This window comes from Podarcis tiliguerta (assembly GCF_965153285.1).
Source record: "Podarcis tiliguerta genome assembly, chromosome: 3".
In the NCBI taxonomy this organism is placed as follows: Eukaryota; Metazoa; Chordata; class Lepidosauria; order Squamata; family Lacertidae; genus Podarcis; species Podarcis tiliguerta.
This window is the reverse complement of record NC_139536.1, coordinates 7,486,857-7,558,945: the sequence shown is the minus strand read 5'-3', so window position 1 is coordinate 7,558,945 and position 72,089 is coordinate 7,486,857. Positions and strand designations below refer to the sequence as shown.

Here is a 72,089-nt window from a genome sequence, read left to right as displayed (position 1 = left end):
GCCCTCACTTGCAAAATATATAACAAATCATCGTATTAGTACAGAAGTTAAAGCAGAATAATGTTCTCCACTAAGACAGGGATGAACAACTTGTGGCACTCTAGGTGTTATCAGAGCCTAGGAAGAACTTCGCAAGCAACCAGTCTGCTGATTATCAGGGGGTTGGGAAGCGCTGCCGAAAGGGCAGTGCAAGTTTTCTCTGCAAAGAAAGAAAGAAAGAAAGAAAGAAAGAAAGAAAGAAAGATCCCTTTTATTTGTTCTTTTAAAAGCACATGTCTTTCTTTCTTTCTTTCTTTCTTTCTTTCTTTCTTTCTTTCTTTCTTTCTTTCTTTCTTTCTTTCATGGTGTAGAGGTTAAGAGCGGTAGACTAGTAATCTGGTGAACTGGGTTCACATCCCTGCTCCTCCACATGCAGCTGCTGGGTGACCTTGGGCTAGTCACACTTCTCTGAAGTCTCTCAGCCTCACTCACCTCACAGAGTGTTTGTTGTGGGGGAGGAACAGAAAGGAGATTGTGAGCTGCTTTAAGACTCCTTAGGGTAGTGATAAAGTAGGATATCAAATACAAACTCTTCCTTCCTTCCTTCCTTAAGATGGTAATTCATAACTCAAAACAATGGGGGAGGTGCTTTAGCGACAAACTATTTTATCTGAAGTGGGGGAAATCTAGTTTTAGGAGCCCTTTTGGATTTCTCCACAAACTCCTCATTTTTATGAGAATTATGCCTCTGCAGATACATCATGGAGGCTGTCTCTAACTGACAATTTGATTGATGCTTAAGGGGAGCCTCATGGAAGTTGTGCTTCCAAAACCTGTCAGTGTTGGCCGGCTGAGCAAAGTTAAGGATGTGGGCTACATTATGGATTCTAAATCATTTTACTTGGTGAATTCTGGGTCATTTTATCCATCCAAATAGTTGATTTCTCACAAGTGGCTGTCGGTGCACATGAATAATCATTATCCATAAACTCTAGTTTCTTTTAACGTAGAAATACGCTCTTGCAGTTGCATCCATGAATTCAATATACTTTCTCAGTACCAGGTGCCTGAGAATGGAGGGCGTCCAACCAGTGTGAGCTGCTTTCACTGCCTCAACAGATTTTGCAACATTTACATCTCGGAAGATCAAAGTGCTAGGATGATCCATCAATGACTTCGTGGTCTGGGCGAGCTTCTCCGTTTGTTGCCAAAAAAAGGTATGCGGTTCGGTGGCATACGAATGTTGATGCAAATATTTCAGAAAGGTACTAAATACATAAAGTCCCCTGGAAAGGCGTCTCAGGCAGACTTCCCTTTCGAATTTAGGGGGGAAGCATTTTTGTACGTCATCAATGTCTGGAAGGTGGAGACTCATCCGAGGGAGATCCTCCCAGACGGTTTCACATGTGCCCAGCTCCTCACACACATCTTGGTTCAAACTGTTGGATTTCAGTTTGAGCCAGATAGCCACAGCCTCGGGTTGTTCCGCTGTTGCAAAAGCAACAGGCCAAACCTCTGTGCAAATGAAAAGCATGGCGGCAGTGGCAGTGCAAAGCCTGAATCCAAGTAGAGTATTCATGGCCTTTTCTTTTTGCTTTTTTCTTCCCTATATCCCTCTTGAGAAGTGAAGACCTTGAGGCCTTGATCGGCTGGATGTGGCAATTCCTGGATGTGAGGCAGAGGTTTCAAGAGCACCTGATGGATAAAAGTAGAACAGCAGTGAATTCAAAAGCAAAACGAAACAGAATAAATGCAGAAACTGTAACAGTTCCAGCAGAGGTTAAGTACATTTCTCAGGGAAGTTCTTTTTCTGGCGACACCAGAAAAACACCAATGAAGTGGCTAGAATTCATTTATAAATAATTTCCTCAGTCATTAGAGAACGATCTAATGGGTCATGGGTTAGATCTCTTCTGATAGGACTAGATCTCTTCTGATTCTACAATTCTATGGTTCCCCCCTCCCCAGTGGTGTAGCGTGGGGGGTGCAGGGGGGGCTGTCCGCACCGGGCGCAACATCTGGGGGGGCGCGCTCGCACTCGCAGCTCTCTGCCCCTACCTGGCTCACTCACTCTCTCTCACTGCAGTGCTGGCTGTGCAAATCCGATCCGAGCCACCAGGTCGCCTCCCACTGGGGAGGGGGGGTGCCAGGCATGCGGTGCGGTGCGGAGAGAGAGCAAGGGACTATCTGGGGGAGGGACAGTGCAGCGGGGGGGGGGCAAATTACTTGCCTTGCCCCGGGTGCTGGCAACCCACGCAACGCCACTGCCCCTCCCCTCCAAGGTAACACTTGTGGAAGCAAAGCAATTCTTACCTAAACTCCCTGATGGTGAGTGGCACAGCCTTTAACAACAGAGAAAGAAAGGGACAAGAATTTCCAAACACTGTGTTTTCAGGGAATCCTTTAAATGCTGATTCACTGGCGGAATGAACAAATTGTGCCAGCTGGATCTCGCCATTACTTTATCCAAACTGCGTGCTTTACCTTGGAGAACTCAATCCTTGCCTGCTATTGTGTATTCAAGGAGAAATCTTTCAAGGAAGCTTCTCTTCTTCTGATTAGGTCCTCTTTGTTTATTGTCAGGAAAGCTTTTGAGGAATCACACAGTTAGGAAGCCAATGTTGCTTCCCCCTAGCCCCAAAATGCAGGTTACCAGCTACGTATATTATTTTTCTTAAAGGTAAAGGGACCATTAGGTCCAGTCCATTAGGTCCAGACCATTAGGTCCAGTCGTGGCCGACTCTGGGGTTGCGGTGCTCATCTCGCTTTACTGGCCAAGGGAGCCGGCGTACAGCTTCCGGGTCATGTGGCCAGCATGACTAAGCCACTTCTGGCGAACCAGAGCAGCACACAGAAACGGTGTTTACTTTCCCGCCGGAGTGGTACCTATTTATCTACTTGCATTTTGACATGCTTTCGAACTGCTAGGTTGGCAGGAGCAGCAACCAAACAACTGGAGCTCACCCCATCGCGAGGATTCGAACTGCCGACCTGATCGGCAAGTCCTGGGCTCTGTGGTTTAACCCACAGAGCCACCCACGTCCCATTATTTTTCTTAGTCCTCCAGTAAAGAAGGTATTGACAAAGGAACTTGGCATCCTCTTGAGGGCAAGCAAAGGCCCATTTGATCTTTTCCCTCACAATGGCCAGCCAGAGGAATGTGGGAAACCCACAACCAGGACACAGGATGTCCCACAACCCACAACAGGCCCTTTGTCTGTTGGGAAAAGGACCAGAGGTGTCTGAAGAGGGTCCAGGTTTCAATACATACATTTATTTAGATTATTATGTAACTTTTCAAAATGATGACTATTATCCACCGGATCTTTATTATTCGATCCACTTCAATACATTTTGGAACTTTTCTTCTTCTTCTTCTTTAAAATAGTTTGGATTGATTTTGAATTATTTATCATTTTTTAATTGGAAATAAATTAGAACATAAGACACAAGAGCATTATTGCCTCTAACTTTACAATACCCTGGTGAGCCACAAGTATTATAAGGTTCACCTATTTTTCTAAGTTTCATGTTTTTCTATGTAACATTTATTATGCTAACTTTATGTTACGCACTTGTTTATTAAAAGCAATACTGTCTTGTTAGCAAACATATATTTTAAACTAAGCTTGTTCTCAGAAAGGCGTTCCTAGAATAAAGATATTTATGGTAGTCTAATTGTAGTTTAAATGCACCTTTGGTGCAATTTCCCTTCATTTTATCTGTCCTGATCCTGAATTTTCCCAATTTCAGCTTCATACTATGATCCTATCCACCTTCTCCACCTTTTGCATCATGTGAGTGCACACATTGTGCAGGGTGACACCTGAAATTAACACTGTTGAACTTTCAAAGTTTAATTCAGCGCATAAAGCACTGTGTAATAATATGTTTCTTCCTTGCCGTGGAGCATTAATCAATGAAGAATTGAATAGGATACCTGCCTCTTCCTCCTGCTCTCGGATAGACCCTCAAGGGCAGAGGAGAGGATGAGTTGAATTAGGCTCATAAGAAGTTGGCCAACCAAGGGTGAGTGAAAGGAGAAGAATAGTGTCTTGTTGAGTTTCTTTGCTCCCACCCTCCTGAAACGGAAAATACCAATCTCCTTCCATCTCATGCAACCTGAGAGAGCATACTCACAATCCCAAAATGAAAGAGAAGGAGATCTCAGATGGTCAGTGGCTGTTTACCAAAGAGGTACCTGGAAGTTTCTGTTCCTTCTGCTTGCCTTTCCTTTTTATCTGCTTATCAGTTCCTTTAACTGTACTGGTCCCATCCTACTCCCACCATTTTTCTTTTAAGTGAGTCCAACTATAATAATGTCAGGAACAGTCCCATCCTGTACCTTCCTGATTTGTCCCTTGACACACACTATATACCTCGTGTCTCATGCAAATAGCTCAGACCACGATGCACAAAAAAGGAACCATGCTCTTTCATCTTTACTTAAATGATCGTAACTCTTGACTTTGGCTTTTTAAATCTTTGCCCCCAACACCCACAAAGAGGATTCATGAGGCAAAGCATTGGTAAATGAATTATATTTATTAATACACCCAAATGGAAGACCCATAGAAAAAAATATCCAAAACCTGAAAGTACAGGCAGATGAGGATATTATCTGATTTGGTAGGAAAATATCCCTTCAGTCTTCTGGATATGTAACATGCTGTGCTGTATTATGTGACTGCTCAGCAAAGGACTGGAAGAAAATTACTACATAGTTGCCAAATGAGCCTTGGGTATGCGAACCCAACACACACACACACGACTGATTTAGGTTTAATGAGGCCCTAAGCTACTGATGGAACGCAGGTGGCGCTGTGGGTTAAACCACAGAGCCTAGGACTTGCCGATCAGAAGGTGGGCGGTTCGAATCCCTGCGACGGGGTGAGCTCCCATTGCTTGATCCCTGCTCCTGCCAACCTAGCAGTTTGAAAGCACGTCAAAGTGCAAGTAGATAAATAGGTACCGCTCCGGTGGGAAGGTAAACGGTGTTTCCGTGTGCTGCTCTGGTTTGCCAGAAGCGGCTTAGTCATGCTGGCCACATGACCTGGAAACTGTACGCCGGCTCCCTTGGCCAATAGAGCGAGATGAGCGCCACAACCCCAGAGTCGGTCACAACTGGACCTAATGGTCAGGGGTCCCTTTACCTTTACCTTTAAGCTACTGAAGGTAATGGGGTCCTTTATATGTCCAGCTGTCCTTCGCCAACAACAAATTGTCACTGTTTTTGTGTGTTGAATATATGCTATATGGTAATTTATGAACCTAATAGGTATCTAAAGCCATTTGCACATATCAAAATATGTATTTTAATATTAGATAACTGGTACAACAGCTTGACCTACATTCAGTTGTGCTGCACTGAGCTGCATGCTACATGTTGCCCTGTAACCAGTCCATTCAGAATGTAGGCACCCTATATATAGAAATGAGCAAACCAGTGATATTTTTGGGGGGAGGCTAGCAGGTGGGGCCCATTACTTACATCATAGGAGCCTACACAACACAAAACACTGTTGCTGTATGTAGGTTTTATTTTATTTGTTTTTTATCTTATATTTTGAAAATGTACATCCGGTTTTTCTCCCTTTAAATTTTTTTTGGGCCCCCAATGGAGTGGGGCCCTAAGCTATAGCTTGTTTAGCTACATCTGGCACTGTTCATGTATGAATCTCCCGTGTTCATCTAAATGAACATGACAAGTCTAAAGCTTACTCTCCAGCATACAAGACCCTGCATGCAGAAAACGGGGGAAGGAAGGGTACCTAAAATGTACCCTTCACTGAATGATGCTTCAGTGTGCCTAATGTTTATTTTCTTAACTTTCTGACCTGCCTGCACGAAATGCTGCTAGAGGTTATGAGCTCCCGTTAGTTTGCCTCATTCCCCCAGGAAAAAAGAGAGCTCAAGATGATAGTCATTTATATGATTTATTCCATTTGTATCCCACCCTGACTCTCTTTGTGGTCGTCTGCCTAGGGGCTTTGTGCCATTGGTGAAGTTTACACTGAAATATTTAGTGATGGACCCCAAGCCATGAACTCTGTTTATTGCCTCAAATGAAAGGTTATCAGTTTGGGTCAAAAAGCTGTGTGCAAAGCAAGGCACATGTAAATGAAGAAGAAGAAGAGTTTGGACTTGATATCCCTCCTTTCACTCCCCTTAAGGAGTCTCAAACTGGCTAACAATCTCCTTTCCCTTCCTACCCCACAACAAACCCTCTGTGAGGTGACTGAGGCTGAGAGACTTCAGAGAAGTCTGACTAGCCCAAGGTCACCCAGCAGCTGCATGTGGAGGAGTGGGGAAGCGAACCTGGTTCACCAGATTACGAGTCCACCGCTCTTAACCACCACACCAAGCTGGCTCCTCACAATGATGTTTGTTTGTTCAGTTTCTGCCTTCCGGAGTTCACAGCATTAGAAACAACACCTAGATCCACACATACATTGGAAAAGTAAACCTGGTTGATATGGCTTTCAAGTGGTCTTTTCGCTTTCCAACGTTTCTGGAATGTTTGCAAGAAACTTTAATTAGCAGTAAGACATATATTATGCAGATGACACAACCTTGATGGCAGAAAGTGAGGAGGAATTAAAAAAACTTTTATTGAGGGTGAAAGAGGAGAGCGCAAAATATGGTCTGAAGCTCAACATCAAAAAAACGAAGATCATGGCCACTGGGCCCATCACCTCCTGGCAAATAGAAGGGGAGGAAATGGAGGCAGTGAGAGATTTTACTTTCTTGGGCTCCATGATCACTGCAGATGGGGACAGCAGCCACGAAATTAAGAGACGCCTGCTTCTTGGGAGGAAAGCAATGGCAAACCTAGACAGCATTTTAAAAAGTAGAGACATCACCTTGCCAACAAAGGTCCGTATAGTAAAAGCTATGGTTTTCCCAGTAGTGATGTATGGAAGTGAGAGCTGGACAATAAAGAAGGCTGATCGCCGAAGAATTGACGCTTTTGAATTATGGTGCTGGAGGAGACTCTTGAGAGTCCCATGGACTGCAAGAAGATCAAACGCATCCATTCTTAAGGAAATCAGCCCTGAGTGCTCCCTGGAAGGACAGATCGTGAAGCTGAGGCTCCAATACTTTGGACACCTCATGAGAAGAGAAGACTCACTGGAAAAGACCCTGATTTTGGGAAAGATGGAGGGCACAAGGAGAAGGGGATGGCAGAGGACGAGATGGTTACACAGTGTTCTCGAAGCTACAAACATGAATCTGACCAAACTGCGGATGGCAGTGGAAGACAGAAGTGCCTGGTGTGCTCTGGTCCATGGGGTCATGAAGAGTCGGACACGACTGAACGACTAAACAACAACAACAAGACATATATGATCAGCAACGGAGAACCTGGCCAATGGCCTAAAGTCAGTGGTGGAGAATCCTTTGACTGAGCATTCAAGATCTAGATGTTAAGCAATCTGTTTCTAAAATTCTAGCAAACCATAGCAGTACCTCATACTACGAAATTATATTTTGCAAGTGGGAAGAGCCCACCTGACCCCGCCCCAAATCTCTCTCTCTCTCTCTCTCTCTCTCTGTGTGTGTGTGTGTGTGTGTAAACTACTATTTAGCCCTGTATTGGGATGTTTTTAATGATTGACATTTTATTATTATTTTTATATTTTGCTGGAAGCTGCCCAGATAGGCTGGGGGGACTCAGCCAGATGGGCAGGGTATAAATAGTAAAACTATTATTATTATTTAATTAAGGTTAGTTTGACCTGCCATGTTGATTCAACATGGTGTCTGTTGTCCAAATGTAGACAAAGGCTATCTCCTCCACCTCAGGAATCCTCGTGTCAAATTTAGTAAAGGTAAAGGGATCCCTGACCATTAGGTCCAGTCGTGACCAACTCTGGGGTTGCGGCGCTCATCTCGCTTTATTGGCCAAGGGAGCCGGTGTACAGCTTCTGGGTCATGTGGCCAGCATGACTAAGCCACTTCTGGCGAACCAGAGCAGCACACGAAAATGCCATTTACCTTCCTGCTGGAGCGGTACCTATTTATCTACTTGCACTTTGATGTACTTTCGAACTGCTAGGTTGGTAGGAGCAGGGACCAAACAACGGGAGCTCATCCCGTCGCGGGGATTCGAACCGCTGACTGCGCCACTCACCCCACGTCGCTCCGGAGCCCCAAAACCAGGTCTCCCCGCAAGTAGGGGAGGCGCTAATGGCACGAGCCGGATCCCAAGCCCACGGTCTTCTTCCGACCATGGTTTTTAGCGGGTCTCTGCCTCGCCATAGGCGGTCAGACCCTTTTTTCCAGAGAGCGGTTCCCTCCGAGACGGAGGAAATCTGCCATTGCCCGGCGCGCCAACCCGGAAGCTCTGGTTCTAAAAGGATATAGGGTGCTTTTGGATGTGGCATGAGAAGAAGATTCAAGGACAACCAAAGAAACATTTAAACAATTGGGAATGGTTCCTTTTCTGATGTAGTTCCATCGTTTCATGCTTTCTGGATGCCCCATGATAATATTATAATGTAGTTGTGTTCTGTGTTATAAATCAAGCAATGCTAGTTCTTTCTTTTTGTATTCCAACGTATTTCTTCTCAATGAAAAATCTGGTGTGTCATGAGCAAAGCGTGACCCTGAGAAAAACTTTTGAGAAGCACCGTGCTAGAGGCTATGTATTCCAGTTAGGTAGTTTGCCCCATTCCACATAGGCACACAAATGCTCAAAATTAAATTTATTTATATTATTTATTCCATTTATATCACAACCTCATTCCCTTCATGTTCTGGCCTGAAGCTTTGTCTACTGATGATGCTTCCAATATTTAGCTACCGACTTCAAGCCAAGACCTTGGTTCATTGCTTCAAATCAGTTTGGATTCAGAGCTGTGTGCAAAGGAAGGCACATGTGAAGGTTTGGATTTCAACGTTGGCCTTCCAGAGATCACTACAGATCCCCTTCCCACAGCGTTTGAGAAAGAAAACCACCTGATAAGTCTTTCAAGTGGTATTACTGCTTTTCAGACATCTCCTGAAATTTTCCAAGAAACTTGCAATATATATGGCGAACAACAGAGAACCTGGCAAATGGCCATTTTGTGACTATTTGTGTTTTTAACAGATCAAAGTTAAGGACACAAGGTTCACTGTCCTTCTTTTGTCCCTCATAGCCTAAACCCCGCAGGTCCTTGCAGAACCTACTTAAGTACCTTATCACCTACACCAGATTTCAACATTTGATTCCAAGTTTCCCACTTTCACTGGTGTGTTCTCTATTTTGGTCAGGCATAAAGTTCCATTTTTGGATGGTAGGTTGGGGAAGATGTTGTTCTTCTAAATATAGGCAGAAAGCTAGACTCTTCCCAATAAGCTTTAGTGTAATCTTTACACCCCATCTTTTCTCACTACAACAACCTAGTAATGTCAATGAAATGAAATCCATATTAATATGTGCCTATTTGCATGGCTCTGAAGACATGTTTGCTTGGATTGATGTGACTTCACTCAATGCCTATAACTAAATTTGAGACACGGGTGGCACTGTGGGTTAAATCAGTGCTTCTTCCTCAGGTGTCAAGGAAGCCAAAGCTTGCTCAGAAAGTCCACTTGCTCTTCAGTAAAACCATGTTAAAGGCAAAGATTCCTGCCCACTTTGGGACACTATATTCTTATAAATGATGGATGTTTCTTTAATCAATGATTAGATTGTGGTATTCAGTAGATGTCTCTTTACCCTGTTCCCAAATTTTGCAAATGCCTGCACATCTGAGAACAGAGCACACAACAGAGAGACGAGTAAAAAAATAAGTACTCCAAAAACATATATTCAACTTCCTTTATATCCAGAATTAATAGAAGCTGTAAAGGTAAAGGGACCCCTGACCATGAGGTCCAGTCGTGACCAACTCTGGGGTTGCGGCACTCATCTCGCTTCCGGGTCATGTGGCCAGCATGACTAAGCCGCTGCTTCTGGCGAACCGGAAAAGCTGTTTACCTTCCCGCCAGAGCGGTACCTATTTATCTACTTGCACTTTGACATGCTTTCGAACTGCTAGGTTGGCAGGAGCAGGGACTGAGCAACGGGAGCTCACCCCATCATGGGATTCGAACTGCCGACCTTCTGATCGGGAAGTCCTAGGCTCTGCGGTTTAACCCACAGCGCCACCATAGAAGCAGTACCTCAATGCAATTAAGTGAAGTTTCTTTCTAGTCTATATTAATTCACCACTTGGCTTGGGATCACTAGATAGAATCTTAAGAGCACCATACTTGCAGGTAGTGACTGAGATAGGTAACTAATCACTAGTCATTTATAACTAGTCACTTAGATAAAAGCGAGAGATTAGATCGTAATTTTACTTGGTCTTGATCAAGAGCCAAGAAGTCACTTATTGCATCATTCTGAGGATTGGCACCAGTTCCTAGGCGTTGATGTACTTTTGGCCCCCTCAGTGTTTTTTTTTTTGTTTGTTTTTTTGTTTTTTTTTAGAGGGATGGGGCTCCCTCAGTGTTCAGAGGGCATTCAACTCTGCCCCCTGGCTCATCTTGAGAAGCTGACCCCACCGGGTGGTAGAGAGGGAAAACCAATGAAATGTATAGTCTTCCTTATCCATTCTGAGATGGCTTAGATTTTTTTTTATTGTACTAACTGCAGCTTCTGGGGCAAGCATGGGAGGAAGCCCCACATAGAGTGCATTGCATTATTCTAGTCTTGAAGTAACTAACATGTGAGCTACTGTGGCAAGGCTTTCCCGATCCAGGAAAGGTCATAGCTGTTGAACCAGCCGCAGTTGATATAAGGTGCTTGTCAGCACTCCACTGGCCTCAAACTTTGTCAAAAACATTTTAAATTTCGAGGAGTTATCCTTTGAAGGAGCCTCCAGAATTTGGAAAATTTTAGTTTTTGTTGGTGATCCAAAAACTAAAAACCTGGAGTACAGGATCACTGCCTTGGTTGGGCCAAATTGCAACTATAAAAATGATGGCACTGCCGTACCTCCTATATTTCTAGAATCATAGAATCATAGAATCATAGAATCATAGAGTTGGAAGAGACCACAAGGGTCATCGAGTCCAACCCCCTGCCAAGCAGGAAACACCATCAGAGCACTCCTGACATATGGTTGTCAAGCCTCTGCTTAAAGACCTCCAAAGAAGGAGACTCCACCACACTCCTTGGCAGCAAATTCCACTGTCGAACAGCTCTTACTGTCAGGAAGTTCTTCCTAATGTTTAGGTGGAATCTTCTTTCTTGTAGTTTGTATCCATTGCTCCGTGTCCGCTTCTCTGGAGCAGCAGAAAACAACCTTTCTCCCTCCTCTATGTGACATCCTTTTATATATTTGAACATGGCTATCATATCACCCCTTAACCTCCTCTTCTCCAGGCTAAACATGCCCAGCTCCCTTAGCCGATCCTCATAAGGCATTGTTTCCAGGCCTTTGACCATTTTGGTTGCCCTCCTCTGTACACGTTCTAGTTTGTCAGTGTCCTTCTTGAACTGTGGTGCCCAGAACTGGACACAGTACTCCAGGTGAGGTCTGACCAGAGCAGAATACAGTGGCACTATAACTTCCCTTGATCTAGATGCTATACTCCTATTGATGCAGCCCAGAATTGCATTGGCTTTTTTAGCTGCCGCGTCACACTGTTGGCTCATGTTAAGTTTGTGGTCAACCAAGACTCCTAGATCCTTTTCACATGTACTGCTCTCAAGCCAGGTGTCACCCATCTTGTATTTGTGCCTCTCATTTTTTTTGCCCAAGTGCAATACTTTACATTTCTCCCTGTTAAAATTCATCTTGTTTGTTTTGGCCCAGTTCTCTAATCTGTCAAGGTCGTTTTGAAGTGTGATCCTGTCTTCTGGGGTGTTAGCCACCCCTCCCAGTTTGGTGTCATCTGCAAATTTGATCAGGATGCCCTTGAGTCCATCATCCAAGTCGTTGATAAAGATGTTGAATAAGACCGGGCCCAAGACAGAACCCTGTGGCACCCCACTAGTCACTCTTCTCCAGGATGAAGAGGAACCATTGATGAGCACCCTTTGGGTCCGGTCAGTCAGCCAGTTACAAATCCACTGAGTGGTAGCATAGTCAAGACCGCATTTTACCAGCTTCTTTACAAGAATATCATGGGGCACCTTGTCAAATGCCTTGCTGAAATCAAGGTAGACTACATCCACTGCGTTCCCTTCATCTACCAGGCTTGTAATTCTGTCAAAAAATGAGATCAGGTTAGTCTGACATGACTTATTTTTCAGAAATCCATGCTGACTATTGGTGATCACAGCATTCCTTTCTAGGTGCTCACAGATTGTTTGCTTAATGATCTGCTCCAGAATCTTCCCTGGTATTGATGTTAGACTGACTGGGCGGTAATTATTTGGGTCCTCTCTTTTCCCCTTTTTGAAAATAGGGACAACATTTGCCCTCCTCCAGTCTGCCGGGACTTCGCCTGTTCTCCAGGAATTCTCAAAGATGACTGCCAGTGGTTCTGAGATCACATCTGCCAGTTCTTTTAATACTCTTGGATGCAGTTCATCTGGCCCTGGAGACTTGAATACATCTAAACTAGCCAAGTATTCTTGTACTATCTCCTTAGTTATTCTGGGCTGTGTTTCCTCTGCTGAATCATTTGCTCCAAATTCTTCAGGTCGGGCATTGTTTTCTTTATCGGAGAAGACTGAGGCAAAGAAGGCATTGAGGAGTTCAGCCCTTTCTGTGTCCCCTGTTTGCATTTCACCATCTTCTCCTCTGAGTGACCCCACTGTTTCTTTGTTCTTCCTTTTGCTACGAACATACCCATAGAAGCCTTTTTTGTTGCTTTTAACCTCTCTAGCAAGCCTGAGTTCATTCTGTGCTTTAGCTTTTCTGACTTTGTAGAGGTTTATCAATAGCTACAGAAGATAGAAAACAACAAAACTGGTAAAACATTATTTGAAAAATTATACATCCCAATAACAGTTCAAGATTACAATATAAAAACATTATATTAACTTCTTGTTTGGCGATCACTCATAGCCAAGTAAGAGTGTCTCCCATAAACACAGTATTAACAATGAGTCCGTAAGTGACTGTGGAGGCCAATTCTGGATCCACACATCCTTCCACAGTGGAGATATAGGTTTCCGGGTGGGAATTGATCACAGTGAGGGTTAGCCAAGTGTGCCTTCCTCTTAACACGTTTCTCCTTGTGTCCTGAGTTTGACTATCTTCAAAGCCCATGACACCTTTGGTAAAGGTTGTTCTCCAACTGGAGTGCTCACAGGCCAGTGTTTCCCAATTGTTGGTGTTTATACCACATTGTTTTAGATTTGCCTTGAGATGGTCTTTAAACATCTTTTGTTGACCACCAGCATTACACTTCCCATTTTTAAGTCTGGAATAGAGTAGTTGCTTTGGAAGACGATAATCAGGCATGCGAACAAGATGACTGCTCCAACGAAGTTGATGTTGAAGAATCATTGCTTCAACATTGGTGATCTTTGCTTCTTCCAGTACAGTAGCATTAGTTCGTCTGTCTTCCCAAGTGATGTGTAAAATTTTTCGGAGACACCGTTGATGGAATCTTTCGAGGAGTTGGAGATGGTGTTTATAAGTGGTCCATGTTTCACAAGTACACAGTAAGGTTGGTAGTACATAAGAGGCAGTGTGGCTGTATTTAACATCATGTGGAAGCATGCAGCAATCCACTTCCATAGGATGCCGGTGTTAATTCAGGGATCACCAAAAATAGCTTGGTCAAATCCAAATCGGTAGAATTCAGTAAGAGAGGTCCTGTTGGGAGATTAACAATAACAACAAACAATTTGCGAGACAGATAACCCTTCTCCTGTAACACCATTATTGTGTCATCCTATTTTCTATAGCACAGATAGAGTGTTCCCTTTTGAAAAATGGGAAAAGGTGGCCCAATAGGGCTTAAATACATTTACAAAAGAATAGCTGGAATAGCTATACAACAAATGGTTCAAAACGTCTACAACTGCATGTTAATCCATCAAGTCATTTCCATAGCATGGAATTCTGCAGAAAAGGGACAAAGTCATTAACCATGTTTGAAAATTGTTTTCTTTGAAAATGTTTTATACTGTATATGTCAGACCCAGTGGCAAAGTCTTAATTTATTTAATTGATAAAGTGTTGCTAATCTTTCAATGGCAAAATTATCCAAGTGGAAAACAAGACAGGAAAGAGACTTGGGACAAGAGATGGATGATACTTTATTGTAAATAATGTGGCAAAATAAATAAATAAATCACTTTTGAGCTATTTCTGCTAGTGTATGAGAAAGGAGTGCCTCCTTTGTAAATGTATTTAAGCCCTATTGGTCCACCTTTCCCCATTTTTCAAAAGGGAACACTCTATCTGTGCTATAGAAAATGCACAACACATTGGTAAGTAAAATGGACAAAATGACCTCTCCACAATGTTGGAGAAACTGTGAGAATGATGGAACATTTATACACATGTAGTAGGAATGCCCACTGATTGATCCTTTCTCATTGCAGATATTTCAGGAGATAGAACACATTACATCTTAGTTGACTACTTTAGATCCAAAAATGGCACTAATTTCAGTATTTGAGGATGAAATACTCAAATAATATCTATTATTAGGGTCAGAGACTTAATTTTGCATCTTATAACTTGCATTGTTATGCGAACTAATATCCAGATTGCTATGTTTATTCTTGGGACTTAAAATTGATGAAAAGGTTGTCAATGTAAGAATCTATAAAGCTTTTATAAAACATGGTTCAATTTCATTTCATCTCCAACAAAGAAGGAACATGCTTATAAACCACCCAAGACACACGTGAACCCATGGAATGGCACTTTTTAGAATGGCAGCTATTGAATTCATGTTTTATTTTATAATTACTAATACAACTGGACCTAGCTGGAGTTGTTAAGGGGGACAGGGGAAAACTGCAATTTGTTGTATGCTTGTTCAAAAGTAATAAAAATATTTTTTTTTGAAAATGCTTTCCTAACAAGAGGAAATTGGGTTTAAACCAAACCTAATTAAAGAGAGCTTATAATTTAAATAAAGTTGAAAGACGATGGTTTCTATGATCTGGTACATTGGTGGGAGATAGAGGCTATCAAAGAAGTGAGGTGTGTCAAGGAACAACAAGGCAAGGAACAACCCACAGGAGTGGAATGTTCCTGAAATTATTAAAGTTGGATTCAGTTAACAGAAAAATGGAGGGGTGTGTGTAGGACGAAATAGTACAATTAAATGCACGAAGTAGCCTATAAAAAGGAAACCCAGGAGAAGCTTCCAGAATCTTATTTGATGAAGCTGAAAACACCTGTTGTGACCATCAGAGACATCTTTTCCTTTCTTTTTGAGATTGTGAGTATGCTATCGCAGGTTGGAAGCAAATATCCTTTCCCTTGAAGCGGGAAATAGAATCAGCAGAATGCTCCTTTCAGAAGTGCTTTTGTTCAGTCAGGATACAGAACAGGGAAAGGGGATTAAGCCTATGCAGGAGGGAATAATACTTCTCCTGAAGACACAGGTTCACGGTCTGGGCATGCTCCTGACTGCAGCCCTGAACATGGCTGTCTAGGTTTCTGCAGTGGATAGGAGTGGATTTGCAGTTAAGGTTGTGCACCAATTCTGCCTGTTCCTTGAGGTGAATGAGTTGCCCAAAGTGACACATGCCTTTGCTACATCCCGTTTGGATTATTGTAATGTGTTGTATGTGGGAATGCCTTAGGAAGGTGCTCAGGACCTTCAACTGGTTCAAAGACCTGCAGCCAGACTGTTGACAGGGGCTGGTTATGGGGAGCACGACACCTCATTGCTAGAACAGCTTCACCGGCTAGCAATCTGTTTCCAGGCAAAAGGAGACTTGCTGTTTCAAAAGTTATGGCTTAGCACCTTGTATAAGTTTGTGGAGGCTATTATCTGTGTAACAATATGAGTTCAATTTCACTAGGCTCAGTAGATTCTTTGGATGTAACTTTGGCTTTGAGGCAACTACGAGCCCCAAGTCCCAGGTGCAGAGGAGAATTTGTCATAAAAGATTTAGTGATAGCAATGGTCAGGGATGGATTGAGAAAAAGATTAGACTTACTCATGGTGAATAAGTCAATAAATGATTAGAGGTGGCCCAAGGCATCGTACTGACCGAGACAAGCTAAACAGTGCCCGTCTCAAATATGCTACATGAGGCAGTTGCTTTATTTTATCTAATACAGTGGTACCTCGGGTTACAGATGCTTCAGGTTACATACGCTTCAGGTTACAGACTCTGCTAACCCAGAAATAGTACTTCGGGTTAAGAATTTTGCTTCAGGATGAGAACAGAAATCACGCAGCAGCAGCGGGAGGCCCCATTAGCTGGAGTGGTACCTCAGGTTAAGAACAGTTTCAGGTTAAGAATGGACCTCCAGAACGAATTAAGTTCTTAACCCGAGGTACCACTGTAGTAGCTCCAACAAGGGCCATGATGGCTGCATATGCCCTCCAGAGACAGAAAAACACCTTATTTATTCTCCTGCTTTTAGTTGTCATTTCTGTTCTGCTCTACATTCACTGTTGTATTTTTATCCATGCTATTTTTGTCAGGTGCCCTCGTAGGGTGAATACTGAAATCCTTGCCTCATAAGGAATTGCTACATCCACTCAGCCAGCAGCGTTAGACACAAAGCTACAAGCGAGAGATAAAGGGAAGAGTAAAGCCGGAAGAGAAGACAATGAATGTTCTCCTTTGCACTGCCACTGCTGCCATGCTTTTCATCATGGCTGAGGCTCAGACTGCTAGCATGCCTTTTGAGGAAGAATTAGGTGCCACTCCTGAAGCCTTGCCTTTGGCTACCTGGATAATAAAAACGACTACCAAGTTGTATAAAACGCTGTGTAAACTGCGAGGCACATGTGATACCGATTGGAGTCATCTGCCTCAGGAACATCTGCTTATCCCAGAGATCCCTAGCGAAAGTAAATGCTCGCCCTCTACATTTGAAAAGGAAGGATGCCTGCAACTCCTTGCAGAGGGACTTTTTTCATATAGGATATTTTTGGAATACCTGCAGGAAACTTTATTTCCCAAGAAACCAGAGCTAACTCGGTACTTGTGGCCAGCAACAAAGTTTCTGGCCAATAACTTGAAGTCACAGCTGCAGAATCCTGATGGCATGAAACCTATACCTGACACCATTGACGACAATCTTGCTCATAAGATGGCAATGTATACTGGTTGGTCACCTGCAATTCTCAGGCACATCATACTTAGAAGGTACCTGAAGTTTATGGATACAGTTGCAAGTGCAATTCAGTCCATAAACACATCATAGATAACAGTAAATCATGTGCATCAACTGGCATTTAGAAGAGGACAACCATTTGGACAAAAAGAATGACCTTGAGTTTACCAGGAAAAAAATGTTTGAGAAGCCGCACTGCAGCCCACAGCTGACCACATCCTAATCTCCCCAGTGGGCCAAGATTGAGAGGTGGAAAGGAGTACAGGTATAACAATCAATCAGATCATCAGTTAGAACCCATTTAAAGTCTCTGCAGCCCTAAAACACACCTAAAAGTGGATAATTTGTGGAGAAAACCTTGAAGATGCCTAGAATACTTGCTCAACTGAAGAGAAAGCAGCAGGTGTTTAAAGTGCTTTGAATGCAAACTTCAGTCATTGGAAAGAAAGAAAAATAGAGGCTCGCAGAGAAAACTGGCAAAACCACTTTTCCTAATGGAAGCACTTGACTAACTTTAAGTTAGCTTCAGAACCAAACAAAATATAGAAATATTGTTATACTTGAGCTACAAGTGGCAACTGCATGTTTATTTATTCTATGTCCCATTAAGTCATCAGAACCACCAAGCAGGTTACATAAAACATCCATTGTGTACCAATAAAAAGAGAAATTAAAAAGAAGTTTTCAAAATGTTAAAACCAGAAGTTTCGAAAACAAGAAAACACAGCATATTGTTCTACCTGGAACAAGTGATATTTAGCCAAGAGACGAAACAGCAGTCATTCATTTATAATGGTAGGTCCTATGGCCTGCCCATGCTGATTTCTAAATTCAGTGAAACAACCAGCAAATAACTATTTCCTTCCTTTTTACAGTCTCAAGAGAAAAGGACTGATCCATTTTGTGATTCAAATCACTCTTGAAATACTGGTATATATACTGCCTAGTTTCAAAAATCAGAGAAAAACTAATAAAAAATAGGAAATTATCAATGCACAACATGAAGATATTAACAATTGCTTCTCCACAGAACCATGTCTCAAGATTTATAGTGATTATGAATAACTTTTGTTGGTAAAAGAATAAGAGGGAGAGAAAAAATAAGGTTAATTTGGATGAAGAGTGTCACAGGTATAGGCTTATATGATAAGATTGTTATAATGTCTCCTAGGATATTATTGTGAAGGGCAGGAATCGAATGTTATTGATTGATAATAAAAACAAACATTGACATAAATTTCTTTAAAATCAATGTGATTTATTGTTCTACTAATTCTCCCCTCCTTCCTTCCTTCCTTCTTTCCTTTGGTAATTGCTTTAAGGTTTAACTGTACACATTCTGAAACAATTAATCACCCAGATGCATGGATCAGATCAGATCAGATCAGATCAGATACTTTATTCGGCTATAAGCCCACAAGGTAAAACCAATCAATCAATAAAATAGCATTTTACATTCTAAAATATCAACTAAAATATTTCAACGCAGGATCTCCTTCACGTTACGTACCATCTCTAGATATACCATATTGTGGCCTTGAGTATAAGGATGGTGGATAAAGTTTACTAGATTTTTAATAGTCATGTAGCATTCCATGAAGTCTTTTCTATGAAAGAACTGAATTCAGGAATCTGGCAACCTGTAATGTTCTATAAGAGTCAATGTCCTGGAGTAGATAGGCAAGATGTAATTCGGGTGGTTTAGCAACAGTTTCCAAAATGATTGAACTCAGAATCCTTGATCGGGGAACAAAATATAAAGGACAATTAAACAAGATATGATAAAGGGATTCTATTGATTTGTTGTCACATGCGCATAAAACCGAGGTTTTACCGTTAGAAAATCTATTGCTCAGCACGTTTGAGGGGAACACATTAAATCTGGCTCTAACAAAAGCGAATCTATGCGACGCAACCGATAAGGTAGACAGATATCGAGGTATCTGGGACATAAATGTAATGCCATGGATCACGTTAATCTCTTACAAGCAAGATGAAAAAGCAGGATGTTAGAAACAAGAAACTAAAGGTTTCATAAGGAAGAGCAGGCATTAATAAGTGGAAAGTCTGCTGATTGCATATGGCAGAATTCCCTCTAACATTTAGAACCAGCAAGAATTTCTAGGACAAAAGAATGCCTGTTTTGTCACTGGGCAGAATGTTGCGTGTGTAGGTCCCCAGGCCACCCCTCAAATAACTTCGCACATAACACGTAATTTTAGTTTTGGTTTTTTGGGCACTATTTTGGCCACAACTTTATTAAAATACAAAATCAGTGAGTGGTTGTTTAGACATTGGTTATGACTATCTGTCCCCCCACCTGGGACTGAACTGACATCCCGAGGCCCAATCGGTAGCCAGTAGAAGGGAAAGTCAAACTTGGGGGTCATTTGAGCTAAGCGTCGGACCCACGCCGCTCACCCCAGCAGCTCCCCGAAAGCTTGCCGGCCCTAGTTCCATGACAGGGATTCCCATGACAGGGATTGGGTGGCCCTGGTCCCATGACAGGGATTGGACGAAATCGTGGCAAGCCCCAGGATTCCTTTAACGGAATTCCCTTCAGCGCAATAGGAGGGGCAGGCACAGCCTATCCTGACCCCTCCACCACCAGCATATTATAACCAATGCCTAACCGCCACACGAGCTCTAACGCTCGCCGCCAACCACTCACAAACCCAACCATGAACCCAATTTAGTAGCCACCGCATCCAGCCAAACATCATTCCCCAAATCAGAGAGGTGCACTCCATCTGCCCGGTAAAGGGCCTCAGCCTTAAAATTAATGTCTGGGTGCGAAATCACCAAACCACCCAGCTCCAATACCTTCACACAAACAGCAGAGTTAATGCGCTTCCTGGCCCTTTCAGCGGCCTCCGGGCGGGAAACACCGCGCCAGGTTTGCCTCTGCAACAGGTGAGACCAAATTATTCTCACTGAAGGGAATAAGGCTGCCAATGCCTCCAAATCCCTTTTGGATTGAGGTGCGCAAAGCAAGGCAATCAATAGTTGCCACATCATTTTTTCCCAGCTGCACCACTATGGCCATAGGGTGGGGAGGTCCGAGAGCAGCCGGCGACCAATCAGCGGCATAAACTCTCCCCATGACATTCCGCGTCTGGAAAACCATGACACTTGCACGTGCTGCGGGAGGCCGAGACACGCTCCCCTTACAGACTGCCTCGCTCTGCTGCCAGCCCAATGAACGATGCTGTGTCCCACTATCCAGATGCGGACCAGCGTGGGATCTACAAGGGTTGAAACAAACAAGCATTAGTACCAAACTCAGCATTTTGTTTCACACATAACCCTTGAAAGCATCCGATTTCCATCTCCCCCAAATCCTTGATCCTGGCAGCTGAGAAGCCCCAATGGGCCGCCATAGTCGCTGCACCTATGCGAAAGGAATGAGGGGCGAAACCAGAGGCCGAGATCCCACAAGCAGAGATGGCCTTATGTATGACTTATGTGAACTGGTGTCGCGCCAAAGGGTGACCATTTTATTGCATGAGTAGGGGGCTGTCCCCAGGAGGTCTCAAGGCCAAGTACTTCCTTACATCCTTGACCGGGCACGGGCCCACCTCCCCAGTCACTGGGAGGCAGACAACCTCCCCCCGACCCAGCTGGTCAGTTTTGGAGTTGCGCACTACAAGTCTCAACTCCAAAAGGGAAACGCATATATCCCGAAGGAGCAACCCACGAGAACCAGCAACTTCTAGGTTCGAGCCAGCCCCCAGGGGAATGAAAAGCCAAATATTTCTGGTATCCAATAGCAGGGCAAGGCCCACCTTACCTGTGACTGGAAGCCTGATGATGGCAACCCTGCTCACTAGGTCTGACTTAGAGCTCCAGACACTTATGACAAGCTCCAAAGCAAATAAGGAAAAATCCAGAGGCAGTAAGCCTCCAAACTTTCAGCCCCGTGCTGGCTCCAACACAATTTCCCCAACCCTCAGTACACCAAAATTACAATGGAATACTGAAAGAACTCTCGTCTAGATCTAGTACCAGGAGACAAGTATTAACTTGTTGCAGATACTGCATAGGTCAAGATTGACCGCTTCCTGCCTGCAGTCCTGTGAAGGCTGGAGCCTATTCCAACCTTCCGAGACCCTGCGCATGACACACTTTTAGAAGGGTCTCTGAAAAATTAAAGCTTTACTCTAGCAGACATTGCAGCGGACTGAATTCTGATAGTTTTAACAGTGCATCTGATCTGCAGCAGGTGGGCGAATTACTGCAGGTCCTGCTCAGAGGATGGAGGCAAGTTCCTCTGAATGGCCGAGGACTGCCAGCTAAACGCTAAGAACTCAGTCCAGGCCTTTTCATAAGACCTGAAAGCAGAAGGGGAAATGTAAGCTACTACTCCTCTTAATTATCAATTGTTGCCAAAGTGCCACAGGAGCTCCAGAAAATCCGGCAATAGCTGGGCGTCCAGAGCCCAGGATCTGAAGCTCTACAACTGAAAACAGGATAGAGTGACAGCGAAAACATTAGATGATCCCATAATAAAGTGAGCAGAAACACAATATTAAACCTTAAGCAGTGCAGCTGGAAAGCACATAAAGGGGGGGGGCAGAGACTCTGCCAAAGCATGAGGACCATTTTGCCAGGACCCTCACACTGCCTGGTTATCAGACCAAGACAGACCCGACGGTCCCTGTACTTCTCAGTCCAGATGTGCGCTGACACCACAATGGGGAAAACTCAAGAAAAGTTAGGTCACATGTGATTGCCTTGCCCTGCCAGGCTCAAGGCCACTGTACAGGATGATGACGGGACGCCGGGCCATGAGACCACCTGGCCAAGCAGGAATGGAAGGGGCAGCCTGGAAAAACCACCCTGCATGCCAATTTTTATTTTTTATTTTTTTTAACTGACCTAGCAATGATAGAATCTGACAAAGCAACATTTGCTATCAGAGGAAGTATTACAAGAATAACGTCCTTCACGGCAACCAGCTTTTCCACAGGCAAGCAGAGGTATGAGCAACGGTATCCAGCTAGCCCCCAAATACGTTAAAAGGGGCAGTAGGAGCCACTGTCCTATCCACTGGGAACACCCAGCTCCTCAGAAAATAAAAGGGACGTACAGTAAGCCTTAGCAGAGGCTGGTGTCACATGAACCAGCCAGTAAGATAATCCAAATAATGGTACCCCCATTTAAATGAGTCTTGACTCGCAATGTTCAATCCAGAAAGACGCTAAAGGACTCGAATGCTGCACAGCCTATAGCGCAACCCATTGGGATCGCCTTATAAATGTAAGGACCATCCAATTAAAGCCCAACTACTTATAATCTTGAGGATGAACCAGCAGCAGCCTAACAGCCAATTCAATATCGCATAATGTCAGCAAGGCCCTCTTACAATATGTTGGTAAGCTCAACTGCCTGATCCAAAGATGCATATTTCACAGAACAATTCCAGAGAGTCATTCACTGAGGTGCCTTTGAATGCGATAAATTATATGGGGGATAATATGGGGCTTTCTTAGGGACGATCCCCAAAGGGGATAAATGAAAATAGGAATAGCAGGAGAATCAAGGGGATCCCACCATACGTCCCAATGAAAGCTGCTTCTTAACCTTCTTACTTGCTACCACAGGTAGCTCTCTGACTGGCTTTGAGTTGCTGTATTCTGAGCCACTGGCTGAAAAGCCAGATCCCAAACCTTGGGAAAACCCTTCCCACAAGCACAAAACCACTGACCCATCTAGATAACCTTTTAGCCAGGCTTTCAAGGAAGATAAAGTAAAGGTAAAGGTACCCCTGCCCGTACGGGCCAGTCTTGACAGACTCTAGGGTTGTGCGCCCATCTCACTTAAGAGGCCGGGGGCCAGCGCTGTCCGGAGACACTTCCGGGTCACGTGGCCAGCATGACATCGCTGCTCTGGCGAGCCAGAGCCGCACACAGAAACGCCGTTTACCTTCCCGCTAGTAAGCAGTCCCTATTTATCTACTTGCACCCGGGAGTGCTTTCGAACTGCTAGGTTGGCAGGCGCTGGGACCGAACAACGGGAGCGCACCCCGCCGCAGGGATTTGAACCGCCGACCTTTCGATCAGCAAGCCCTAGGCACTGAGGCTTTTACCCACAGCACCACATGCGTCCCATCAAGGAAGATATTTTAATGCAAATATGGGCGAGAGGTATTGAGTTATTGCTTGCTAGCCCCCAGCCCCCACTTGGGCAAAATGCCCTGCCTGGTGTTGCCATCATGATGTGTAAATTTACAGGGCCAACGCTGGCCAGAAACCCTAAAAAGTCCCAACAAAGCTGCTGCCGGGCCAGCTTCCTGCATACCAGCTTAAGGTTCTATTGCTCAGGGAATTTCCATTTGAAATGTGGAGCTGCGCAAGTGGTCGAGCTTGTCAACATCCTTCTCAGGAGTAATGTATGGAAGTGAGAGCTGCACCATAAAGAAGGCTGATTGCCAAAAGAATTGATGCTTTTCAATTATGGTGTGGGGAGAGTCCCATGGACTGCAAGAAGATCAAAACTATCCATTCTTAAGGAAATCAGCCCTGAGTGCTCACTGGAAGGACAGATCCTGAAGCTGAGGCTCCAATACTTTGGCCACCTCATGAGAAGAGAAGACTCCCTGGAAAAGACTCTGATGTTGGGAAAGATTGGGGGCACAAGGAGAAGGGGGTGACAGAGGACAAGATGGTTGGACAGTATTCTCGAAGCCACTAACATGAGTTTGACCAAACTGCGGGAGACAGTGGAAGACAGGAGTGCTTGGCGTGCTCTGGTCCATGGGGTCACGAAGAATTGGACACGACTAAAGGACTAAACAACAACAAATTGTATTGTATTGATGTAGCCTAGAATAGCATTGGCCTTTTCTGATGTTGAGTCATGCTAAGCTTGTGGTCCACCAAGACCCCGAGATCCTTTTCACATCTACTGCTAGCAAGCCAGATGTCCCCCATCTTATATTTGTGCACCTGGTTCTTCCTGCCTAAGTGCAGAACCTTACATTGATCTCTAGTGAAATTCATTTTTTTAGCTTGGATTTTTTACTTCCCCAATCTGATAACGGTCGTTCTGAATTCTGATTCCATCTCCCACAGCATTAGCTGCCCTTACCAGTAAACTGATGACACACAACTCTAATTCTCCACAACACCTGAACCAGGAGGAACTGTGAAGGCTCTGAATTTGTGTCTGAATGCAACAGAGGACTACATGAGAGTGAGTAAACTTTACTTGAATACTGGGAAGATGGAGGCTATTTGGGTGACTCCCTTATTCAGGAGATAGGCAAGTTCTCTGTTTGGGATAAGGTTGCACTGCTTCTGAAGTGTGTAGCTTGCAGGTACTCTTGGATATGTCTTTGTCGTTAGAAGTCATAGTGCCCTCTGTGGCTGGGATTGCCTGCTACCAGCAGGCGCCTTCTGTTTTTGAAAGCTGCACCACCTTGGGTGGGTGGATGGGGGACATCAGTCTGTTCCAAATATAGATAGAAAGCTGGTTGTGGGTGTGAGGGTAGAATTTAAACCGAACCCAATTAATGAGAGCTGATAATTTAAATAAAGTTGAAAGAGGATGGTTTCTGTGATCTGGTACATTGGTGGGAGATAGAGGCTATCAAAGAAGTGAGGTGTGTCAAGGAACAACAAGGTAAGGAACAACGCACAGGAGTGGAATGTTCCTGAAATTATTAAAGTTGGATTCAGTTAACAGAAAAATGGAGGGGTGTGTGTAGGATGAAATACTACAATTGAATGCACGAAGTAGCCTATAAAAAGGAAACCCAACAACAGCTTCCAGAATATTATTTGATAAAGCTGAAAACACCTTTTGTGACCATCACAGACATCTTTTCCTTTCTTTTTGGGATTGTGAGTATGCTATCTCAGGTTGGAAGCGAATATCCTTTCCCTTGAAGTGGGAAATGGAATCCCAAGTCCCAGGTGCGCAGGAGAATTTGTCACAAAAGATTTAGTGATAGCAATGGACAGGAATGGATTTAGAAAAAGATTAGACTTACTCATGGTGAATAAGTCAATAAATGATTAGAGGTGGCCCAAGGCATCGTACTGCCCGAGACAAGCAAAAGAGTGCTCCTCTCAAATATGCTACATGAGGCAGTTGCTTTATTTTATCTAATACAGGGGTACCTCAGGTTACAGATGCTTCAGGTTACAGACGCTTCAGGTTACAGACTCTGCTAACCCAGAAATAGTACCTTGGGTTAAGAACTTTGCTTCGGGATGAGAACAGAAATTGTGCAGCAGCAGCGGGAGACCCCATTAGCTGGAGTGGTACCTCAGGTTAAGAACAGTTTCAGGTTAAGAATGGACCTCCAGAACGAATTAAGTTCTTAACCCGAGCTACCACTGTAGTAGCTCCAACAAGGGCCATGATGGCTGCATATGCCCTCCACAGACAGAAAAACACCTTATTTATTCTCCTGCTTTTAGTTGTCATTTCTGTTCTGCTCTTCATTCACTGTTGTATTTTTATCCATGCTATTTTTGTCAGGTGCCCTCGTAGGGTGAATACTGAAATCCTTGCCTCATAAGGAATTGCTACATCCACTCAGCCAGCACCGTTAGACACAAAGCTACAAGCGAGAGATAAAGGGAAGAGTAAAGCCGGAAGAGAAGATGATGAATGTTCTCCTTTGCACTGCCACTGCTGCCATGCTTTTCATCATGGCTGAGGCTCAGACTGCTAGCATGCCTTTTGAGGAAGAATTAGGTGCCACTCCTGAAGCCTTGCCTTTGGCTATGTGGCTAGTAACAAAGACTGCCAAGTTGTCTAAAACGCTGTGTAATCTGCATGGCACATGTGATACCGATTGGAGTCATCTGCCTCAGGAACATTTGCTTATCCCAGAGATCCATAGTGAAAGTAAATGCTCCCCCTCTACATTTGAGAAGGAAGGATGCCTGGAACTCATTGCAGAAGGACTTTTTTCATTTAGGATATTTTTGGAATACCTGCAGGAAACCTTATTTCCCATGAAACCGGAGGTAACTCAGTACTTGTGGCCAGCAACAGAGTTTCTGGCCAATACCTTGAAGTCACAGCTGAAGAATCCTGATTGCATGCAACCTATACCTTACGCCATTGACGATGATCTTGTTCATAAGCTAGCAATGCATACTGGTTGGACACCTACAATTCTCAGGCACACCATACTTAGAAGGTACCTGATGTTTATGGATACAGCTGCAAGTGCAATTCGGTCCATAAACACATCATAGATAACAGTAAATCATCTGCATCAACTGGCATTTAGAAGAGGACAACCATTTGGAGAGAAAAAATGACCTTGAGTTTACCAGGAAAAAAATGTTTGAGAAGCCGCACTGCAGCCCACAGCTGACCACATCCTAATCTCCCCCGTGGGCCAAGATTGAGAGGTGGAAAGGAGTACAGGTATAACAATCAATCAGATCATCAGTTAGAACCCATTTAAAGTCTCTGCAGCCCTAAAGCACACCTAAAAGTGGATAATTTGTGGAGAAAACCTCGAAGATGCCTAGAATACTTGCTCAACTGAAGAGAAAGCAGCAGGTGCTTAAAGTGCTTTGAATGCAAACTTCAGTCATTGGAAAGAAAGAAAAATAGAGGCTCGCAGAGAAAACTGGCAAAACCACTTTTCCTAATGGAAGCACTTGACTAACTTTAAGTTAGCTTCAGAACCAAACAAAATATAGAAATATTGTTATACTTGAGCTACAAGTGGCAACTGCATGTTTATTTATTATATGCCCCATTAAGTCATCAGAACCCCCAAGCAGGTTACATAAAACATCCATTGTGTACCAAAAAAAAAGAGAAATTAAAAAGAAGTTTTCAAAATGTTAAAACCAGCAGTTTCGAAAACAAGAAAGCACAGCATATTGTTCTACCTGGAACAAGTGATATTTAGCCAAGAGCCGAAACAGCAGTCATTCATTTATTATGGTAGGTCCTATGGCCTGCCCATGCTGATTTTTAAATTCAGAGAAACAACCAGCAAATAACTATTTCCTTCCTTTTTACAGTCTCAAGAGAAAAGGACTGATCCATTTTGTGATTCAAATCACTCTTGAAATACTGGTATATATACTGCCTAGTTTCAAAAATCAGAGAAAAACTTATAAAAAATAGGAAATTATCAATGCACAACATGAAGATTATAAACAATTGCTTCTCCACAGAACCATGTCTCAAGATTTATGATGATTATGAATAACCTTTGTAGGTAAACGAATAAGAGAGAGAGAAAAATAAGGTAAATTTGGATGAAGAGTGTCACATGTATAGGCTTGTATGATAAGATTGTTATAAGGTCTCCTAGGATATTATTGTGAGGACAGGAATTGAATGTTATTGATAATAAAAACAAACATTGACATAAATTTCTTTAAAATCAATGTGATTTCTTGTTCTACTATTTCTCTCTTCCTTCCTTCCTTCCTTCCTTCCTTCCTTCCTTCCTTCCTTCCTTCTTTTGGTAATTGCTTTAAGGTTTAACAGTACACATTCTCAAACAATTAATCACCCAGATGCATGGATCATGTTAGAATCATAGAATCATAGAGTTGGAAGAGACCACAAGGGCCATCGAGTCCAACCCCCTGCCAAGCAGGAAACACCATCAGAGCACTCCTGACATATGGTTGTCAAGCCTCTGCTTAAAGACCTCCAAAGAAGGAGACTCCACCACACTCCTTGGCAGCAAATTCCACTGTCGAACAGCTCTTACTGTCAGGAAGTTCTTCCTAATGTTTAGGTGGAATCTTCTTTCTTGTAGTTTGGATCCACTGCTCGGTGTCCGCTCTCTCTGGAGCAGCAGAAAACAACCTTTCTCCCTGTTAATTACTGTTAATCACTTACAAGCAAGATGAAAAAGCAGAAAGTTAGAAACAAGAAACTACAGGTTTCATAAGGAAGAGCAGGCATTAATAAGTGGAAAGTCTGCTGATTGCATATGGCAGAATTCCCTCTAACATTTAGAACCAGCAAGAATTTCTAGGACAAAAGAATGCCTGTTTTGTCACTGGGCAGAATGTTACAAGCAGATGGTACTCACATAATAAAGATGACTATGAATTGGCATTAATAGGTGCTTTCTGGGAGAAAGTATGGGATATAAAAGTTAAAGCTAAGTATATCTACAAGATTCCAGCTTCTTGCCTGTAGTTAGTTCAAAAACGTCTTCTCCAACCCACCTTCCAAAAGTGCAGTTTGAAAAACGAAATTTTATGCCTGACCAAAAAGAAAGGGCAGAGGAGGGAAAGTGGAAAGCGCTGAATAAAATGTAGGTTTTTGTAAGGGCCTCCAAAGTGTAGTCCATAAGGAACACACAACGGTAAATGGATCCTTTTGTCCATTATTCTGATTTGTAAAAAAACAGAAATAGCAATAAAATGGACACTGTAAGGGCAGGACTACTTAATTTATTTACTTGAAAAAGCTTTTATTAAAACTTTTTTGTAATACAATACAATAAAATGAACTAATCTAATTAAAAACCAAAACTAAGAAAGAGAGAAAAGAAAATGCACCCAGGGGCTTTCCTTCCATCCCTTTACCACCTTCATGTTAATCCAAAACAGAGGCCAGCAATGGAAAGAAAGAAAGAAAGAAAGAAAGAAAGAAAGAAAGAAAGAAAGAAAGAAAGGTAAACAGGACTTCTGGTTTTACACCTGTCATTTTCATAAAAGAAATCATTCAAAACATTCATTCTAATAGGACATCTGAGTGTTCTATTTTCAACGGAGCAATTTTACACCCAAACGTTTCAAGTTCACTTCTTTTCCTTTCCACACAAAAACCCCCCAAAAGCTAATTACTATTATCAACAATGGGGGACACCTGGCTTACTAGCAGTACATGTGAAAAGGATCTAGGGGTCTTGGTGGACCACAAGCTAAACATGAGTCAAAAGTGTGATGCAGCAGCAAAAAGCCAAGATAATGCTATTCTAGGCTGTACCAGCAGAAGTATAGTGTCCAGATCACAGGGAAGGAGTAATACTGCTCTGTTATGCCTTAGTGAGACCACACTTGGTGTTGTTTAGTCCTTTAGTTCAGGGCACCACAATTTAAGAAGGATCATAGGGTCATCTAGTCCAACCCCCTGCAATTCAGGAATCGCAACTAAAGCACCCAACCATTGCTTTAAAAATTCCAAGGAAGGAGAGTCCACAACCTCCTGAGGGAGATTGTTTCACTGTTGAACAGCTCTTACTGTCAGAAATTTTTTCCATATGTTTAGTCGGAATCTCCTTTCTTGTAACTTGAAGCCATTGGTTCGAGTTCTACCCTCCAGAGCAGGAGAAAACAAGCTTGTTCCCTCTTCCATGTGACAGCCCTTAAGATTTTTGAAGATGGCTATCATATCTCTTCCCAATCTCCTCTTTTCTAGGCTAAACGTACCCAACTCATTCAAACATACCCAACTCCTTCCATACCCTTGATCATTTTGGTTGCCCACTCTGAACATGTTCGAGCTTGTCAACAACATCCTTCTCAGTGATGTATGGAAGTGGGAGCTGGCCCACAAAGAAGGCTGATCGCCGAAGAATTGATGCTTTTGAATTATGGTGCTGGAGGAGACTCTTGAGAGTCCCATGGACTGCAAGAAGATCAAACCTATCCATTCTTAAGGAAATCAGCCCTGAGTGCTCACTGGAAGGACAGATCCTGAAGCTGAGGCTCCCTGGAAAAGACTCTGATGTTGGGAAAGATTGGGGGCACAAGGAGAAGGTTGGACAGTGTTCTCAAAGCCACTAACATGAGTTTGACCAAACAGTTTGACCAGACTTCTAGCAAGCCAGTTTGACCAAACAGTTTGACCAGACATCTAGCAAGCCAGATGTCCCCCATCTTATATTTGTGCACCTGGTTCTTCCTGCCTAAGTGCAGAACCTTACATTGGTCCCTAGTGAAATTCATTTTTTTAGCTTGGGTTTTTTTGTTCTAAAATCTGATATGGTCATTCTGAATTCTGATTCCATCTCCCACAGCATTAGCTGCCCTTACCAGTAAGCTGATGATACACAGCTCTAATTCTCCACAGCACTTGAACCAGGAGGAGCTGTGAAGGCTCTGAACTTGTGTCTGAATGCAACAGAGGGCTACATGAGAGTGAATAAACTGTACTTGAATGCTGGGAAGATGGAGGCTCTTTAGTGGCTAGTGGCACCTCAGACCATGTGTACAGGTGTGCTTCACCTTTGGGCCACAGAGCACCAGCCCTTGCAGCCTCCTTCTGAAACTCTTTAGGCCAAATGGGTTTTATTCCAAATGGGTAAAAATCTAGTAAATGGGCTTCCTCCCAAAATCCCTTCAACTGATCAGGAACAACATGCTTGAATACACAAACACACACACAAACACATATATATGCAGACATTGAAAAGAACACCTTATCTCTCAGACCTTATCCTGAATGTTATGGTCTATTAGTAGTGACTTCCTCATGGGATGTTTACAGATTGCCATCTATGGGCAGGGCCTTAAATCAAGTTCTGAAGCACATAATTCAACTTGGCCACAGGGTGTTGGACTGTTGTTGTTGTTGTTGTTGTTGTTTAGTCGTTTAGTTATGTCTGACTCTTTGTGACCCCATGGACCAGAGCATGCCAGGCACTCCTGTCTTCCATTGCCTCCCGCAGTTTGGTCAAACTCATGTTTGTAGCTTCAAGAACACTGACCAACCATCTCATCCTCTGTCGTCCCCTTCTCTTTGTGCCCTCAGTCTTACCCAACATCAGGGTCTTTTCCAGGGAGTCTTCTCTTCTCATGAGGTCACCAAAGTATTGGAGCCTCAGCTTCACAATCTGTCCTTCCAGTGAGCACTCAGGGCTGATTTCCTTCAGAATAGATAGGTTTGAACTTCTTGCAGTCCATGGGACTCTCAAGAGTCTCCTCCAGACCATAATTCAAAAGCATCAATTCTTCTGCAATCAGCCTTCTTTATGGTCCAGCTCTCACTTCCATACATCACTACTGGGAAAACCACAGCTTTAACTATACAGACATTTCTCGGCAATGTGATGTCTCTGCTTTTTAAGATGCTGTCTAGGTTTGTCATTGCTTTTCTCCCAAGAAGCAGGCATCTTTTCATGACTGCTGCCACCATCTGCTTTTGAGTAAATGTAGCTCAAATATTACCCAGTTAACCACATGGCTGAGTTAGGATTTTGAACCTGCTTCTCATGCCTAGCCCATGAAGTCAGGCATCATGTCGCCCATTTATGTCGCATGACATTGAGAACAGTAAATACATTTATGTCATTGTTCTTGCTCCCTCTGTTTTCAGTAACAAGGAGCTGAGAATATGTTTTGCTTCTCTACCTTCAGGTAATAGAGTCGCACGACAGTTGGCTGCTTTGAGGTTTTCTACAATCAAGCAGTATATGAATTATATACAATAAATAAATTCAAAGACCCCTCCTAGATCTGTCCGAATTTCTTTAGTTCCCATATAAACAGCTCTTGGTTGTTTACTTTTACCATACCTCGTCATTTTATTATTGTTATTATTTGAGATTTTGCATGATACCTTCAAAATGTTTGAGACTACAGCTGCTATCTGCTGAGGGTCAGGCAAATATGTCCAAATTTATTCAGTTCCCATATAAACTGCTCTTAGCTTTTTACTTCTAAGATACCTGGCATTCTCTGTAGCAGCTATAGGGTTGCCATACGTTCAGAATTCCCTGGACATGGCCAGAATACAGCAGCCAGAAGCATTGTCTGGCTGAAAATCACTGGAATATCCAGGAAAATCAAGGCACATGGCAACCCATGTCAGAAGTCTTAAAAATAGCTTCTTCTTCTTCTTCTTCTTCTTATTATTATTATTATTATTTTATTATTAGAGATTTTTCATGATACCTTCAAAATGTTTGAGACTGCAGTTGCCATCTGCTGAGGGTCAGGCAAATCTGTCTATATCGGTTCCTTGTTTTTCCAGTCTTCAGTCTGGTCCTCTGCATTTTTGCATCAATTTGACTTCTTTACACACACACCCCACGCATAGATGTGATCAGAAAGATCTCGCCCACAAACTACCTTCTTCAAAACATGCAGACAAGACTTCAAGAGTCTGGATGATGAAATGCATGGTTTTTAATGGACATAAGAGAAAGACAATTCAACATAAAATCAGCTACCCTAATGGCTCAAATGCCTACGGTGTCAGGAGGAAGGGGCCGACAGAGCAAAACCAGCTGGGTCAACAGACACTTAGTCCTTGGATGTAACCCTTTAATCTTGGGGCCGTGGGTTTGAGCCCCATGTTGGGTGAGAGATTCCTATATTGCAAAGGGCTGGACTAGATGACTCTTGTGGCTCGTTTGGGCTCTATAAATCTGTGATTCTATGACTCTGTAACCTTGAAACTATATGTTCTCCTATAGTTCCTTATTTTCTTAGACAGGGCCTGGAAATGAGGCAACATATGAACATATGGCTCTTCCTTATACATATCCCAAAACAGAGCTTTCTTCTGTCTATTTTGGTATTGTCTACTGTCCAGGTTTTCCTACCTGGAGAGACACTGGGGACTGAACCTGAACCCCCCCCCCCTTTTTATATATAGTTTTCTCACCATTTCTTTCTGTGAACTTAGGATCTGCTGTGTAATTCTGTGTCGTAACACAGTCATGTCGCCACAGGTGCCTAACTCGTTCTGCTTCCTGAGGTGATCATATACACAAACTCACTGTTCCCAAGGTGAAGCAATATTGAGGATTCTCACATTCCCTGACTACGTCTTGCTCGTTATGGAGAGAATCTCTTGTGGGAATCTGAAGTAACTATTATTATTATTATTATTATTATTATTATTATTATTATTAATTTATTTCTACTCCACCTATCTGGCTGAGTTTCCCCAGCCACTCTGGGCAGCTTCCAACAGAAGGTCAAAAATACATTAAATACATTTTTATCTGTCTCTAGCCTCCAGATTTTCATAGGATAATAGTGTTAGATTGCTTATTTGGGACATTTGATGCTTCCATTAAACCAAATAATGTGTTCCAAAAATTCATAGATTACAGGGAAATGTAGACAAAAATAGGAGGAGGAGGAGGAGGAGGAGGAGGAGGAGAATTTATTATTTATACCCCACTCATCTGGCTGATAGGTTTACTCAGACATTCTGGACAACTTCCAAAACAAAGTAAAACATAATAAAACATCAAAAACTTCCCAATACAGGACTGCCTTTAGATGTCTTCTAAAAGTCAGATAGTTGTTCATTTCCTTGACAACTGATGGGAGGGCATTCCATAGGGTGGGCACCACTGCCGAGAAGGCCCTCTGCTTGGTTCTTATGACCAGAAAAAAAGAATCTTGCATGTTCATCCATCCTAATTTGGGGGCTTCCAGGTGTTTGTGGACTCCAGCTTCCATTAACTCCAACCAGTATTGCCAAGAGTCAAGAATGATGGGAGCTGCCATCCAAAATACCTGCATTGCACTAGGCTGAGGAGGACTGTCTTGAGTAAGGTGTCATGATTGCAAAGCCTTAGCAATAGATGAAGCCAACATCTAATTCTTCAGTAATAGCTCTTGAGTGCTCACTGGAAGGACAGATTGTGAAGCTGAGGCTCCAATACTTTGGCCACCTCATGAGAAGAGAAGACTCCCTGGAAAAGAACTTGATGTTGGGAAAGATTGAGGGCACAAGGAGAAGGGGATGAAAGAGGACGAGATGGTTGGACAGTGTTTTCAAAGCTACCAGCATGAGTTTGACCAAACTGCAGGAGGCAGTGGAAGACAGGAGTGCCTGGCGTGCTCTGGTCCGGGGGGTCACGAAGAGTCGGACACGGCCAAATGACTAAACAACAACAACAACAACATGTGAAAGATAATGGAAGCCATTAAAAAAATTCAGAATGAGTTGATTTTTATTGACATTGCCAAGAGCAAAAGCATTAAGAATCTAGAAACATCATGTTTTCTTGTTGTTAACAAGCCCATTGCTCTTTTAAAGTTCACATACCGTCTAAAATGTGAAGAACAGAGGTTATAAATACCAGTACAGGTCAGGATTTTATCAATTTTTAATAAAGAAACAACCAATTACTCTGATTAAAAGGTTAATTAAATTGGGAGCGCCTAGCCTGTGGTGGACTGTTACCAGTAAACAGTTGGCTGCACAATACTACACTTAAACAATAGTTAAAGTACAAAAAAGTAAAAGATTTTTATACAATCACTGAAAGTACAAGGAAGTATACAACTTTTATTTGCAGGAGATGTGCTCTCTGTCAAAACTTTGCTAGCGTAAGAACTATGCCATGCAAAAACATGAAAAAGCCAACATTCTCTTCAGTATTTAGACCAGGCCATGGAGATATTCCGGCAGGGTGGGTGCTGTATATTAGCAGGATCACAAACAGAAAAATGCTGATATATTTTCACAAGATTTTTTTCCCCCCACGATGAAATGAAGAGCAAAATGAGAGCTTCCCTTCTCCTCGAATTTCCCACTCTCCGGAACCACAACAGCCACCCTCTTAGAAGCCAGTCCCAAACCTGATCGCTCTATTGCAACAGAATATGAACTCAGTGGGATGGGGAGGGAAGAGTCCTTTGTACCTGACCTCTTTCTTTCTCCCCCCCCCCCCCCACAGAGAGAGACACACATACAGACACAGACACACAGAACCCGCACCCGTTGCTAAAACACAAAGCAAAATTTATGTCTGTGGCTGCCTAGTAACTGTAGCCTTGTATCTTTATCACAGGGAAGTAAGTGGCACTGTGGGCTTGCCGATCATAAGGCTGGTGGTTCGAATCCCCAAACAGGGTGAACTCCCGTTGCTCTGTCCCAGCTCCTGCCAACCTAGTCTTTTGAAAGCATGTCAGTGCAAGTAGATAAATAGGAACCACTGTGGTGGGAAGGTAAATGGCGTTTCCGTACAATCTGGCTTCCGTCACAGTGTCCTGTCTTGCCAGAAGTGGTCTTCTCGTGCTGACCACATGACCTGGAAACCTGTCTGTGGACAAACGGCGGCTCCCTCAGCCTGAAAGTGAGATGAGCGCCGCAACCCCATAGTCGTCTTTGACCTGACTTAACCGTCCAGGAGTCCCTTACTTTTTACCTTTACCTGTATCTTTATGTGAATGAAAGCAACATTATGCCTGAGGTTTTCAGCAGCTGCAGCCTTGAGAGAAAAGGCAACTTTATCATTTCTTACATGTATTGTCTTACCTGGACTAGTATTAACTCTCCAGATTTTCAAACAGGAGTCTCATCTACCTGCAGACACAGAGGGTGAACTTAGGACCTTTCCCTCATACAAACATTGTACTCTACCACTGAAGTGCAGCCTATCTTAAAACCCATTTCAGCTTTACAGCCATTCCCCACTATTCTACCCCAAGATGGTACACAGAGGCAGGCATGTTTTCTTCCCTGCAATTCCTGAAGGAATGGTGGCAGGTCATAATATATGCTCCCATTTGTCCATCTCATCAAGTGTTTCCCTTTCGAGCTGCTCTTACTGAATGAGTGGCTCCCTTATTTGGGAGATAGGCAAGTTCCTTGTTTGGGATAGGGTTGCTCTCCTTCTGAAGTGTGTAGCTTACAGGTACTCTTGGATATGTCTTTGTCATTAGAGGTCATAGTGCCCTCTGTGGCTGGGAGTGCCTGCTACCAGCTCCATCTCATACACCAGCTGTTCCTGGACAAATCTAGCCTGACGACTGTTGTCTATGCACTGGTAGTCTTGAGGCTGCATTACTGCAATGAGCTCAGTGTGGAGCTGCCCTCAGGCCTAATTCAGAAGCTCCAGCTTGTGCAGAATGTGGAGGCCACATCGCAGATGGGAGCATCTGCCCAAGAACATGTGATACCCCTGTTAAAACATCTGCACTGGCTGCCAATGTGAATCAAGTTCAAGGTCCTTGTTTTAATCTACAAAGTCCTGAGTGATGTTGGTCCAGAGTACTTCAAGGATTGCCTGAAAGCTTATAAAATGGTTTGGTCCCTGAGACTGTCATCAGCAGTGTCAGGAGTCATTCCCCAAGTTGGTGATGGGTATTTGGCAGCAATAGGAGAGCGAGCCTTTTGCATCATCAACCCAGTACTGTGGGAAACTCTGTCAACAGAGATTCAGCAGGTGCCTTCTATTTCGACTGAAAACATTTGTTTTCTGTCAGATTTAGGTATGAAATTTAGAATACATCTTCCCAACACAATAGGCTCATTTCTGATTTAAGCATTTTCTCATGGTTTTATTGTATGATGTTACCTATAATTGTTGTAAACGGCCCTGATGTTCTTTAAAAATATATGAACAGTGGTATATACATATGTTCATAAATATACAAATAAACTTTCATCTGCGGAGTCAGAGCAAACACTTTCCTGCTAGGCCTGAGCCATCACAACCTAGGAGAGACATTTAATGCCATAAAATCTTAAGTGGAGCAGACAAAGGGGCGTGTGTGTGTGTGTGTAATTTGAAACTTTTAAAAAACTTAAAACCAACGTCAGCAGGGGGGGGGGGATAAATAATAACACTCCAGAAAACATACCTCCCCTCCTATAAAAACATCACATTTAAAACACTTAGAACAAACAGACATTAAAATCATGATTGTGATGAGCAGACTGAAAATGACTGTAGCTTTGTAATATATTCCGTTTCTCGGGTAATTTACTTCGCACACATCCTCACCAATTTGCCTTCAGGGAAATGACTGTCATGGCAGCAAATTGTGGAACTATCAAACGCATCACCAAGGGCCGCCATTTTGTGATTGTCTATGCCACCCGCAGCAACGGTAAACACTCAGGCATCCTACAGTGGTCATTTTGCGACTATTTCTGTTTTTAACTGATCTGTTAAGCTCACAAAGATCAACATCCTGTCTTAAGTTCATTCTGGCCTATATCTTGGAGGCAAGTACAGATCATAGCTATGTGCCTTACCACCTACCCTAATTCTGAATCTTTGATCCATGCTTCCCACTGCCCCTGGTATGTCTTCTGTTCTTGGTCAGATATAAGCTTCCATTTTTGAAAGCTGCACCACCTTGGGTGGGTGGGTGGGGGACATCAGTCTGTTCCAAATATAGATAGAAAGCTGGTTGTGGGTGTGAGGGTAGAATTTAAACCAAACCTAATTAATGAGAGCTGATAATTTATGGTAAATAAAGTTGAAAGAGAATGGTATCTACGATCTGGTACATTGGTGGGAGATAGAGGCTATCAAAGAAGTGAGGTGTGTCAAGGAAGAACAAGGCAAGGAACAACCCACAGGAGTGGAATGTTCCTGAAATTATTAAAGTTGGATTCAGTTAAAAGAAGAATGGAGGGGTGTGTGTAGGATGAAATACTACAGTTAAATGCACGAAGTAGCATATAAAAAGGAAACTCCACAGAGGGTTGTAAGCTCCTCTTTGTGAAGGTGAAGACACCTATTATGACCACCTGAAACCTCTTTGCCTTCCACTTGGGGATTGTGAGTATGCTCTCTCAGGTTGTATTAGTTGCAAGGAAAGAATTGTTTCCCATGCAGGGGAAAAGGACTTCTACACAAGCCTCTTCTTTTTCTCTTTCTTGCTAGAGCAGAAAGAGCAGAGAGGAGGAGGAAGAGATGGGTATCATACCGAATCCTTTGTTGCTGGTTGTCCCAGTGCTTTGAGTGAACTGAATTCAACTTCATTGGTCTTGCAGTGTTAATATTATGTGCTTTGCTGCAAACTATGTGCACTCGTAAGAAACAATGGGTCAGAAATGGATAGGGAGAAGTTTTTCTCCCATTGCACAACACAAGGATCATCCAAGGAAGCTAAATTTTGGAACGTAAAGCACAAGAACAGCTAAAAGGGAGCAGTAGCGGAACTTAGGCCCTCAAATTTCAGTGCCCTGTGCAATCCTAAAATTTGGTCGTCCCCCCCCCCACCTCTCGCACTCTGTTCTACATCATGATTGCAGCCCCCCCGCCCGCCCTCGGGGACGCTGGCACCCAGTGGGGCTGAATTGGTTGTGTTACCTTAAAACTGCCTCTGAAGGCAGGGGTATTCCACAAACTGTATATTTTAACTAGAATCAGACACACAAAACTGTTCTGATACAAGGAATGACTTTCTGAGCTTAGTGTGAAATATGTCTAGTTACTAACAGTTTTACCAAGTCTTTCCAAACAAGAACTTAGTAGAAAAATCAGTGGCATAGCAATTAGCTAAACCTAAGCACAATTGTGGCCCACCAGGGACTTCTGAGCAAAAAGCTTCAAGATAATATTGGTTGTTTACCTTTTATACCTATGAAAGATATAGCCAATAATAATACTTACTAATAAATAAATTGTGGTGCCCAGAACTGGACGTTGTATTTCAGGTTTGGTCTAAGGGAGTACTACAATTACTTCCCTTGATCTGGACACTATATTTCTGTAGATGCAGCCAAGAAAAGCTGCTGCATCACACAGTTGACCCATGTCAAGTTTATGGTATGCTAAGACCCCTAGATCCTTTTCACATTTACTGCTAGTAAGCCAGGTGTCCCCCATCTTTTATTTGAGCAGCTGGTTCTTCCTGCCTAATTACAGAACCTTACATTTGTCCCTACTGAAAGTCATGTTGTTAGTGTGGGCCCAGTTCTCCGATCTGTTACGGTCATATGAAATCTCAATTTTGCCTTTTGCGGCATTAGGTACACCTCTTGGTTTGGTGTCATCAACAAATTTGATTCTCGTCCCCTAAATTCCTTCATCCAAATCACAACAATGCACAACAATGGGCTCAGGACAGAACCCTGCAGCACCCCACTTGTCACTTTTTTCCAGGATGATGAGGAACCATTAATGAGCACTGTTTGGGGTTGATCAGCTAGCTACAAATCTACCTAACATTTATCTCATCTAGCTCACATCTGCCAACTTCTCTACAGGAATATCACAGGGGACTTTGTCTTGCTCTGTATACATTCTGGGCCATTGAGCTTCAGGAACTGTAGGTAGCAATCCTTTCGCTTCCACAGTTGGACTCCTGTCTGGCATGAACTTTGCTGGTGTTTTGATAATCAGGCAATGTCCTTTTTTATTGTCCCTAATATATATTAAATATATATATATAAATATATACTATATATATTAAATATATATATATAAATATATACTATATATATATATATATATATATATATATATATAGTATATATAGTATATATATAGTATATATTAAATATATATACTATAGCAACTGCTATAGTTGCTGTTTTTATCCTGCTCTTTACTCACGGTTACATTTTTATCAATGTGATTTATATCAGGTGTCCTTGAAGAGTGCATACTGAAATCATTGCCTCATAAGGAATTGCCACATCCAGCCAATCAAGATCTCAGTCTACAAAGTTGAGAGAGAGAGAGAGAGAGAGAGAGAGAGAGAGAGAGAGAGAAGCCTGAAGGGAAGACAATGAGTGTTCTACTTAGATGCAGTATTTGCATTATTCTCATGCTCTTGGCTAGGGAAGAGCCGGGACCCGCATATGCGGAAGTATTAGGCAACGATCCACGAATCTTGAACATGGCTATTTGGCTCAAATTAAGAACCAAGAGTATATTTAACGATATGTGTAAGGAACTAGGCACATGCGAGATGCACTGGGACACTCTACGTTCGAAAGACTTCATCATTCCAGAACCCGACGCACAAGAATGCTTCCCACGTAAATTTGATAAGGAAACATGTTTAAGAAAACTTGCAAGTGGACTTTCAGAGTTTAGAGTATACTTGGAATTTCTACATGAAACTTTAGATCCCGAAAAGCCACACCTAACTAATTATCTATGGCCATCAACAAGTCACCTGGTAGCTGCCTTCAAGTCACTGATGAATGAACCTGAAACTGTCACCTCTATGGATGAAGAGGCTAGGCAAAATATTGCTAGTCTCTTAGCGAAACGAAATGGTTGGATAAAGTTAGTTATTAGGCACGTTATATTTCAAAAGTATATATTATTTATGGATTTAACGGCAAGGGCGATTATCGTCATAAGATCACGAGCAACTTCTTAGAAACGGAATGACCCAGAGTTTTTAGACACAGTTAATAATGTGCATCAACTGCCACTTACGAGAAAATTACCATGTGGATAAAGAAAACGGCTCAGAGTTTAGCAAGATAAATGATTAAGAATCTACACTGTAACCCACAGGTGGGCCTGCTCCCCAGATCCTAATCTGCCCCCACCTGATGGAGCAACCTTGACAGGTAGGCACAATGCACACCTGTCCATCACCGGGTGTCATAATGATGTCACGTGATGAACACTTGTCAAAATCAAAGGAGATCACCATCAGAGCAGACTCTGAATATGTATTTTCAGGTCCAATCTGGAGAGGCACTTTTTAAAAAAATAATTTTTATTGAATGATTTTATGTTACAAAAAACAATACAGCCATACTACCACTAAATATAATTAAGAAATAAAAATTACATACATCAATATTTAGTTTGTTATTTGTTATTTACCATCTTATTTCCTCCCAAACATTGCATACAACAACACACATATGTGCAGACAACCACACACCCACACCCACACACAAAATGATAATAATGAAAGTAAATATCCCCCCCTTTATCTTCCAAAATCTTTTCTTCAACTTTGACTTCCTGTCAAGTCCCTTTGCATATATTTTATCTTACATTTGAATGTACACAAAACAATAAACCTTTCTATATAATTTTTCTAATACATTCTGAAAACATAATAAATCCTTAATTGTTATCCACCTCTTTTTAGTTCCTTTATCACTCGAATGCTAGCACAGAGTCAAAACTATTATTGTATTTTTGAACATATCTTCTATAACCATCCCATTTTTCCGCAAATTTTTGCTTTGAGTTTCCTCTGAGTTTACTAGTCAATTGAGCCGTCTCCACCAATTCCTGTAATTTGATTTGCCAATCTGTTATTTTTGGAGCCTCGTGATCTTTCTATCCCTTGGCCACAAGTATACAAGCCGCTTCGGTTGCATATAAGAATACCTCTCTTAGATTTTTTTGGGATCTCCTTATCTATAATACTTAATAGAAATGCCTCCAGTTTTTTAGTAAAAGTTATCCCCATCATCTTTTTTAATTCATCATATATTTTCCCAAAAAATATTTTACACACCACATGTGGATCATGCCACCGTTATTTCCTCCACATCTCCAACAAGCATTCGCCAAATTTTTATACATTCTTGATCATCTGGAAGGAGTGAGGTACCACCTATCAGCCATTTTCATCATGTTCTCTCTTATATTATAGCTGGCTGTAAATTTCAAATTTACCTGATGCAGAGGCACTTTCACTTTTTCTTTCATTATACTTGCCCGGCCATCTATGTCCCTCACTATTATCCCTTGCACATTTTGTGACCTTATAGGAGTAGAATTTAGATGATCTTTGACTGTGGCTGTTAGCTTCAGGAAACTTGAAATATAGACATATTATTATAACCAAGCTCTATACTACAACTCCATATTCATTCGTGTCTTAATATAACAGGTTTTACGTACCATCCAGTTATCAGAACCTCTAAGCAACTTATATAAAATATACAGTAATAAATTAAAAAGAGATGTTAAAAACGGGGTTTCAAAAATATAAATGCAATCAGCTTCGAAAACAAGTATGTATCACAAATGGTCTCACCTATGAAAAAAAGAAGTGGATCATTCATTTATTCTGGTAAGAACATTCCCAATGTAAATTTAGAATAACAACCAATGTCTTGCTATTTCCCTTCCTCCATAAAACATAAAAGACAGTGCTGATCCATCTCCTGTTTGAAATCACTCTTGTTAAAATGGTACATATACTGATTAAATCCAAAAATCAACAATATTTCTCTTTCATATTGCTATTAATGCACTACATCCAGATAGCAAGTTTTTGCTTCTGAACAGGAAAATGTTGCCAAACCTACCGGTATGTTCATTGTGATTAATTTTCCTTCTTGAGTGTTTGAGACAAAGAGAGATGTAGGATAAATTTGGATAAATCAGCATCCAAGGCACAAATTATTATTATACAATTGTTCTAACCTGTCCTGGGACCTTTTGGGGAAGGCCATGTAAGAAAAATATATATAAAGGAATATACAAATGCAATAAAATCAATGTCCTTCAAATCAAGATAATTCTTATTTTTTTATACGTCCACTGAGGTCCAAGTGTACTCTGCCCTAAACTATTGTTTATCCAGATGGATGCTATATTTTGGTCACTTATATGGCCAAATATTCTGACTTATATTCTGTATCCAGGGCAGCTGTCTGCCAGCTCCATCTGGTACGCTGGCTGAGACCCTACCTGCCTGCACACAGGAATGAGGAATGGGGAGAATTGAGAAGGTCCTCACCCCAGTTCCCACCACCCTCACTTAAAATGGAGGAGGCAGTTGGATAATGGCCTGGGAATAGGACCTACCATCAGGGCAGTTGATTGGTTAGATCAGGAACCAGACCATATAGGGGTTTTTTTAAAGGTAAACCCAGAAAAAACCTAGAATCCAGCACATTTTTCCACTACCAGTGAGACACATTGCCACCATCTGTCAGCAGCTAAGTGGCCATATTTTGAGGAGTCAGACAGTCTCCACAGGCAGACCCAAATATGAAATAGTCCAGTGGTTTAATCTGGAGGTCACCAAAAGTTGTGTTACTCTGACTAATCCATACTTAACCTTCATGAAGATTATTTCTCATCCCAGATTTTAGGTTCACCAGAAGAGGGGTTGTTGGCATCCATATGTCTTGAGAGACCATGGAGTGCACCTCTGGGGGTGAAGTCAAACCTTTGGAGAATCACAGCACCTGCTGTGGCTGCAGAGACTGATAATTCATAATGGCCACTTCCTGTGTTTTTGCTGACCTCCCTGGGGCACAAGCCTGGTGGAATGTATGGAGGTTCTGGGTTGCCCAGACGACAAGATTCCCCTCTTGGCCTCACTATTGTGCTTCAAAAGAAAGCAGAGCAATATGTTTGGCACCAGCTTGGCTGCAGGAGTTGCTGCAAGGAGGCGTACAAGGCAGAATCTAAGCATCTCCACTCTCCACTCTGGATTTGTGTAGGACAGGCATGGCCAAACTTGACCCTCCAGATGTTTTGGGATTACAACTCCCTTAATCCCTAGCTAACAGGACTAGTGGCCAGGGATGATGGGAATTGTAGTCCCAAAACATCTGGAGGGTTTGCATCTTAGCCTTCATAAATGCAAGGGCGCTTTCCATGGGAATCTTCAAAAAGAATCTGTCCATCAACTTGTGATAGTGAATTCCATATTTTAGCTATGCATGTAAAGAATCCCTTCCTTTTGGCTATCTTGAATCTTCCAAAATTCAGCTTCATTGGGTGATCTGGGGCTCCTGGGTTCTGTAAGAAGGAAAGCAACTTCTGTCTATCCACATTCTCCACCTCTTGCATGACGTGAGTCCATAAACTGTAATCATTTCCAGGTTGTAATCTGCTTTTTTATTTTCTCTCTCTTTAAAATATAAAGTAGCAGTATAGAAATGAAATTATTATTAATGATAACAATAACAACAACAGCTGTGGACAGTTATGTCATTATAAGTTTCTGAATTATTTCTGCATCTGTTTCTCATCTTGGGAAAGGAAGCTTAGATGTGGAAGAACATTTAAACCAATTGTGCCTATAAACTTCTTTCAAAGTTTTAAAAAATGGAATGTGATTTATTAAGAGATTTTAACAAATGCCAAATGTACTACTTGCCTCAAGTAGTGCAAAGTACTTGATTTTTTACAAGGCTGTTACTTAACATGATTGTCTGTAAATACATATTCTGATCAGAATCTATCAAAACTTAAAGTTTCACGAGTGTCCATAGAATTATAGATGTTCAGTTGATGGCTCAAATCTCAGCATGTCAATTCATAAACAAGCCACACTGAAATTAACAGGGTCGCCATTGTTTTTGGCTCTGAGGCAGATTTCAAATTCTACCGAAAAAAATCACAGTGGCGAATAAGAATAAGAATAATTATATTATTTATTCCCTGCCCCTCTTGCTGGGTGGCTTCTAACACATTTTAAAACATAGGTAAAGGTAAAGGGTAAAGGGACCCCTGACCATTAGGTCCAGTCATGACCGACTCTGGGGTTGCGGCACTCATCTCGCTTTAAAGACCAAGGGAGCCGGCGTACAGCTTCCGGGTCATGCGGCTAGCATGACTAAGCCGCTTCTGGCGAACCAGAGCAGCGCACGGAAACGCCGTTTACCTTCCTGCCAGAGTGGTACCTATTTATCTACTTGCACTTTGATGTGCTTTTGAGCTGCTAGGTTGGCAGGAGCAGGGACCGAGCAATAGGAGCTCACCCCGTCGCGGGGATTCGAACCGCTGAGCTTTTGATCGGCAAGTCCTAGGCTCTGTGGTTTAACCCACAGTGCCACCCGCGTCCCTAATAAACATTAAATATTAAGAACTTTTCGATATAGGGCTGCCTTCCGGTGTCTTCTAAAAGTGGTATAATTATTTATCTACTTGACATCTGATGGGAGGACATTCCACAGGAAAGGCTCCGCTGCAGAGAATCATAGAATAGAATCATAGAATCATAGAGTTGGAAGAGACCACAAGGGCCATCGAGTCCAACCCCCTGCCAAGCAGGAAACACCATCAGAGCACTCCTGACATATGGTTGTCAAGCCTCTGCTTAAAGACCTTCAAAGAAGAAGACTCCACCACACTCCTTGGCAGCAAATTCCACTGTCGAACAGCTCTTACTGTCAGGAAGTTCTTCCTAATGTTTAGATGGAATCTTCTTTCTTGTAGTTTGGATCCATTGCTCCGTGTCCGCTTATCTGGAGCAGCAGAAAACAACCTTTCTCCCTCCTCTATGTGACATCCTTTTATATATTTGAACATGGCTATCATATCACTCCTTAACCTCCTCTTCTCCAGGCTAAACATGCCCAGCTCCCTTAGCCGTTCCTCATAAGGCATCTTTTCCAGGCCTTTGACCATTTTGGTTGCCCTCCTCTGGACACGTTCCAGTTTGTCAGTGTCCTTCTTGATTCAGAGAAGTCCCTCTGCCTGTTTCCCTGTAACATTACAAAGTGCTACTACAACAAAGCACTCATTTCAGAGAAGGCTTAAAGGAAAGCAACTTTAAAACAAACAAACAAACTTGAGCAGTCCCCCTCCCTGCCTGGAGATAGCTACACTTAACAGTACCACAGTTGAAGCAAGGGTTAAGTCAACTCTGTGCCTTCTGTTAAAACAGCGTTTTCAGTCAAACTCCCACCATGAAGGCCTCCAGTCTCCCAGTTCTCTTCTCCCTGAAACTGTTACTGGTTGATCTAGGTAAGCAATGTATGGAATGAAGAATTTATGGGGATATTTACAAGACTTTGGCTCTGGTTAATTAAGCAATCTATGGCCTTTTAAATTGGGTGGGTGGGTGTTGACCTTCAAAATAGGGAAGGTCATGGACTGAGCATGTGGGCAACATGGATGGGGACTTTGAGAGCATGGCTTCCATGCACGCCCCTGTGTCCTCATTTGTGAATTGGGCTTCATGAGTTCAGCCTAGTATGTGGCATGCGTCCTCCAACATTTATAATCTTTTCTACACAGTTTACTTATAAATGCAAAGGAGTGTTATGCTGCTGGAGGAATATGTCAAATGCGTGTCTGCCATTGGTCCAAACTATCTTATGTTGGAGACTGTGGTAAATTAAAAAAGATCTCTTGCATATTTTGACATGAAGTAATACAGGCAGAGGTTCCACAAAGCAGGAAAATACTAAGTGATCTACATGAGAGACATTTAGCAAGCATTATATTTCCGATGACAAGAGACAGTAACCAGGACTTCCAGTATGTAATGATGTGTCTGGAGTGAATTTTCATAGATGTGGGTAGCCCTTGACCTATCCTGCTCCTTAGACATTTAAGAACTTAAAGGTAAAGAACATCAGTTTCAATTGCGTCTAGATGCAAACCATCACTACAGCTGGAATAACAAATTGAGTTATATATTCAAACAACAGTCTGGTTGCAAATTTGCTTCGAAGACAGCTTTGTATGGATTGTGTTGCAATAATCTGGAAAAGACCCTGATGTTGGGAAAGATTGAGGGCACAAGGAGAAGGGGACGACAGAGGACGAGATGGCTGGATGGTGTTCTTGAGGCTACAAACATGAGTCTGACCGGACTGCGGGGGGCAGTGGAGGACAGAGGGGCCTGGCGTGCTCTGGTCCATGGGGTCACGAAGAGTCGGACACGACTAAACGACTAAACAACAACAATCTAATTAGGTTGTACCTAGGTCAAAAATTATCAACCTTCCTGGTCACTGCTTCTTCCTCACTTTGCAATCATGTGTGAAGTGTCCCTGGACCTATTTGACTATAACATGGCAGGTGCTGGGCATCCTGTTCATGTCTGCTATTTTCATAAAAGCAGTTTAGAAAACAGTAGGATACATTAAGGGAAATCTCTTTCGTTTCCCCAGCCACCTCAGTATTAATGTCTGCCCATCTAGGAAAACTAAGGCAATGATCTTTCTGAAATTTGTCATTTGTCACTTTCAGATAAAGCAAAGCTGCCATTCATTTATTTATTTTAAAGAACTATGCATCATTCCCTTTTCAAGCCATTAAATAAATAAAGTCAAAGTTTCCAGTTACAAATAAACCTAAACTAATTTCCCCCATGATTTGGCAGGGTTTATACTGTGGGAAGTAAGGATGGGGAAGAAATTGAATTCAGTTCACATTTAATGGCAAAAACCTGCCCAATTCACCCTTTCCAAAAGAATGCACACAACTATCCTTTAAATTCCTTCTACTTTTGCAATGCAGTTCTCCAGCCAAGCAAGATGTACAAAAATGGACATCAAAAGGGGAAACATGTGAAAGAAAGAAAGAAAGAAAGAGAGAAAGAAAGAAAGAAAGAAAGAAAACTGCAAATATTGGTGTGGGGGGTGGCAACATTAGGAAGGCCAATTTAAACTGATATTTTCTGGGATAAGTCTGAGGTTCTCCAACATTTTAAAAGGAGCTTGAGGAGATATGCTTGAGGAGATATGGTATTATTATTTTGGCCGAGCTCGCACCTGTTCAATGCACAGCCCTGTCTCCATCCATGGACTAGGTTTCATAAGAACATGTAGCATATAATCTTCTGAGATAGTCTACCATCTTCTTTTCTTTTCCACAGTGTTCTCTTATAGGATTTCGAGGAGATGGGAGTGCCGTGCTGCTGGAGGACTTTGCCAAGAAGTTTTCTGTCGTTTGCCCCAACCCTATCGCATTGAGAGCTGTAATTACCATATTCTGGTCTGTTGCAAATTTTGACAGGAGATCATATAGACAGAGGCTCCACAATTCGGGGGGGGGGGCGGGGAATACAAAGATCTATTTTAACAATGTGTCATGTGTGTTTGTGCAAGATCGGTTCTACCTAGATGACCACATGTATCCTTCTTGGGGTTTTCTTATAACAAAACAAGAGTTTCGTGACATCAGTTTTGGTGGTTTAGCTGGCTCCTGAAATAGGGGTATGGTTTAAGAAAACTAGATCTGTAAATTGATGAGAGGCGCTATCTTCAAATGGAGTAGTTACATATGAGACCACACAGACTCTTCTTTTTGAGGCAAGAAACTTTGCTAGAAGCCTTTGAGCCAAGATTGGCAAACTGGAATGCTTGTTCTTAGAGGACAACATTGATATAGTAGGCACAATTGAAATGAATAGAATGAAAAGACACAGTAGGACACCATTATCTTCTATTTTAAACTCTCTATAAAGGATGTATTGGAGGCAGTGTTGTTCTGTACCACAAAGAAAGCATTGGGTCCAGCAAGCTAGAAATCTCCTGGGCACCAAGAGAAATTTAGTAATGGGGACATGCTATGCTCTCCCGATCAAAATGCTCAGGCATTTTTTGAGTTGTGGAAATCAGTATATGAAATCAAGGAACCATCCAAAAGAGGAAATGTTGTAGTAGTCAGTGCATTCAGCTACCCTCACAAAGACTGGCTACATGCATGTTCAAGTCATGAAGAAGTGGTGAAATTAATAGATACTGTTCCCAGAATAGTTGGCCATGTACTGACCTGTCATGGCGAGAACCATTAATAATTATAATTATAATTATAATTATAATTATAATTTATTAATACCCCGCCCATCTGACTGAGTTTCCCCAGCCACTCTGGGCGGCTTCCAATCAAGTGCTAAAAACAATACAGCATTAAATATTAAAAACTTCCCTAAACAGGGCTGCCTTCAGATGTCTTTTAAAGAGAAGATAGCTGCTTATTTCCTTCACATCTGAAGGGAGGGTGTTCCACAGGGTGGGCGCCACTACCAAGAAGGCCCTCTGTCTGGTTCCCTGTAACCTCACTTCTAGGAATGAGGGAACCGCCAGAAGGTCCTCGGTGCTGGATCTCAGTGTCTGGGCTGAACGATGGGGGTGGAGATGCTCCTTCAGGGCCGAGGCCATTTAAGGCTTTAAAGGTCAGCACCAACACTTTGAATTGAACATTAAACAAGCATTGAATGAATTGAACATTAAACAAGCAGAGACTATGGGTTGAGACCCATCCCTAGTTGAGATAGAAAATAAATTGGGCTCAATCAGTGGTCATGTCACTACAAGAAATTTTAATTGGAGTCAACTGGTTCTATCGATAGGTCATAACAGATGTTAACTGTTATGCTGGTCTAAAACGGCAAATTAACAGCAATATTGTAATTATTTGACTGAGAGTCTTTCTTTTGCAACTGCAATGCAGATGTGGTGAGTGGATGGAAACACCCCCTTTTCAGTTGGGGAGTTGGCAATACTTGAATTGGATAAAGTTTGCTTTCCCTGCTTTTATAAATCTATAGTACACACCACTCCAATTCCTTTTGTCATTGGCGTAAACATGGAAAATGGGGTATGGAATGACTGCGGGAAAGATGCTACATGATATTGTTTGTACATAGCTCTGATCTGCTAAAAATATACATAATGATAGGTTTAAGAAATAGTGCAACAATACAGATGCACATCATGGTTCCTCGTTTTTATTATTATTGCTACAGCTAAAGCATTAAAACAAGCAATGTAAAACCATTCCAATGAACACATGGAGAATACTTGAGGGAACCATGCATCCTCATTACACACTCTGGAAATAATGTTTCTATAAATGCCAATCATATAAGATTAATTACTACAACAGATTTGCAAGGTTAACAACAACAACAACTCTTTAAACCATGAAGAGTGTCAGTGATGTGATATCTACAGTAAGTAAAGAAAATCTGTAACAGTTCAGTAAAATTCAGGATAACATACTTATTCAAAAAGAAACGTTAACAGAAGATGGTCCAAGTTCTTACGGTGAGGAATTAATGAAATAAATTAAGGGAGATTAGTAATGCTTCCTCTACCTACTCTGCAGTATTCCTCATTTTTGATGTGAGATCACAATCCAGAGGGACTGCCCAGTAGGAAGATTGTTCAGATCATGATAAACATTCAAAAGATAATTATAACCAAGTGTACCTAAAATGAGATAAAACATATGTAACTGCTAAATGCCTGAATACACTGCTGAAACAAAATTGTTTTAAGCAAGTTCCTTAAGTGCCTCCAAGTTGTAGGTTGTAAGGTACTTAAGAAGGAACATTGATCCTGATCTCATATAATGATTATTGAAGAAAAGTGGGTTTATCTAGTTGTTCGTCATGTTCCGTGTTTTGGGTGTGAAGTCTACAGTCAGGCAGGTTCTCCAGATCAATATAAACAGTTCGGTCAAAGAGGGATGCCATGTAACAGTGAGATTAAAAGGCTGAAGAAGAGCACAAGGAAGGAAGTTAAATCAAAAGGAACAGAGGCTTTCCATTTCTTTGGTATGTAACTGTAGGTATAAATGTAAAGGGACCCCTGACCATTAGGTCCAGTCATGACCGACTCTGGGGTTGTGGCGCTCATCTCACTTTATCGGCCGAGGGAGCCGGCGTACAGCTTCCGGGTCATGTGGCAAGCATGACTAAGCCGCTTCTGGTGAACCAGAGCAGCGCACGGAAATGCCGTTTATCTTCCCGCCAGAGCGGTACCAATTTATCTACTTGCACTTTGACATGCTTTCGAACTGCTAGGTTGGCAGTAAACTGTAGGTATAAATAAGTACAATATCTAAAGTATATATATTGTATGTCTCTTTCAACAACCATTCATTGTAAACCAGAATGGTAGAGGGGGGAATATCCAAACCAATGAGAAAGATTCATTCAACCACATGTCGATGAAGAATTAAACCAGCTCCTCTCTTCCACCTACAACAGATTTTTCAACAAATGTTCCACCATGAACTCTTTCTTCAGTCTCTCAGTGTTCCTCTCCCTGATACTTCTACTGGCTGATCCAGGTAAGATATGCATGTGTCAGGGTCTGGCAGGATGAAAAAGACTGCTGGGAACCTGCCTCTCAATAGCCCCCCAGGGAGGGTTCCAAAGATGACATCTTAGAGCCCAGAGCCTGGTGGTGGGACACTGAGGAGGAGTCAGCAGAGGGGACAAGCTGGAAGCTGATAGAAGCAGGAGACTTGAGCAGTCAAGGTGGGTCAGGAGAAGGAGGGTCTTCCAGGGCAGGATTAGAAGTTGAAAATCACAGCATGCACACAGACTTTCTCAGTCCTGCTGACTCTCCTCCCACTCTGACCCACTGCTTGAAGCAATGAGCCAGATGAGTGCAGAGAAGGAGCTCACCCCCCTCAATGCAACCTTCACCTGCTTGGTGGGATCCAGAGTGAGAAGCTAGAGGGAAAAGGCGTACCTAGAGCTTAGTTTCAGCAATGCCTTCATTGAGTTAAGACGAACCAGGGACATTGCTGTATTGTTGTTTTCCGCTAATAAAATGCTAATTGCATCCCGTGCTTTCTCTGTGTGTGCCTGCCCTGTGGATGACATGGCTCATTGAGAGCTCCTTGACAGCATGGAATGATGGACTTATGGGGGTAGATGATTCAGAGACATTAAATAAATAAATAAATAAATAAATAAATAAATAAATAAATAAAGGACTGGTACAGCAGGAAGATGACCAAATTCTTTAGTAGACATCTGAAGGCAGCCCTGTTTTGGGAAGCTTTTAATGTTTAACAGACCACTGTATTTTAATACTTTGTTGGAAGCTGCCCAGAGTGGCTGGGGAAACCCAGCCAGATGGGTGGGGTATAAATAATAAATTATTATTATGATTATGATTATGGCCCAACCCTTTGGAACCCTGAACATGCAAATTCACCCAAAGTCTTTCTTCATTTCTGCAAGGTACACACACACACACACACAGAGAGAGAGAGAGAGAGAGAGAGAGCGCAATATCTGGAGCATTCACTTCTGTTTTCTTGGTGGAAGAAGGTGCTGCTTAACACCACTGCTGATTGAGGACCATCAGGGTCCTCAAATATATGAAATTCCCTTCTCCCCCTCCTCCCCAACATTCAAGTGAATGTGAGTAACAGGCCACTGTAGATCTTCATTACTTAAAACAGAGGAGGTCAGGGACTGACCAGCTGGGGCAAAACCCACCAGGACATTGGAAACATCACCTGAATGCATGTATGGGTCCCCATTCATGGGCCGGGCTTCATGTCTTCTAGCAAATGTGTAGCATGCCTACTCAGAAATCATTTGTCATATTTGTTGCTTTCTACAGGATTCTCTACCATTAGGAATGAAAAACACTGTTATCGAGCCAAAGGACAATGCAAACCACGTGAATGCGATTGGCCCACTAGTTATTATGGAGGAATGTGTCATATGTATACAATAGTCTGTTGTCTACCCACAAAGTAGAAAAACACTAAGATAGACTTGAAGCATATGTGCTCCATGTCTTTGTGCAAGACCTATTCTGTATAGGTATTTGCTTGAATCAACTTCAGGGCTCTCAATAGCATCAAGTTGTGGGGTGGCTTTGCCAACCCCAAAATCTAGAGGAGCTCAAATCTCAGCTTGCAATGAAGGTAGATGTCGCTAATATTGCAGCATTAGGGGGGAAATACCAAAATCAAAGAAACATGAGAAATCTCCATTGCTGTTATGAATAATCTGGAAGAATCTTCTTAACATTTGCTGGTTAACTGACATTTGACATAAACATCTCATATCGGAAGATTTGGTCATAAGGGACAGGCATCTGACAGCAGGCCTCCAGAACTGGACTTCTTCTCAGACAGCAGTTGACTGTATCTGACAGCCGGCATATAGTTGTGGTCTATGCAGCAATCAAAATATAAAATTCTCTGCATTTGTTTTCAAAGTAGTAGCAGAATTCAGTAAATGTTCCCTTAACTAAATTTGGTCAATAAAATTTGTTGATTCTGAATTCTTCAGTCATATTGTTTAAATGTTGTATTTTGTGAACTTGCTCTTTCTGTGGGCAGCAATACATTTTAACTATCTGGTAATTCAAATCTTCCAAAGTATCAGTGATATTGGAATTCTAGAACTGGATGCATAGGAGCCAGTCCTAGGGACCGAGGTCCCTTTGACTCTCCTAATGAAATAGTTGAAGAGGCCATGCCCCCGCACTGATGGGCATTGCCATTCAAGTGTTGTACGTGTGCCATGTGATGTGATTGATTATAAGGGGTGGGGTTTACCTGCCCCCCATATTTTATTCAGGTTGGTACCCCTGACTGGATGAGCCATTGCATCTGGCATGAAGTTGGGCATTTGAGTGAAAACATCTTAGATCATAGGCTTGGTGATATGTCCAGTTTACCATTGAAACACCACTCCAAGCCTCACTGCTGCTGAGATCTGGAAATGGCAGTGCGGAAAGATTCTACATGAGCTGATCTGGATTGTACCTAGCACTAATCTGCTAGGAACAAACACTGAGTTAAGCAGTTTGATTGGGTTACATTGTTCACCTTTACCTACCTATGTCTAGATGCAAAATGACTATCACTGCTGCAGAAATAACACTTGACTTATATTTTCAGGCAACAGACTGGTTGCAAACCCTCTTCACTAAGTCTGTTACAATAATCTAAGCTGGATACACTTGGTGCATGAATGAGCACAGTCAGATTCAATTTAATAATAATTTTATTATTTATACCCCACCCATCTGGCTGGGTTTCCCATGCTGGAAGTAATAGAACTGGCAAAAGAATCAAAGTTCCTCGAAATGTTTCCTGTCTGTTGCTTTCCCTCCTTTCCAACTAATCAACTTGGAAATGCTGAGCACAATACCCTTGGACTTATTTTTTTACACACATACACACACACACATACACACGGAGCATAAATTTCTCTTTGCTTGGAACATGCTACTATTTCCTCAAATGATTTAGAATGATCAGGATCCTCAAATGGACCTGACGTTTCACTCATATTCCATGGAGTGTGAGTACCAGGGCACCAGAGATATCTGTCACTCAAAACATGGAGGTCACAGACTGAGCAGGTGAGGCAGCATGCAGAAAGTGACTGGGGGCCAGCATGACCCCGTCTCCATCCATGGATTGGTCTTTGTGTTTTGAGGCAAATGCCTCCTCAGAATTTGTCTACCACTTTTTCTTTTCTTTTCTACAGGATTCTCCTGGGTATTTACTGCAGTGGAGTGTGATATAGCAGGAGGGCAATGCCAAGAGACCAACTGTTATGAGCCCCGGGAAAATTATGGGGGAGTGTGTGGTGGTCAAAGGATGCACTGCTGCCTCCCCAAGCCTATAAAAATGCCCCCCTTTTTGCCACCATATAGAGGTCTTCAAATCTCTGCTTGCAATGAACGTGGCTGCAACTGGTAATTTTATCATGTATGAATGATCCAAGTGCTGGAAGAAAAGAAGCTTGAAATAACTCCCCTTTTTTCTAGGGAATAAATTGGGCATATCACGTATATGTCAGCATTTGATTTCTACAACAGTGTGATAAACCTGGAGGAATTTTTTTTTTGGGGGGGGGAGATTGTGGGCCCCAACTTTACTGGGGAATATGTGGCGATGGTACCAACATAAACTTTAAAAATGAATGCTGAAGAGCAGTATACAAACGTAAACCAGCCAACCAAGAAATAAAATAAAATTGAACCAATTTTGCACTTTCTGAAACAATACAAGAACCAAAACAGATCCATCTTTTGAAATATCCAACCCTCCAAATTGTACACCACACTTCTCCAATTAAACATTTGCAACACGGCAGAAAATGTGCAGAAAATGAATATATTTATGTAAGCAGCATGCAAACAAATCAATATGCATTCTATTAGGGTAGAGGTGCCAGCTTCTCCAGAGGAAAGGCAGGGGGTGACACAGAATCCCACAACAACCTGACATCGTGTGCACAACATCCTGAGTAGCCAGGGGCGGAGCCAAAGGCCCTCTGAAAATTGTAAGAAACTGAATCTGCCTTGGCCCCTTAGAATCAGTGCCTATGCATTGGGACAATTCTGTTTGTTAGATTAAACCACTGGCAAATGTGTGCTTATGATGAGAAATTTGCACGAAGACGCTGATGAAATTTCACAAGAGTCTTTTTTTTTTAACAAAATGTAAATTGGTGCAGAAATGTGGAGAACTGCATGCCACATTAGAAAACTGAAAAAACAGATATTGACAGATCTATCCAATGTTGCATGAGCACAGAAGTGAGAACTGCATGCCTGCATACATTAGAAAGCTGAAAGCTGAAAAAACAGATATTGACATATCTATCCAATGTTGCGGTAATGGGATATGTTTAATGGGATATGTAATGGGATATGTTTAATTCTTTTAAGGAGGCCGTGGGTGACACAAAAGAGATAAAGAAGGGGCAAGCCTTATTGTGATCAGAAATGGCAGAATGAAAAGCTTCTGCTGTGCAAATTGCACCCTCAAAATGTGGAGAAACTATGAATCTCAGTCTCACAAGGATGGAGTTCTTGTTGCAGATAGTTCAAGTGCAACTAAGTACTCTCAAAGCTAAAGGAGGGATGGGAGAGGACATATAGGGAAGGAATAACCAATATAACCAAGATGCACCAATATAAAATGGGGGACACCTGGCTTGCTGGCAGTACATGTGAAAATGTTGTAGAGGCCTTAGAAAACCACAAGCTTAACAAGTCCAGATCAAATGAGATTCCGGCTAAACATCAAGAATAACTTTATGGCAGTAAGTCGACAGTGTAACAGACTCTCTCAGGAGGTTGAGGACACTGCTTCACTGAAGTTTTTAAAGCAGAGGTTGGGTGGCCATCTTGGATGCTTTAGTTGAGATTCCTGTATTGCACATCACTTGGGAAGACAGGCGAACTAGTATCAGTGTACTGGAAGAAGCAAAGATCACCAGTGTTGAAGCAATGACTCTTCAACATCAATTTTGTTGGACTGGTCATGTTGTGCAGATGACTGATGATCCTCTTCCAAAGCAAGTACTCTATTCCGAACTGAAAAATGGAAAGCGTAATGCTGGTAGTCAATAAATGAGGTTTAAATACTGTCTCAAGCAAATCTTTAAAAAAGGTTGTATAAACAGACAACTGGGAAACACTGGCCTGCAAGTGCTCAAGTTTACCAAAGGTGTCATGGACTTTGAAGACACTCAAACTCAGGAAGCAAGGGAGAAACGTACTAAGAGGAAGGCACTCTTGGCAAATCCACACCGTGATCAACTCCCACCCGGAAACCAATGTCCCAAACTGTGGAAGGTCGTGAGGATTCAGAATTGGCCTCCACAGTCGCTTATGGACTCATTGTTAAAGCCGTGTATATGGAAGACATTCTTACTCGGCTACGAGTGATCACTAAAGAAGAAGATTGCAGGAGGTTGGACTAGATGACCTTTGGGGTACCTTCCAACTCTATGATTCTAGGACCAGGGTTCAAATCCTCACTTGATATAAAGCTCACTGGGTGGCATAGGGCCAGTCACTGCCACCCAGACTCAAATATCTCACAGGGTTGTTGTGTGGATCAAATGTGCATCTGGTAAAGCAATCAGAGGACAGTGCATTCCTCAAAGGGAAACTTAGCTTTAGTTATTTCAGTATTTAGTTAATGCAGTTATCTCAATGCCAATTGGATTTTTGTAAACTGTCACAGGTATACTGCATTTCAGATGGTGGTGGTGATGGCAGTTGAATGAAATAACTGGGTGTATCTATTAGAAATGGAATTTTGCCCTTTCACAAAAAGAAGACCTATCAGGGCAAGTTGAGAGACTGGGGTTAAATGTCCAGATCTTGTTCACCTTCCTACCAGGTGCAGGACATATGGTACTTAGCGGGTACACTCCGTTCTTGGTAAATTTAGCTCTGATCTGCTAACAAAAATTCATAACGATGGTTTAAGAAATCTTGAGGACGCTGCTGAGGTGGAAGATCCAGCAGATAATCATAAATCGCTCAGGCAAAGAGGCACACCTATTAATAGTGTAGTTAAAAGACTAAAGAAGAGCATAAGAAACGAAATCGGAAAGCAACAGAGGCTTCTCATCTCTTTGGTAAGTAGCTGCAGGCAACTATTTCATTACAATCATTTGAAATATAAGTGCATTAGGATTGAGACAGCATATTTCCTTCCATTGAATTATTGCCTATTGATACAATGAAGAGCAGAAAAGAAGTTTGGGGGAAGAAGGTGGGGGATAAATTAAATAAGTTCAAATTGTGCTCTACATATCTGCATTGTTTCAAGGTTTCTAGTAAAGGAAGCTGTCAAATTTAAGTTGTTTAGCAAGGCCATCCTTCAACTCTATGCGCATGAAGCAGTTGCCCTGGGCAGAACAGAGGATTGCAGCTAAACTCAGTTCCCATTCGCTATCTCTCGCTGGCAATAGACATCACTCAGATGATCTAACCAGGCTTCTATGGATATAGCTCCTAGCATGCAGATGGGAAATGCACAACCAGCAGCCATCATGTTGAATTCCTTGATCAAAGGAGCATGTATAGGTGTAAGCCAATCCAGAGTTAGATCACTGGTCCATCAACTTGAGTATTGTCTATAATGACTGACAGGAATTCAGAAAACAGATTTCATGCACATAAAGGTAAAGGTAAAGGTAAAGGTACCCCTGCCCGTACTGGCCAGTCTTGCCAGACTCTAGGGTTGTGAGCTTATCTCACTCTATAGGCCGGGAGCCAGCGCTGTCTGCAGACACTTCCGGGTCACGTGGCCAGCGTGACAAGCTGCATCTGGCGAGCCAGCGCAGCACACGGAAACGTCGTTTACCTTCCCGCTGGTAAGCGGTCTCCATTTATCTACTTGCACCCGGGGATGCTTTTGAACTGCTAGGTTGGCAGGCGCTGGGACCAAACGACGGGAGCGCACCCCGCCGCGCGGATTCGAACCGCTGACCATGCGATCGGCAAATCCTAGGCGCAGAGGTTTTACCCACAGCGCCACCCGCATCTCTAGCATGCACATATGTGCTGCTAATTACGGGATTAGATAAAAGATGTGATGGCACCGAATTTTGTAAAATGATATTTAACACAGGAAGGATCATAGTTCAGTGACAAGAGCATCTGATTTATATGCAGAGGGTTGTGGGTTCAACCCTTGGCATCTCCAGCTAGCATTGGGGCTGTCCACTGTCCGACATCCTGGAGATTCATTGCATAAACTGTAGGCAATGCTGAACTAAATGGACTAGTGGTCTGACTGGTAAGTGAATTTCCTGTATTTTTAAAAGCTGCCTTATATTGAGCCACATTCTTCATACAGATGAAGCTCAGTATGATCTCCAGGATCTTTTTTAGCTACTTCATTATTGCATACAAGGATATGCTTCTCTTTATGCTGCTCTACTAAAAAAAACAGCTGCTGGATTTAGTACAAAATTCAGAGATAGGTTTTATTTTCCATGGATGTCCTTATGGTATAGACATGCAACTGAATGCTTAAATTCAATTAAAATTAGTGGGACTTTGTTCAACTAGCATAAATGAGTGGAGTGCAATTAAGACTTCCATTGGGGCAGGAGTTAAGTCAACTCCATATTTTTAGTCAACACAGAGCTTTCAGCCCAATTTCCAACCATGAAGACTCTCCACCATTTCTCAGTCCTCGTCTTCTCAGTGCTGCTGCTTGTTGATCCAGGTAAGATGTGTATAAATGTTCTTTGATATGTGCATATATCAATTAAGATTATGAAAATAATCTTAAAAATGGCCTTGGGCATATGAGTTGATCAATGAACTTGGTTTCCTGCGATGCACCCAGGACTCCATTCCTTCAAACCAAGTTGAGTTGGAGTTAATTCAGGCCTAGTGATGCAGGACAATATGATTCAGTTTGCATGTAAAGGTGAACTTGCCAAATTAACACCTTCTGAATTCATATGAGAAGCAAAGATTAGTCATCCGTTGAAATTTGTATTTGCGTTTTCCCCTGAATGTTGCAATATCATGATGACCAAAACATAATTTTTTTGTATGACTAAAGCAGGCATATCTGAATTTCTATTTGGTACTCTCAGTTCTTCCCCAATCTATTTTCCCCCCTGCAGGATTTAGTATAAAAATTTCGAGGAGAAAGGATTGTATGAGAGCCAGAGGTCGTTGCTTTCCATTTTTTTGTCCCTGGCCCCTAGGATACTATATTGGAGAATGCTTTTGGCCCTTTAGGCGGTGCTGCATGTTTTGACATCAAGTCAACATGGTGGAGGCTCCATGGTATACCAAGAAGAACAACCCAAAGATGTGTCGTCCGTTGGTTTTTGCAAGAGTCTCTGTTCTTTGGAATAATCCTCCAGGTTCCTGAAACAGGCAGATGGTGCCCCAACCTTCCACTCCTTTGCCAACCCAAGATTTGGTGCATGCCATGAAGACAGTCACACCTTGTAAAAGATTGTAAGATATGTTTAAGGTCAATGGATAAGGTTGGGCAGGCAGCAGGGAGGAGGGAGAATTGGCCCATCACCGATGTAAGGAAGGGACGTCGTCAAGATAAATAGATTCTGGTGTAAATTGTATGTTATGTGATCTTAGTGTAAATGAATGTAAAATAATAAACATGTTTTGAAGGAGGAGGAGGAGGAGATGATAGCTGCAACTTGCAAGGTAGTAGCAGTCAGTGGGGCAGCAGTGGTGGAGCAGCACTGTTCTCTCAACTTCAAAACAGAGTCTCACTGGCACTTGCCAAAGATGCAGAGGGAGGAGGGAGGCACCAGGTGTTGTGCAGTTCTGCAGTGGGAAGAGAGGTGGATTGGCTTCATTGCACTGAACTGTGTCCTTTGATCAGAGGCAGCAGAAAGAAATGAAATGAAATTTATTATAGGTACGGTTGTGTCACAACTCTTTTTTCCCAATATTGTTCTGTCAGTAGCTAACTCAATTTAAACGCTGTAAATAAATAGATAAACAAAACATTGTATGCCATGCCAAAAGACTCATTGATGTTTTTCTTAGTGCTCCCTCCATGGGTGATCCAGAGGGTGGAAACATAGGAAAGGGCCTTTCCACGGGTGGCTCCCTGCTGGTGGAATGCTCACCCAACATAATCTTTATATATTTTTAGGCACCATGCAAAAACATTGTGTTTTATTTGGGCTTTTGGACCTGAATTTGAAAGGTTGAAAGTACTTTCTACCTCATGATATACACAGAGCAGACATTCTGGACATGACCAAGTAAAAGAACTATTTCCAAGGGTCCAGGATCTCTTTGACGCCCCCAATGAAATATCTGAGGGGAGAGGGCATCTCTAAAGTCGATGGGCATTGTCATTCAAATGGTGCGTGGGCATAAAACAAACATTCAGGCCTCCTCCAAACTACTATGGGGCAGCCCCTCTGTCTCCTCTTCCAGGCTGATTTATGTAAGTGTGGAATAGGTCAGTCTAAGTGTCATGCTTCAGCTCCAGTTAATGCATTAAGGGGTTAAGAACATAGTGTAAGCTGTTTTGCTAGACTGGACTAGGTCACACTTCCTCATGCCCCTTTCTTTTCTTCCAGCACTTGGATCATTCATACATGATAAAATTACCAGCAGCAGCCACGTTCATTGCAAGCAGAGATTTGAAGACCTCTATATGGTGACAAAAAGAGGAGCATTCTTATAGGTTTGGGGAGGTGGCAGCACATCCTTTGACCCTCACACACACCCCCATAATTTTGCCGGGGCTCATAACAGTTGGTCTCTTGGCATTGCCCTCCTGCTATATCTCCTGGGTATTTACTCCTCTGCAGTAAATACCCAGGAGAATCCTGTAGAAAAGAAAAGAAAAAGTGGTGGACAAATTCTGAGGAGGCATTTGCTTTAAAACACAAAGACCAATCCATGGATGGAGACGGGGTCATGCTGGCCCCCAGTCACTTTCTGCATGCTGCCTCACCTGCTCAGTCCCCTGTTTTGAGTGACGAATATATCTACTGCCCTGGTACTCATATTCCATGGAATGAGTGGAACCTCAGGTGTATTGAACTGATCATTCTAAATCATTTGAGGAAATAGTAGCACATTCCGAAGAAAGAGAAATTTATGCTTCAAGGTCTCTCTCTCTCTCTCTCTCTCTCTCTCTCTCTGTGTGTGTGTGTGTGTGTGTGTAAACAAATAAGTTCAAGGGTATTTGTGCTAGGCATTTCCAGGTTGATTAGTTCGAAAGGAGGGGAAGCAATGGACAGGAAACATTTCCAGGAACTTTGATTCTTTTGCCAGTTCTATGCCTTCCACCAGAAATTGAATTCTGCAGCACCTCTTACTTGCCTTTCACAAAAGCATCCTCCCTTGTCTTTAGCTGAAATTCAGAAAATTTGATGACTGACCCTGCCACTAGCTGTAGCTGCTCTAGTTTCAAGATATGCCTATACATTGGAATTGGAATTGGTTCACCATCCTGATACTCCGGCTTCCTGGAATAAGCATTCTCTCTTTGACTCTGACTGCCGGACACATAATGCACTCTAAAGTCGAATCTGGCAAAGAACTGCACCCAATGAATCTGATTGATTGAGACGTCGCATCTGCCAATACTTCAGATTCCGATGGTCAGTGCACACTTCCACCTGGTGTTGCGCCCCCTCTAAGAAATGTCTCCACACTTCAAAGTCTTCTCAGATAGCCAAAAGCTCCTTCTCCCAAATGATACAGTTCTGCTCAAAATGAGTCAGCTTCCTAGAGTTGAAAGCACAAGGGTGTAGGTTGCCATTTTGGTTCTCTTGCAGCAGTACCGCCCCCACTGCCCTGTCAGAGGTGTCTGTTTCCATGACAAGTGGCTGGTGAGGGTCGGCATTAACTAGGTATTCCTCTGAGGAGAACATGGTTTTGAGCTGCTCTAATACCTGTTGTGCTTCAACTGTTCACTGGAAGGGCTTCTTGCCCCTCAAGCAATCCACGAGAGGTGTTGTGAGTCTTGAATAGGCTAGCACAAACTTGCGGTAGTAGTTGGCAAACCCCAGGAACTGCTGCAGGTCTTTATTTGTCTTGTGTTCTTGCCATGACACTATGCCCTGCACCATAGCCAGATCCATGTGCAGCCCTTCCTGTGTAAGACGGTAACCCAGGAAATCTACCATAGAAACATGGAATTGGCATTTCTTGAATTTCGCGTAAAGTGAGTGTTCTCTCAGCCTCTGCAGCACCTCTGTCACATGCTGTACGTGCTGTTCCTGGCTTTCAGAGTAAATCAAAAGATCATCAAGGTAACTGATCACGAACTTATCCATCAGGTCACTGAGAATGTGGCTGATGAAGGCTTGAAACGTTGCTGCCCCTGACTGAAGTCCAAAGGGCATGACCAGGTATTCAAAGCTGCCATACCTGGTGAAGAACGTTGTTTTCTACCCATCTCCCTCCCTCACACGGATCAAGTTATAAGCCTCCTGAAGTCCAGCCTCATTAAAATCTTTGCTGACCTCAGCCTTTCTAACAAATTCCCAATATGTGGTAGGGGATAGCAATTGGGTACCACTAGGCTATTGATTTTTCAGTAATCTGTGCATAATCTAAGTTCAGTGGTATTCTTTTTTTTCCACAAGCAGCACTGGAGAGCCTCCTGGTGCCTTGGAAGGTCTGATGAAGCCCATAAACTCTCTTAAATCATCCAGCTCTGTCTCGGACATCAACATCGAATTGTGGGCAGCCAAGCACTCAGCAGGAGATATATTTTACACTCATAATGCCTATGGGGAGGCAACTTGTTTGCTTCCTTCTCGCAGAATACATCTCAGTAGGAATAGTATTCTGGGGGCAAATGGCTTTCCTCACCAGTTAGAGGTCCCAGTAGCACTGCTATTACTGGAGTTTTGTCATCTAGGCAGTGTAGATGACAATATGCTGACACAAATGTTATGGATTGCTGCCCCCACACTATAACTGGGTCATGTTTGGACAACTGTAACATCCCCAGAACTAGTGGGTACATGGCTAGCTTTGCTAAGAGGAAGGTGGCTTGCTCTCTGTGATCAGGCAGCTCCATGGTCAAAGGTACTGTGGCATGGGAGACCTTCCCCCCAACACCAGGGGTCTCCCATGTATGGTCTGCAATACAAAGGGGTCGACAGTCTCTGCATGGGTATGACCCTGTTCCTTTTCTAGGGAATAAATTGGACATATTGCATATATGTCAGCATTTGATTTCTACCAAAGACAACTGTGATAAACCTAGAGGACAATTGGGGGGGGACTGTTGGCCCCAACTTTACTGGGTAATATGTGGTGATGGTACCAACACAAACATTAAAAATGAATGATGAAGAGCAGTATACAAATGTAAACAAACTAACCAATCAACAAATAAAATAAAGTTGAACCAATTTTGCACTTTCTGAAACAATACAAGAACCAAAACAGATCCATCTTTTGAAATATCCAACCCTCCAAATTTTACACCACACTTCTCCAATGAAACATTTACAAAAAGGCATATATCAGCAGAAAATGTGCAGAAAATGAATATATTTATGTAAGCAGCATGCAAACAAATCAATATGCATTCTATTAGGGTAGAGGTGCCAGCTTCTCCAGAGGAATGGCAGGGGGTGACACAGAATCCCACAACAACCTGACATCGTGTGCACAACATCCTGAGTAGCCAGGGGCGGAGCCAAATGCCCTCTGAAAATTGTAAGAAACTGAATCTGCCTTGGCCCCTTAGAATCAGTGCCTATGCATTGGGACAATTCTGTTTGTTAGATTAAACCACTGGCAAATGTGTGCTTAGGATGAGAAATTTTCACTAAGACGCTGATGAAATTTCACAAGTCTTTTTTTTTTTTTTAACAAAATGTAAATTGGTGCAGAAATGTGGAGAACTGCATACCACATTAGAAAGCTGAAAAAACAGATATTGACAGATCTATCCACTGCTGCATGAGCACAGAAGTAATGAGATATGTTTAACTCTTTTAAGGAGGCCATGGGTGAAACAAAAGAGATAAAGGAGGGGCAAGCCTTATTGTGATCAGAAATGGCAGAATGAAAAGCTTCTGCTGTGTTGCACCTTCAAAACCTGGAAGAACCATGAATCTCAGTCTACAAGGATGGAGATCATGTTGCAGCCAGTTCAGAATGAGAATTCAAAATGCAAGTGGGTACTGTCAAAGCGGGTACTCTCCTCTTCAAGACAGAGGAGGGTGAAGTAGCTGTCTAAAGGAGAAATGCAAGAGAACATATAGGAAGGAATAACCAGATGCACCAGTAGCTGGCTTGCTAGCAGTGCATGTGATGATGTTGTAGAGGCCTTAGAAAACCACAAGCTTAACTAGTCCAGATCAAATGAGATTCCAGCTAAACATCAAGAACAACTTTCAAGTATTAAGAGCTGCTCGATGGTGTAACAGACTCAGGAGGTTGTGGGCACGACTTCACTGAGGTTTCTTAAGCAGAGCTTGGGTGGACATCAGTCTTCGATGCTTCAGTTGAGATTCCTGCATTGCAGGAGGCTGGACTAGATGGCCTTTGGAGTCCATTCCCACTCTATGATTCTAGGACCAGGGTTCAAATCCTCACTTGATATAAAACTCACTAGGTGACATAGGGCCACTCATTGCTACTCAGCCTCACATATCTCACAGGGCTGTTGTGCGGATCAAATGTGCACCTCGTAAACCAATCAGAGGACAGTCCATTCCTCAAAGGCAATGTTAGCTTTAGCTCTTTCAATATTTAGTTAATGCAGTTATCTCAATGCCAATTGGATTTTTGTAAACTGTCACATGTACACTGTATTTCAGATGGTGGTGATGATGGCAGTTGAATGAAATAACTGGGTGTATCTATTAGAAATGGAACTTTGCCCTTTCACAGGAAGACCTATCAGGGCAAGTTGAGAGACTGGGGCTAAATATCCAGACCTTGTTTACCTTCCTACCAGGTGAAGGACATATAGTACTTAGCAGGTACACTTCGTTCTTGGTAAATTTAGCTCTGATCTGCTAACACAAATGCATAATGATGGTTTAAGAAATCTTGAGGATGCTGCCGAGGTGGAAGATCCAGCAGATAATCATAAATCGCTCAGGCAAAGAGGCACACCTATTAATTATTAAAAGACTAAAGATGAGCATAAGAAACAAAATCGGAAAGCAACAGAGGCTTCCCATCTCTTTGGTAAGTAGCTGCAGGCAACTATTTCATTACAATCATTTGAAATAGATTTGCATTAGGATTGAGACAGCATATTTCCTTGCATTATTGCCTATTGATACATCATAGAGCAGAAAAGAAGTTTCAGGGAAGGGGTGGAATAGAGTTAAATATGTGCTCTACATATCTGCATTGTTTCAAGGTTTCTAGTAAAGGAAGCTGTCATGTTTAAGTTGTTTAGCAAGGCCATCCTTCAACACTATGTTCATGAAGCAGCTGCCCTGGGGAGAGAGAACAGAGAAGGGTTGCAGCTAAATTCTTGATCAAAGGAGCATGTATAGGTGTAGCCAATCCAGAGTTAGAGCGCTGGTCCATCAACCTGAGTATTGTCTATAATGACTGACAGGGATTCAGAAAACAGCTTTCATGCACATATGTGCTGCTAATTACTGGAATAGCCTAAGAGACGTGATGGTACTGAATTTTGTAAAATGATATTTAACACAGGAAGGCTCATAGTTCAGTGACAAGAGCATCTGATTTATATGCAGAGGGTTGTGGGTTCAACCCTTGGCATCTCCAGCTAGCATTGGGGCTGTCCACTGTCCGGCATCTTGGAGATTCATTGCAAAAACTGTAGGCAATGCTGAACTAAATGGACTAGTGGTCTGACTGGTAAGTGAATTTCCTGTGTTTTTAAAAGCTGCCTTAGATTGAGCCACATCCTTCATACAGATGAAGCTCAGTATGATCTCCAGAATCTTTTTTAGCTACTTCATTATTGCATACAAGGAAATGCTTCTCTTTATGCTGCTCTACTCAAAAAAACAGCTGCTGGATTTAGTACAAAATTCAGAGATGGGTTTTATTTTCCCATGGGTATCCTTATGGTATAGACATGCAACTGAATGCTTAAATTCAATTAAAATTAATGAGACTTAGGAAACCATGTAGCCAGAGTCGAGCAGTTTTGTTCAACTAGCATAAATGGAGTGCAATTAAGACTTCCATTTGGGCAGGAGTTAAGTCAACTCCATATTTTTAGTCAACACAGAGCTTTCAGCCCAATTTCCAACCATGAAGAGTCTCCACCATTTCTCAGTCCTCGTCTTCTTGGTGCTGCTGTTTGTTGATCCAGGTAAGATGTGTATAAATGTTCATTGATATGTGCAGGGTTATGAAAATAAACTTAAAAGTGGCTTTGGGAATATGAGTTGATCAATGAGCTTGATTTGCAGCAAAGCAGTTGGACTCTATTCCTTCAAACCAAGCTGAGCTGGGGTTCATTCAGGTTTAGCGATGCAGCAGAATTTGATTCAGTTTGCATGTAAAGGTGAACTTGCCAAATTCACACCTTCTGAATTCATATGAGAAGCAAAGTACAGTCATCCATTGAAATTTGTATTTGCTTTCTCCGAATGTTGCAATGTAGTTTTGCAGCCAAGTACTGTGTACAAAAATACATTTACTAAAGTGTGCATATAAATGTATATACCAGTGAAAATAACATACAAAATTCATTATACCAGGGGGAAGTGCTTTGCAAAGTCAGGTATATTAGGGCAAATTGCATAGAAATTGGAAAAACAATTCTGGTGAATTTTCATCATTTAAAAAGGAATGCGAACTGATGTGGAAATATGGAGGATTACATAGGCCATCCTAAATTCTCCCAAAGACTTTCTATGTATCCTACCTTTTCCTGGGAAAACTTGGGAGATTTTTTCCTATCAGAGTGCATGGGGAAAACACTTTTCATTGTAAAGGGCTCATTTTATTGCCCTCTCAGGTGTTGTTCCCCCTACTTGACAATGACAAGTTTTATTATAAAGGGGTAGATGACAAGGCGAGTGGAGAGAAGTTCAGTGGTGGCTGGTGCCCACTGCAGCTGATGGGGCAGAAGGCAGCCAGCCCTACAGAAGGTAGGCCAGTGACCAGAGCCAATGACCAGCAGAGACAGCTAATTCACCCTCCTCTGTCTTGCAGCTGTAAGTAAAAAGGAAGGGTTGGAGGAATCAAGACTTATAATAATAATAATTTTATTATTTAAACCCCACCCATCTGGCAGGGCAGTCTTTTATGTGCATTTTAATTTTTTTGCACTAAAAACTGATTTTTAAAATGCCGTTTGCACTCACAGTGGTGATTCATTCTTTGAGACAGTTTTTAAAAGCCTGGCATCATTTCCTGGCATGGCCATGTGACATCAGTTGGTGACATGTTCTGGAAGATTACATCTCTAAATAGCACTTCTGGGGGCCAATAATGGTGGTGCTGACTTCTTGCTGTGTTTTGAGTTTCTAAGAGGGTAGCCATTGCCAGACACGGGATACTGATTAAATCAACTTTTGATGAAGCCCATAAAGACTCTCCATTATTTTGTAGGACTGAAGCCGACATATCTGAATTTCTGCTTGGTACTCTCCCTTCTTCCCCAATCTACCCCCCTCCCCCTTACAGGATTTAGTAGAGGCATTTTGGAGAAAACGGATTGTCACAGATCCAGTGGAAGTTGCTTTCCGATAACTTGCCCCTGGCCCTTTGCAAACCATATCGGAGAATGCATTTGGCCCATTTTGCGGTGCTGCTTGTATAACAGCAGGTCAACATGACGGAGGCTCCACGATATACCAAGAAAAACAACCCAAATAATAATTTGTAAATGTGCCGTCTGTTGGCTTTTGCAAGAGTCTCTGTTCTTTGGAATAATCCTCCAAGTTCCTGAGACAGGCATATGGTGCTCCAACCCATACTCTTTTGCCAATCCAAGACTTGGTGTATGCCATGAAGACAGTCACACCTTGTAAAAGATTGTAAGAAAGGGTTTACGTCAATGGATAAGGTTGGGCAGGCAGCAGGGGGGAGGGAGAATTAGACTATCACCGATGTAAGGAAGGGAAGTCGCCAAGATAAATAAATAGATTCTGATGTAAATTGTATATAATATGATCTTAATGTAAGTGAATGTAAAATAATAAACATGATTTGGAGGAGGAGGAGGAGATACAGTACAGTGGTTGTTGTTGTTTAGTCGTTTAGTCGTGTCCGACTCTTCGTGACCCCATGGACCAGAGCATGCCAGGCACTTCTGTCCTCCACTGCCTCCCACAGTTTGATCAAACTCATGCTGGTAGCTTCAAGAAAACCATCCAACCATCTCATCCTCTGTCACCCCCTTCTCCTTGTGCCCTCCATCTTTCCCAACATCAGGGTTTTTTCCAAGGAGTCTTCTCTTCTCATGAGGTGGCCAAAGTATTGGAGCCTCAGCTTCAGGATCTGTCCTTCCAGTGAACACTCAGGGTTGATTTCCTTAAGAATGGATACGTTCGATCTTCTTGCAGTCCATGGGACTCTCAAGAGTCTCCTCCAGCACCATAATTCAAAAGCATAAATTCTTCGGCAATAAGCCTTCTTTATGGTCGAGCTCTCACTTCCATAGCTTTTACTATACGGACCTTGTCCATGGAGTTTTCTTGGCAGGGATACTGGAGTGGCTTGCCGGTTCCTCCTCCAGGTGGATCACGTTTGGTCAAAACTCTCCACTATGACCTGTTCATCTTGGGTGCCCTGCTCGGGATAGTTCATAGCTTCTCTGAGTTATTCAAGCCCCTTCGCCACGGCAAGGCAGTGATCCAGGAAGGATACAGTGGTACCTCGGGTTAAGTACTTAATTCGTTCTGGAGGTCCATTCTTAACCTGAAACTGTTCTTAACCTGAAGCACCACTTTAGCTAATGGGGTCTCCTGCTGTCGCCGCGCTGCTGGAGCACAATTTCTATTCTTATCCTGAAGCAAAATTCTTAACCTGAAGCACTATTTCTGGGTTAGCGGAGTCTGTAACCTGAAGCGTATATAACCTGAAGCATATGTAACCTGAGGTACCACTGTAGCTGCATCTTGCAAGGCAGTAGCAGTCAGTGGCACAGCAGTGGTGGAGCACCACTCTTCTCTCAACTTCAAAACAGAGTCTCACTGGCACTTGCCAAAGGTGTGGAGGGAGGAGGGAGGCACCAGGTATTGTGCAGTTCTGCAGTGGGAAGAGAGGTGGATTGGCTAGATTGCACTGCACTGTATCCTTTGATCAGAGGCAGCAGAAAGAAATGAAATGAAATTTATTATAGGCACGGTTGTATCACAATTCTTTTCCCTCTTGTTCTATCAGTACTTAACTCCATGTAGGGCAGCACTAAAGCATTTAAAAGCTTTAAATGAATAGATAAACAAAACACTGCATGCCAAAAGAATCATTGATGTTTTTCTGAGTGCCCCCTCCATGGGTAATACAATATATATTAATTTTCCAATACAAAACAAAATTATATATTCCATGCATCTTAATTACATCTTATTTCTCTTTTTTGACTTCCCACAATTTGTCTGCCAATCCTTCATGTTTTAATTTTTCTTCGATATTACTATAAACTTCCTCCCATTTTTAGTACTAATTATAACATTCTCCCATCACAACGCTTCATTAAAACTTACAAACATAATCTGATTATCACTTAATTTTTGCAAATATTCAATAATTTTTTTCCAATCTTCTGTAAATCTTTGATCTTGTCGATTTCGGATCCTTCCTGTCATTCTGTCCAGTTCTTCATAGTCCATCATTTTTGTTCTCCATTCTTCTATCGTAGGTAGCTCCTCCTGTTTCCATTTCTGGGCCATCAGTATTCTTGCTGCTGTCACTGCATATAAAAATAACTTCTTTTCTTTCTTATTTATCTCATTACCTGTTTTGCCTAATAAAAATGCTTCTGGTTTCTTAACAAATGTATATTTCAACATTTTCTTCAATTCATTATAAACCATTTCCCAAAAGCTTTTTACTTTCTTGCATTCCTACCACATATGATAAAATGTACCTTCTTTTTCTTTACATTCCATCATTTATTACTTGTCTTATACATTTTTGCTAATTTTACCATGTTACATACCATCTATACATCATTTTCATCACATTCTCTTTTATAGTTGTACATGCAATAAATCTTAAACCTTCATTCCATAATTTTCCCCAGTCCTCCATTTGTATCCTAAATCTTTGGCCCAATCAATCATAACTGATTTTATCTCTTCATCCTTTGTGCACCATTCCAACAATATCTTATACATTTTAGCTAAAATTTTAAAATCATCGTTCAAAATTTCTGTCTGAAATTTTGATTCTTTATCAGCAAAACCTCTTTGATTCAGATCTTTTTTAAACATTTCATTAATTTGAAAAAAGTGCAACCAATCATTAACATATTCCTTAATTTCTTCAAATGGTCTCATTTTCCATTTACCTTCTCTTTTACTTATTAGCTTCTCATGTGTCAACTATCCCCCAGTCATATTGACTTTCTTCACACACATCGCCTCCAACGGCGATAACCAATATGGAGTTTTTTGTTCAAACAAGTTTTTATATCTTTCCCACACTTCAATCAGAGACCTTCTTATGATATGGTTTTCAAATCCTTTATGTACACGTTTCTTGTCATACCACAAATACGCAGGCCACCCGAATCTATTATCAAAACCTTCCAAATATAACAAATCAGTATCTTCTAATTTCACCCATTCCTTCAACCAACAGAGGCAAGATGCTTCATAATACAATTTCAAGTCTGGCAGGGCGAAGCCTCCTCTTGCTTTCACATCTGTCAATATCTTAAATTTTATCCTCGGCTTCTTACCCTGCCAGATATACCTTGAAATTTCTCTTTGCCAATTTTTAAAAATTGCTGCCCCTTTGATTACTGGAACCGTTTGAAATAAGAATAACATCTTCGGTAGCACATTCATTTTAATCATTGTGATTCTTCCCCAAAATGACAATTTCATTCTTCCCTTTTAATCTTATTCCAAGTTGGAAGATAATTAAGGTAAAGGTACCCCTGCCCGTTTCGGGCCAGTCTTGACAGACTCTAGGGTTGTGCACTCATCTCACTCTATAGGCCGGGAGCCAGCGCTGTCCGCAAACACTTCCGGGTCACATGGCCAGCGTGACAAGCTGCATCTGGTGATGCACAGCACACGGAACGCCGTTTACCTTCCCGCTGGTAAGCGGTCCCTATTTATCTACTTGCACCCGGGGGTGCTTTCGAACTGCTAGGTTGGCAAGTGCTGGGACCGAACGATGGGAGCGCACCCCGCCGCGGGGATTCGAACCGCCAACCATGCGATTGGCAAGTCCTAGGTGCTGAGGTTTTACCCACAGCACCACCCGCGTCCCTTGGAACATAATTATTCTGATATAAATCAATACTCCTGGGGGTTAACCATACTCCTAAATATTTAACTTTCTTGACCACTTCTATCTCTGTTTGTTGCTGTAATCTATTGATTGCCTCCTGATTCATATTTTTGATAATTGCTTTAGTTTTTTTCTTGTTCAAAATAAATCCAGCTAGCTGACCAAACCGATCAATTTCTTTCACCACTTCTGTTACCGTATTCATGGGGTCTTCCAAAGTTAATACTAAATTGTCCACAAAAGCTTTAACCTTATATTCTTTCACACCCACCATTACTCATTTTATCTGATCATTACTTCTAATAGCCCTTAAGAAAACTTCCAGGACCGCAATAAATAGGAATGGTGATAAAGGACAGCCTTGTCTTGAACCCTTAGTTATTTTTATGGTTTCCGTCATCATATTATTAATTATTAATTTAGCTTTTTGATCCATATATATTGCCTTAATACCATTTAAGAACATTTGTCCCATCTCCATCATTTCAAAAAAAATTAACATAAAATCCCAAGAAATATTATCAAAGGCCTTCTTCGCATCCACAAATATTAACATGGCTTGTTTATCATTCCTGGCAGTCAGATATTCCATAAAATTAATTATGTTCCTAATATTATCTTTCATTTGTCTGCCTGGAAGAAAACCCGCCGGATCTTTGTGTAATAGCTTCTTCAAAACTTTATTAAACCTGTTTGCTAATATATTTGCGAATAGCTTATAATCATTGTTCAAAAGCGAAATCGGCCTAAAATTTTTAACTTGAGTTAAATCAGAATCCTGCTTGGGTATCAAAATAATATACGCTTCTTTCCAAGTTTCTGGTATTTCTTTCTTTGTTAAGATATTATTCATGACTTCTTTCAAAGGTACAAGTAGGATGTCCTTCATTTCTTTATAATATCTTGCACTAAATCCATCCGGTCCTGGTCTCTTTCCACTTTTTAATTATTTAATTGAAGTTCTTATTTCCTCTAATTCTATCATCTCATTTAGTTTACATTTTTCTTTTGTCGGAATCTTCTGCATCCCTTTCTCTTTTAGATATTCTTCTATTTTTTTGATATTCCCTTTTTCTTTTCTCTTGTATAGTTGTCTATAGAAGTCCACAAATCCTTTTCTTATCCCTTTGGGATAATCAATCTATCTTCCACAATTATTTTATGTATAGTATTTTGCTCTTTCCTTTTTTTTATCTGCCAAGCTAG

General features: G+C 42.1%; 5 long non-coding RNA genes across 6 annotated transcripts; all 5 read left to right on the top strand.

Moving 5' to 3' along the window:
• Positions 1-15,217: 15,217 nt before the first annotated feature.
• LOC310674009 lies at positions 15,218-18,423 on the top strand. The gene is made up of 2 exons (XR_014509305.1): positions 15,218-15,312; positions 16,534-18,423. It is a non-coding gene; the product is annotated as an uncharacterized lncRNA (long non-coding RNA).
• Positions 18,424-24,954: 6,531 nt separating this feature from the next.
• Positions 24,955-27,544, top strand: LOC310674004. The gene is made up of 2 exons (XR_014509300.1): positions 24,955-25,015; positions 25,659-27,544. It is a non-coding gene; the product is annotated as an uncharacterized lncRNA (long non-coding RNA).
• A 22,355-nt stretch (positions 27,545-49,899) lies between these two features.
• On the top strand, positions 49,900-52,509 carry LOC310674007. Its single transcript, XR_014509303.1, has 3 exons — positions 49,900-50,020; positions 50,456-50,538; positions 51,831-52,509. It is a non-coding gene; the product is annotated as an uncharacterized lncRNA (long non-coding RNA).
• Positions 52,510-57,661: 5,152 nt separating this feature from the next.
• LOC310674044 lies at positions 57,662-59,359 on the top strand. The gene is made up of 3 exons (XR_014509352.1): positions 57,662-57,780; positions 58,123-58,215; positions 58,625-59,359. It is a non-coding gene; the product is annotated as an uncharacterized lncRNA (long non-coding RNA).
• Positions 59,360-64,608: 5,249 nt separating this feature from the next.
• On the top strand, positions 64,609-67,632 carry LOC310674022. Of its 2 annotated transcripts, none has more exons than XR_014509325.1 (3): positions 64,609-64,664; positions 65,686-65,778; positions 67,101-67,632. It is a non-coding gene; the product is annotated as an uncharacterized lncRNA (long non-coding RNA). The 2 variants fall into 2 exon arrangements; XR_014509326.1 differs by lacking the exon at positions 64,609-64,664 and adding an exon at positions 65,197-65,315.
• The last annotated feature ends 4,457 nt before the right edge of the window (positions 67,633-72,089 follow it).